Source organism: Battus philenor, unplaced genomic scaffold (genome assembly GCF_028537555.1).
Source record: "Battus philenor isolate CCGP_79_NKW_IND1 unplaced genomic scaffold, ilBatPhil1.0.hap1 SCAF_10, whole genome shotgun sequence".
Taxonomy (NCBI): Eukaryota; Metazoa; Arthropoda; class Insecta; order Lepidoptera; family Papilionidae; genus Battus; species Battus philenor.
In genome coordinates, this window is record NW_027181662.1 from 14,498,024 (window position 1) to 14,570,112 (window position 72,089).

The 72,089-nt window shown below is 33.8% G+C and overlaps 1 protein-coding gene and 1 non-coding gene across 2 annotated transcripts; one reads left to right on the forward strand and one right to left on the reverse strand.

The window, feature by feature from the left end:
• Nucleotides 1-8,239: 8,239 nt before the first annotated feature.
• On the reverse strand, nt 8,240-8,311 carry TRNAC-GCA (transfer RNA cysteine (anticodon GCA)). Its single transcript has one exon. It is a non-coding gene; the product is annotated as a tRNA-Cys (tRNA).
• A 7,737-nt stretch (nt 8,312-16,048) lies between these two features.
• LOC137922594 (synaptic vesicle glycoprotein 2A-like) lies at nt 16,049-40,342 on the forward strand. Its single transcript, XM_068765598.1, has 11 exons — nt 16,049-16,582; nt 23,820-23,981; nt 25,856-26,018; nt 26,784-26,905; nt 32,831-33,069; nt 34,045-34,187; nt 35,497-35,620; nt 37,387-37,528; nt 38,366-38,522; nt 38,772-38,899; nt 40,124-40,342. Exons 1-11 carry the CDS (start codon nt 16,492-16,494, stop codon nt 40,201-40,203), a joined length of 1,551 nt encoding a protein of 516 aa, XP_068621699.1. The 5' UTR covers nt 16,049-16,491; the 3' UTR covers nt 40,204-40,342.
• The last annotated feature ends 31,747 nt before the right edge of the window (nt 40,343-72,089 follow it).

Genomic DNA, 72,089 nt, shown 5'->3' on the forward strand with positions numbered 1-72,089 from the left:
GTTAATAATGATGACTACAATAAGGAAAGACGAAACTGATGCAGGAAGTAGTATAGTAGTGGTAGTATTCCACATGGAATCTAAATCAATAGGTCGTTGAACTTCAAGAAATCGTGTGTACTCCGACATGCTCCCACGTGTTCTATTCAGTCAATTAGCATTTTTAATCAGAACTTCCTTGGCCGTCAAACGATTACTTCCAGTTTCTAGCGTAACTAATGCAATACCTTTGCTTAACCTTCTCTCAAACCTATTTTTAAAATTAACTTTTAGCACCAAGAAGTCGCGGGGTAAGTTACGACGTCCAAGCTGACCCTAAATTGAACTTGATAATATATGTGTGTGTGTGTGTGTATAGGTATATATTTTTACAATGCCTGGCGACAAATATTGCACATCGACCTTTGGAAAAAGACAATCAGCTAATTTCGGCTTCGTAGAGCATTATCTCTGTCGCACGACTGACAAAACGTCACATAGGTAGTGTGGGATATTTATCGCCGGGTATATATGTGTATATATATATATATATATATATATATATATTTACATGTGTGTGTGTGTTGATCAAAAAGTAAGGTGAAATTTTCATTTAAAACTCCCGAGCATTAGGATGGCAGATGATTTTTTTTCCCACATTATTAGGACTGTCTATGGCATTTGCTAAGTGTCGGTTTGACAAAAGTTTTTAACCATTAGAAAAGATCATGACTTTTTTTAATATTACTGTGCTTTGCTTGAGGGTCTACGGTTGCTGAAGGGAAAAATAGATTTTTTTTTAAATTTCGTTGGAAAGAATATTATACAACAGTAAAAATACGTACAGCCAACCTATAAAAAAAACTTATAGTAATGTGAACATTCGGTTTAAACGATTGGTATGAAAATTGAAACTCTAGGCTATTAAGGGTTAAATCATTTGGCTGCCCAAACCATTTCGAAGGATGTTTTATGTCTCAAACGCGTCAAGTCTCGATTGGTCGATGTCATACTGCATTGGTTCTTCGCGACTTTTTTGCCAAAAACCAGACTCTTATCGTTTCACAACCACCATATTTGACTCCGTACGACTTCTGAATATTCAGCGAACTCAAAATGCCGATGCGGGGAAGCCTTTTTGACACGATATAGGAGACAAAAACCGAATCATAAAAGGTATTAAAGGCTATACCGAGAAGTGACTATTCCGACTGTTTTAAATACTGGAAAAATCGTTAGCAAAAGTACGTTTTATCGAACAGGGATTATTTTGACGGGAATGAAATTGATTTGGAAGAATAAATAAATAATTTACATTTTATAAACAAATTAGCTTTACTTTTTTTATTACAGTAGTATAACATACCAACTTGAAACGAAAAATTGTCAGATGTTAGAGAATGTATTTTAACCCTTAAATGCATAATGATCAAAAACTGCAACCATTTAAACGTAAAATTAATACTACACTTAAAAGTAAATGCATATTTTTGTATATCTGCAACATATGCATAAAAAATGTTACATATTTTTTCTATTTCTCCCTGCTTTGTAGTGTATATTCAAAAATATATATGCAATATATATATTTTTGAAAAGTATGAATCAAAGTCATGTATTTAAGGGTTAAAACTTCGTTCATTTGAAAAGAAAACAAATACGATATTTAAGACTAAGAAGCAGTTGTGGAACAGCCGTAATATATGTTATTCTTGTGAATACGACTCTAGAAAATTATACAAAACAAGTTAATCCATTCGCATATTTGTTTTGATTGTTAATGACAAATCTATTACATCAGCTGATATCGTGTTTGTTTGGAAAGGCCAGTATTATCAGCACGACAAACATGGCGAAACATTCACATATTTATGAATCCAGGGAAATTTCAACTAGTTCCTTATTCATGTCTTCTTTTATTTTTAAATAGTGTTCCACGTTCATTTATATTGTAAGAAAACGCTGCAAAGAGTAGGTTTCTCTTAAAGATCTCGTCTCTTTAAATAATCAGTCTTGGGCTTCCCGTGATCTTGGATACGTCATGCATCTAGTAGTGGGTTTATCCTCGCCTGCGGTTCGTGGTCGCCTTATCCACTTCAGATGACCAATTCTTCGGGCTACGTCAGCCATCTTGGTTATTTTGTAGATCTTCACAATATCTGATTCGATCTCGCAGCCAAGAACCTTTCGGCATCATAAATAAAGACAAGACTCAAGAGTAATACAGGGTAAATAAATTGAAAAAAGTAGTAAATATTGTAATAAAGAATAATAAAAATGGTCCTAGCTATATATAAAAATTAAAAAATTAGATGTGAGTGTAAATAAATTATATAAAAATGAGTCATTACGAGTCATGTCTAAATATACCTATAATTCAAACTAAATGATGAATGATATGTATATGTTGTGAAGGACGGACGAAAATCATTAAAGAATTTCTGAGGAATAGAAGGAGAGTGAGATATGAAAATTTTAACTGAAATAATTTTAACCTAAATATGTAACGTTCCTGCTTCACCACACATGATAAGCGGAGCGAGAGGTCTGTGAAAACGAAGGTCATCATACATCACTCTTCGACCTCAACGTCCATCAGTTGCATGCAATGTATCCCACCTACTGTCATGTTGGTTCTTTTACGGATCTCGTCATTCCTAATTCTAACAATGCGATCACGCCCATGTTATATAGGTAAATTTATATAAGTCTAGACCAGTGATTCCCAAAGTGGTCTATATCGACCCCTAGGGGTCTATGACATCCTGCAAGGGGTCTACGTCAGCGAAAAAAAATTTGAGGGTCCATGAAATGAAAATGAGGGTTCACGATATTGGATCTCAACACATACACTGATAGTACCTATTTACTCACATCATACTATCTTATAATATCAAAACATTTACATTACATTATATTACATTATTAAATATGTTTATAAAATTGTGTAAGTTGTAGGATTTTGGTATTTCCATTCATTTAGAATTTTATATATATATATATATATATATATTTATTTTATATATATATATATATATATATATATATATATATATATATATATATATATATATATATATATATATATTTATATTGCCCCGGTTTGGAGCCTCTCGTTCAACTGGTATCATGGGTGGACATGGTATTTATTTACATTATAATTTAAATGACACATGTGGGCAACCTACAAATGTCATTTAATTTTAAGAGTAATAAGAATGACATAAGAACGTCAATGACACAACGACATAATAAGCATCGGTCGAATTAATTGCGTTCTGTGAAATTTATTATTATTAATTGGAGCGCTACACAATCTCCACAAATTAAATCTTTAGTCCTTCTGAATGGCTGTCATTCTCTCCTCGTATTTCTTTCACAATATCTTTAATTCCTTCATCATCTATATCCCTGTAAAAGGTATTTTTTCAATGACCCGCGCTATGGGGACCACTCGTGTGGGACAGGGACTTTGTTTAATTTAAAAAAAAAAATATTTTCATGCTCTCCTATCGTTCCTCCTATGATCTTTCATTTCTTTCTGCAATTTTTGTATCTTTCCCTCTTATACGATTGTTTTTTCTCCTCATACCTTAACTATTACAATTTCTTTGTTTTTATTTTTTGATCTATTCTAGGTATACATTTTTATATGTGTTATTTTATTTACACATTTATTTAATATCTTATTTAAAAAAAAAGAGTCTGTACAAGGTATTGCAATGTCTTTTTATTTATTTATCTCAAAAGGGTCCGTTATTCAGAGCGTCCCATTCCCCCGTCTTATTTTTGGAAATTTTGGAAGAATATATTTTAGAATAATATTTTTCACAAATTTTCCTATTTCTATCACTCTCACAACATTCAATTACATTATATGCAAGCATCTGTAAAATCACTGCAATTGTTATGACAGGTATAACATTTAATTATACTCTTTATTGTAATAATAAATTAAACACCTTATTTTTATTTTTATATCATAAGGGCAGAGCGTCTAGGGCACCAAGCCTAGAGTCCTATTTTAATAATTAAACTTTAAGGGTCCAAAGGATATAGAAGGGCCTCGAGTAGAACTGTCGTTTAATATAGTAAAGATTACAATTAATTTATTAATATTGTAATTTTTAACGGAACTCTTTTTGATCGTTATTTCTTTTTTAATCTATTTTATTTTTGACTTTACTCTGCTTCATACGGTGTTATAGTTGTGAAGAAGAAGCAGGAAGAAACTCCAGATAAAACTTCTATTAAAATTCTAGTTTTAAAATGTTCGAGAGATCTAATCCGCGTTTCCATTCTATTATATGACTTAATTGTTTACATCTCTTTAATCATTCTCTTAATGTAACTATTAACATCGTTACATGTTAATGTATTTAATAAATGAATAAATAAATACATTAATATGTTTATGTGACCCGACGCGTGACCCACGGTGTATATTTTTATTCCGGAATATCAGAACGATGACCAGATAATTGGGTCAATATCCTAACAGATGCAGTCGCAGCATATTGTATGCAGTATTCCATCAAGCTACTTTGTGATCGTATGTCGCGGATCCGGGAATTACAATCTTCTATAATTCACACATTATATAGGATTGCTATTACTCATAAATAAGTTTCCAGATGATGGGCAGAAGCGTCCTCTCCATACCATAATATCACGCAACTTTGCGTGTCGATCATGGTATTTATTGGTCGTTTATGTCTAACGGCGTATACATTGCAAATATATTTGTTTTCCAAGGAACAGTATGTTTCATTTTTACTGCAGATTTTTGTTCTTAAAAAAGTAAGTCCGGATATGTATATATATCCCTCCATAGATATCTCTGGGAGATGTTTATAACAGTGTGCATCTTTACGCTGAAACTATGATAGTTCATGTTATTTATTTATTTATATATTTTTTGTACAAGATACTAGCCACCTCTTACTTCACCTCACGTTGAACTTTATGTTGCTGTTCACTCAGTAGCCCTCTTGGATTGTACAGAAATGATGATAGGTGGAAAAACAAAAATCATAATAAAATACATAAATATAACATGATCTATATATTTATAAAGATATATATGTATAGATTATCATAGTTTTTATCATGTACAACATTGTTTTATGGTGTGAAGACGAAAGACCTCCACTGCTGGAGATATGCCATCTCCTAAGGTGATGATATTAATTATTAATATATTATCAAATTATAAATATTATAAATGAATATATCCAATGTTATATAAATTTATATAACACTTGATAAAATCTAGTAATAAACACCATATCACTTAATTAAAAATATATAAAATTAACAAACTAAAGGATCAATATATAAATCGTGAATTATTAATAAAATAATTTCACCATAATACTCATGACTAGATTATGTATCAAATATCTTCAATCGCAATTACGTCTAAATGATTTAAAATAAGAAAAAAATATATATTGTAAATATATAAAAGAAATTTTCCATATGAACAGGAAATATTCGAGTCAACAATCTTCAAATGATATTATATGTAATCCTATAGCAAAACGTGTAAAAAAATATTTACATTTCTCTTTTGTTTAAGTGAAAATATTTTTAACGAATTCAAAACAGATCAGACAATTTTTTATGTAAAGTCCTCTCATTATAAAAATTAATAAACGTCATAATGTATTTAAAAATAAATCACGTTCCATAATTTAAAATTCGAATGCGATGACATTGGTTGTGCGCGGCCAGTACCTCGCTTCCTGTTGCGTATATAAATTCACGAGACTATTCTTTTTTTTTTTTTGCTAAGCTTTTACGACGCATAAATTAGCGACCAGTAATTACGATTGGTTTTTTAAATTTAAAATATTGAAAAGGGCTAATACGTACTTTTTTAATTAAGCTTACGAATTGACTGCATATTTTATAACTTTGAAATTAGAACACAATATTAATTATATTATTGTGTTACAATTTCAAAGTTATTATTTAGTAAAATTACTAAAAAATATCCTGTAAAGTGTGTTACGTCTCTCGTTTGATTTACACTAGCTAGGTTGGAATCCGAAAGATGCCCACTGCAAGATATACCTTCCACAAAGATCACCAGGTCAGCTGATCTTGCGCTGCCCACAACCCTTGACTTCTCACAACCCTGTCATCGGTCCACGTAATGACGAGTCTTTTTTGGTATCCAGGGGGAGATCTTTTGAATGGACACATGATACCCTGACCACTGATGGAAGAATAAGGTAACAACAGGTACAGCAAGATGAGACCACTTCACGTTGCTGCCATTCTCGGGTTTTTTTTATGGCCCCCGCTATTGCAGTCCTCTCGTACCCCTAATTTGTTGGGATCAGGGTCTTTCTTTACAAATAAGCTTTTAAAAATTTTATTTTTATTCTTCACTCTCTTTCATACTTCTCGATTTCTTTTATTCTCACCTTTTTTCCTTCACAACATCTTTCATTCCTTCTTGCTTTCATCACCTTCCTTCCATCATCTTATTACTCTTAGGTGGCCTAGGTACTTTATTTATTCTTTCTCGAGTCATGCCATTCTCGGGTTCGTATTGAATGGATGATGAAGGCTTCCACCCACGACGCCCGGAAACCTTGTATCCTTTTAGTCGCCTCTTAAAACAGGCAGGAGATAACTTAGCCATATTTTAATCAAGGGCCTAACCACGCCGAGTGTACCTGCTCTTGGTCGCCACCTTCAGACCTCAAAGGTCTAAGGTTGCACGAGCGATATGCTCGGACTAATGCCTTTTTAAAAGTGCAATTCTTTGAGCTACGTCTATGAATTTGGTTCCTCTGCAGATAATCTTCATTTAGTATTATTGAATGTTTACTAAAGTCTTTAGTTCAGTTTATATTAACTAGTGTAACCTCCAAGGTTTAACTAGACGGTAAAATAAACCACGGTATTCACCTAGATGACCTTTAATGGAAAACTACAATCCAATTTTAAATCATCGTTTTTATGTCAACATTCCGTCATACGACTAAAATATCGGCCGAAATTAATATAGTAAAAGGCTACACTTCAATAACATATCCGTAATTAGTGAAATACACATATTTAAAAATAACAGAACAGCTCTCTTTCCGCGTTTGTACGTGCGTAAGTTTTTTAAACGGTTTTATTATATTATTTCGTTTACGGAATTTGTTTATTTGGGTCAAAATTAGAAATTGAAATTTAAGCACCTTCCCGTTGTCAGATTGATCTGAAATTTGGTACACACATTTAATTTAGATGACAATACAATATAATAAAATCAATAACATTATAAATCTAAAATGGCCGCCGATACAAAATGGCGGATTATATATTTTTCCTTAACCCCCTCAATAAGGGTATCAAATGAAAGGGCTACACTAGTAAAACACAATGATTATATCAAAATTTAAAATTCAAGATGGACGCCGTTCCAATATGGCGGACTAGGTACATATTTTTCCACAACCACCATAATATGGGTATCAAAAAACCGTGTAACTTAAAAGTTTTTTAAATGTGTTTATTTAAATTCGATAAAAGGCACTGGTGACTTAGTGGTAAAGTCTCAGGTAGCGGATTCAATTACCAATCAACACTGTGCCAATTATTAATAGTAAAAATCATTCAGGGGTGCTGAACCTTGACTGAACCGGTAGGCATTGTCAGATTATATCTAGAATAAAATGCAAATACAAAATAAATAATATTTTGTTTTGTAAAACGCTAGCTATCTAGGGGCCTTCATCGTCCATTCAATGCGAAGCCAAGAGGCTAGGCATAACGTGTTCTCGTATTGCTGCGCTACAGTGAGGATGACAGAAGAGGTACAGCTTCACCTCGTGATATGTCTTGGCCTCTTGGCAAAGTATGGGCATCAAGTTCCGTAGAAGATCTGGCAGCCCCTCCGAAGGTATCGAACACGACCACTGAGGAGTACTTCATCTTGTAGTGTATACCTTCCATCAGATCAGCTTACTTCGACTTGTTTCGAAATAAGAAAAGGACAGGTTATATAAATCACATTTTGTCTCACTCTCAATAAACAAAGTAAATAATATAAAGAAAAATCGATATCTCCACTACTAATCGAGTAATTTCTATAAATAACTATATGTTATCTGTGGCTTTTACTAATGAATTGTCATTATCTATTTGTAAATATTTTAACTTTATACATTTCTAATTTGATTACTTTAAGATATGTAAAATTAGATAAAACTTGAATAAAATTGAATTATATCATATTTACGTAAAAAGGTTTGTCAGGGGACACCCGGGTTTGAACCGGGGACCTCTCGATCTGCAGTCGAATGCTCTACCACTGAGCTATATCCCCATATGACAAAAGGTTGTACAATAAGTAAATATATCTTCATGGTAATTTTGTAATATAATAACAATAAATGAGTTTAAATTTTAGGAGGACCGGAAAGTAATGTCGCTTTCTTAAGTAAATTCGCACAACTACATTTTTAACGAGTTTTTATTTCTAATCGACAATATATTCACCTTCGTTATCAACAACCTTTTGCTATCTAGTATATAAAATCAATGCCGGAGCGGTAAAAATCAATCGGTTTTTCTATAAAAATATGTCGACAGAAACGACATTATTTTCGGGTCCACGTATTAAAAACTTTTACTATGCCCAGCAGTGGACTTTCAGAGACTGGAGTGATGGTTTATGAATATTTTTTATTTTCTATTTTATACCCACAATTCATATTCGATATACTTTTTGTTTAACATCAAATTTTCTTTTGTAACACGATTACATAGAATCAAACAAAAGAAAACTTACCTATACAATAGGTAGTATGTATACTAGTTAGGAAATATACTACACCGTGGAAAATGATTACTTCACCTAAACATAACCACGTAAAGAGTGAAAAATGATGTATACACAGATAAATTTTTACTTATTTATTTTTCTGTATATTTTTATCATACTCGCAAATATGTTAACGCTCGGACCCCGACAACACCGAACCAAGTTGACTCCTTTTGGATTGATTTGTTTGACATCCGACTCTTCCGTCAACAACGCTACAACATATTTTAGGCTTTGACAAACGTCGGCTTAGTGAACGGCGTGCCATTTGATATGCCGTGTAGTTCTATGTTTTTTTTTTCGCGGGTGTATAACCCTTTTTAAACTTATTTGTTTAACATCCGAATCTTCCACGCTACAACAACATATTTTATGCTTTGATAAAAGTCACCTTAGTGAACGGCGTGCCATTTGATATGCCGTGTAACTCTATGTTATTTTTTTTCGCGGTTGTATAACACATTCTGTAATGTTGTCAATACAAGACAATATGTACAGTGGTAGCGGTAGAGGACTAAGACTCGAGATCGCAGGTTGAATTCCCGGGATACAGTGTTATATAATTCACACTTTGTCTATTAATTATATAGTATTGTCACTGCTTACAAATAAGTTATCATAGAATTAGATACAGCATTCTCTGCGCACTATTTTCAATATTAAAAATTTAAAACTAGCTTAATGTATTTTAAAGTCCTTATTTAATTTAGTGCTATTCACATAAGTAAATTATTTCATTCTTTAATATTTACCCATACGCAAAGTGTGCTTTAGTTCAGGGATGAGCAACCTTTTTAATGAAAGGTCAAAATTGTCTGGTGGGCCGCACATAAAGTAAAACTTATTAATAATCTACGAAACTATATTTATAACCAAAAAAAAATTTATTGCACAGATACAATATATAAAAGTCGTAGATGCGTCTAGTTAGTATTGCATGTTTGAACAAGTCGCTGTGTTACTCGGCACGGACAAACTGTTTCGATTTAGTATGTACCATATTATTATTATTAATTTTATAACAATATATTAAAAATAAATTAAATCGAAAAATAAATTCAATTTTAGAAATGCTTAGCGTGCTTAAATGGGTTCAAAAGACCCGCAGACAGCGTGTTTCTCATCCGTGTTTTAGTTCATTGTCAACATAATAAAAAAGCCTGGGCATACTCTATAGCAGTGTTCCCCAAACTTTTTTGTGTCGTACACCCCTTGCCATGTTTTTCCGTGTTGGGTAGACCCCCTACTTACCTGATATTGATTTTCTGTAAATTTCTAACTGTGGTGAAGTTTAGTGTTAAAAACTTAAAGTAAAAACACATGTTAATTTATACATTTATTAATTGAATTTAAATTAAAATTACTCAAAATAAAATTTTGTATCTGTTATGTGAAATATACGTAACCAACCACAAAGCGAATACCAACATCCTACAACTTACACGATTTTATAAACATATATAATAATTTTTTTATTTCATAGGTACTTTTATAAATAATGTAAATGTTTTGGTATTATAAGACAGTATGATGTAAGTAAATAGGTACTATCAGTGTTTGTGTTGAGATCCACTATCGTGGACCCCCATTTTCATTTCATGAACCGCCAATTTTTTTTTTGCTGACGTAGACCCCTTGCAGGTTGTCATAGACCCCTAGGGGTCGATATAGACTACCTACTTTGGGAATCATTGCTCTATAGGTTCTATGACAGTAACTAATATAGTAGTATGTGTAATTCTTTGTTTACAGTTTAATGACGGCTTACAGTTTAATGATATTTGAATGTATTACTTGTTTTATAGTTGTATTGATAACCATATTTAACTTTCAAAGACTACAGTCACTTATTACAGCTCTTATTCTGTATGCAGCATATGTCCGTGTAGAATACTGTAGCCATCTAAGGAACAGATCCGCGAAGTACCAGCTCGAAGATTTGGACTTCATACTGACAGTAGCCAACCTAGCCACTAGAAAACCTTACTACAGTTTTGACAAGAAGCATAAAATTAAAACTATATTGTTTTCCAACAACAAGAATATTTTTAAGATTTTAACTACTCGTGCCGTCCTAAAACACTTATTTATACTAATTTTTTATGATCTTCTCTGTTGAGGGCCTTTCGTACTTTCCCTGTCCTGGGTAAAAAGGGATATCGGTTACAATAATAAATAATTTACTATTTTTTCTTACTTCTATACTCTCCTTCCATATTAACGTCATTCATTCATTCCTATTTTGTTCGTCACAATTTCATTCCATTTCATTCTTTGTATTCCTTTCATATCTCGCCTACAAGTAAAAAACTTCAGATAATATTTTGTTTATTTGGTTCATTATTATTTCTTTTGCTACGTTTTAGAATTTATACATTTAAAACTTTATTTATTTACTTCTTATTTTCTTAACACTGTATCACTTACTACGTGTAGTTTTTTTATTATACTCACCCTATTTACTTGTCTTTATTTTTACTTCTATTATTCTTCTGCAGTACTGTGGGAAGGTCCAGCGACTGTCTTTGCTGTCCACCAGGAAGACGGTGGTATCCTCACTATCACTATCCTATCCTGAAAGCCAACACTGATATTCTACCCACAGTACTCCAAATACTGGACAACCCAGTGCTACAGTCCACCGAAGGGTCACGAGACGCACTCCTTGATTTTATTTATTTATACTAAGAGTAGAAATTTTAAGACAGTGATTGTGCAAATAGCTACATACTCAAGTAAATATAATTTAATATTTATAGCAGCAACATTTAGATATGTTAGGAACGGGGTGGGGCAACCGAAAGGAAGAAGAAAAGGATAGATGGTCATGCAACATACAAAACTGTAAAACAAAACAATAAATAAATATCAATTAAGAAAAGGACCAATATTTAGCCACTTCCGCACATGCAGTGGTAGTCGTCTAACAAAGTGCACCGCCCGCCAGCCCGCTGATAAATGCGTATGCGGCAAACAATGCGAATCACACAACCGCCACCGTCAAATTACTCAACACGTGTTTCACCAATCCACGGGCATCTTCAGGAGTTATGTTACACCGATTAGTGCCAAACACAGAGTGACTTTTATTTGCACGACTACCACTGCATGTGCGGAAGTGGCTAAATATTGGTCCTTTTATTACTTAGGATGGACTTCCGCTAGGTAACGCCTGATTCCATTAAATAAATAACAATTGCACACAGTCACAAGTTTATATCATCTCACCAAGAAGTTCTCAAGCTGTTAATTTTTAATAAAATAACATCTTCACGTATCTAACGATAAGTGGGGTAAACCGAAAATAATAGAGCAGGAAGCCTAATAACTGACAGTTTGCATCGGTAAGCTATTGAGGGCAATGTGACATGAATTGAGGACAACTAAACTGTCACACGGCTGTGCAACATCTTAGCAGTTTTCTGCGCGAGGTATGTTGACTTCGTTTAATGTTTATAAATGTTCGCTTTTACAAGATCTACTGTTGATTTTGCTATATAAAAATATATCAAATTATATTGTATATGTTGTACATATATATGCATTGGTATTTTTATTTGAACCTACTTGTAACAACACGGAGTTATAACAAGGAATTCATACCTTAGATTTTTGTTGCCAGTGTTTTTGACTAAAACGAATTTTTTTTTAAATAAAGAATTTTGTTTTAACTTAATACGTGTTTAATTTTCAGATTTTATGATTATTATTGCTTGTTTTAGAGCCAATGAATACTGTATGTAACACTACACTATTATAGATAAGTCAGTTACATTCAGATGTACAAACCTATTTTTCTTGGCACTTTCAAATTCTAGGTAAAAAAGTTATAGATCTATATAAATTTAGACCACATTTATTTGAATTATTTTGATTTCATACTCAAATAAAGATTATTCTCGAAAATTCTCTGCAAGATCGAATCGGGTATGAAAGAATTCTTAGAAGAAAGTACTTAGTTAAAGTAATGGTGGGCAGGTCATACGCGGAACAAATGACCTATTGTGCCTTAAGGTTCTGGAATGGAGGTAAGGGTCCAGAAAAAGAATATTCACCCACATACAGACAAACTTGTTGAGGTCATTAAAAGACGCTGAATGCAAATCCTTTTCAAAAGGTCCTACTGAAAATGTAAATGTGACGCCTATGCCCACCTGTGGACTGATGGTTTGGCTATAATGATGGTATTGTTTAATGTAAAAATAACTGTGCAAATGAAACATTATCTTATGTAGTAACATGATACACTCAAACAGAAAAATCGCTGTTTTTTTTTGAAAAAGATGTCATTTGCCCACAAGTTATCTTATTATATATATATATATGTTATATATATATATATATATATATATATATATATATATATATATATATGATACAATTATCACAAGTCATTGTATCATATATATATATTCTGTTCTATACAGAATGATTTGTTATAAGTATAAAAAGAGTAATCGTAAGGAAGACTATGAAATTCGACGAAGCGAAAGTTTGTTTGTTTGTTAAAGAAATGTAGAAAATGCATGTAGTATGTATACTAAAGATATATTACACCAGGGGTGGGCAACCTTTTTACTCAACTGGTCAATTTAAATTTTAAAATTGTTTGGCGGAACGCACATAAAGTAACACTTATTAATAATTTAAAAACTAAATTTATTATAAACATTAAAATTAAAAAATGGGCAGACTCTTCGCGTTCGTATTGCATGTTTAAATACGTCACTGTGTGAGTAACTCGTCACAAACTGTTTTTGTTTAGTGGGTACAAACATTTTATTTTAATAAATTTTATAATAATAAAGAGATTTTTATAATAATAAAGAGAAAGTCGATAAAATAATTTTTATGTATCGTAAATGCTTGAAGTGCCACATAAGCATGTCTTTTTTATTTATTTTTTTGGCTCCCGCTATTGGGGACCTCTCGTTCCACCCCCTATTTAATTGGGAACAGGGTTTTGTATTTCTTAATAATTTTAATTTTCATTCTCGTCTTCCATAGTACACAATATCTTTTTATCTCCTATCATTCCAGGATTCCATCTTCCTTTCTCAATCATTCCATTCCTTTCGTACATCCACAAACACTTCAGTTATCCATTTATATTACAGTATCACAGTTTTAATTGGTTTAATTATTTTCTCGTGTACATCAATTTTATTACGGATTTATTTTACAATTGTTTTTTTTATATCAATGAATCTATTTTAATAACTTTACAATGTTTTATCAGCTAATCAGAAATCAGCTTTTTAAAATCAAAATCAAAGTCAAAATCTTCTTCATTCGAATAAGGTGTTACAAGCACTTCCGAATCGTCAATTAATATAAAATGTCGTCATTATTATCCCTATAGAAAGCTACCACCTGATCAGAAGGCAGTTCGGCTGAGAACAGGCTGTGTCGATACACTAACATAATATTTGACATTATAAAAAAACTTCCAATACAAGAGTTACGGAGATTTTGATTACATTTGACTTACAGCGTAACTAATATCTTGAGAGTTTCCGACGATCTGGTGGTTCAAGTGACAGCTCTCTGTCGGTCATTTTGGCCGAAAGAACGTATTACTCAGAATACATTCAAAAAAAAAAAAAGGTTTATATAATTTTGTTTTTAAATTTACAATCCTCATTGAGTCACTTGATTGTTTTTCATAAAATTGATCTTAAGATGATTTGACTTTGATTTTGAAAAACGAATAATGTTATTTTTTTTTCTTTTGAAATTTGACATGCCAAGAATCTCTGGCAGTATAAAGTCTGCAGAGACAGATAGAAAACGATAATACAAAACAAAAATTAATTTCAACATGTAGTAATCAGAATTTTGAAAACGATTTTTCTAAATATATATTGTAATTACGTAATTTATTATTCATGAAAAAATGTATGTATATATAGATAGCAAATACATGGTGAATATATATGTACATGTTTACATATATGTTTATTCACCATGTATAGTACATAGTGTATAATATAATTAATGTCGATAATTATTTGCTGAATGTAAATAGTATATGAGCTTTAGTAGCTCAGCGATAGAAGCCTGAGATTTGCAATATGTCGAAGGTTCGATTCCGGAGATACAATTTTATTTGCACTTTGTGCTTTAATTATATAGAATTTCCACTTCTCACAAACAAGTTTCTAGAGGATCGACAGTAGCATCCTCTGTGTAATCTTATACCACACTGCGATCGCCAACCTGTGTTCAATCCCCCATAAAGATCTATGGGGGAGGCCTGCGCCTTGCAGAGGGCGTCTATGTGTTTTCATTATGTTATATTTTGCAGACATAAATGACAATAGACCGTCCAAATGTACACCGAAAAATTTAATTGTGTTTTGATAAAATTATTACGAGATTTTCGACGAACGTGTTGAAATAACGAACCAAGTAGGGTGTTCATCGTAGGGTGAGTTATCTAAAAATTTTATTTAAATTTAAAAACAGTTGTTTATTAGACGAAGCATAGTAACCTCTTTTAAGAGAATACTTAAACTTCTTGGTGTGACGTCATCTAATGGAAAAAAGTTAATAATATTCGGTATTTTTTTTTAAATAAATTGGCTGGGTAAGTCAGTGATAGCCTTTAGTGATAGCGTTTAGAAGTGTAATATTTGACAATGGAAATATAATGACAGTTAAACATTAAAAAAATTGATAAGCTATGGCCCAATTGTCGGTTACTGATTTGTTAAATAAATATGTTTACAGTATAAATGTATTGAATGTCATGTCATATCATGACAAATAAATGCACACATTAACATTTTACACTGCGCCCGCGACTTCGCATGAAATTTAACAAAAAAATGTAGCATATATTACTCCTTATTACGTCTGTTACCTGCCAGTATAAATCCCGTCTAAATCGGTCCAGCCCTTTCAGAGATTAGCCGGAACAAACAAACATACAGACAGACAAAAGTTAAAAAAAAATACATATGCATGTAGCAAAAAGAGGTTATAATATGTAAGAAACAGATATTCGAATTTTATTTAATTGTACAGATTAAAAAGGTAGCAGAAACAATATGGACTAGTATAGCAAGAGACAGATTGTTATGAAGAACTCTTGTGTGTCTATATTGATAAGCAGGGCAATTAAAGGAACCAAATAAATTAATATTAATAAGTACAAATATAGAAAAATGTCACTTCAAGACAAGATTGTTAATAAAGCTATATTTATTTATTTATAATAGTTGTGTAGATGTAAATGTTTCGTTCTGAAACCGATTTTCAGATCAGACGTCGCTCGCTTCGCTAGACCGTTGTCCGAATCCTTCCGCACCTATTATTAGTTTAGTACGAACCCAGATGTCACGACGTGTGGTTGTCTGCGTGTTTCGTTCGTTTATTAAACATTAAACAAACGTATAAATATAACACAACTGCATAAACATTTGTGAAATGTACATAGATAATATCGTGACAGCAAATGATAAATTGGCGCGAAATCATCTAACCTAATCTGCATTTTTTTAACTGTCAAATAAATTTCGGCCAGTACTCTCTTACAAAATTTAGATATTATAAACAATAAATAGTTCCTTATAAATATAAATATTATTAAAAATATTGTCAATAAAAGACTATATTTAATACTATAAACTAATAGTTTAATTGAAAAAAGTTTTTATTTGTGTACTTTTTAATCGAAGATGACAGCGGAGAACAAAGCACCTTGTGATCTAGAGAAGAATTCAAACAAAATAAGCGAAGCTAAATTTGAAGATGCTTTCGAACTAACTGGTGAGTGCAATTTAAAGTAATAGAAATATAAAAAATATCCATGTTTTAAATTTACATTTTTTTTATATTAAATCATTCAACCCTTCTTAACTTATTTATCAATCTCAAAATAATTTTTTTAAACGTAAAAATATATATTTTAAAATACCCACGAATTTACTAGACACTTATTATATATCCTCAAAAATATTGGTATAAAATTAAAAAATAATGATTACAACTTCTTAAAATATTCAATATCTTTGCAGTAACTGATTATATACTTTAATTATCATTAATGGCTTTCTTTTAGTTAAAACGGGATAACTATATCGATTTAAACGACGAAAACATATATTATATTTTAAAATATATAAATGAATCACGTAATAATAATTGAAACAGATGTGTAAAAATGCTATATTAAAAAAAAAAACATTTGTAAAGATTATTATACATTTTTAAAGAACGCACGCAGAAAATTAAAAAGAAATTCTTTTTAAAATAAGAACGAATATCGAACACGTATATATTTGAAAGGATAAAAAACACTAAGGGTTGTTGAAATGTGTTGAGGCAGGTAAAATGATTGTCGAATTCCAACAAAAAGCTATGGGTGGTAAATATATTTTAAATTTTAAATAGCGAACAAATAGCTAGAACATCTTCTGATGGAATTTTAAATCCGGGGTTTTGAATTATCATAGGTATTTTATAAACGTTACATTTATAAAAAAATAGTAATTTATTAAATGAAACATTTTACATTAACCTCCTTGAAGAGATACAAAAAAAAATTAAAAATTTCAAATATGGAATTGCGTTTGCTTAAAATAACAATACATTTAAATTCACTTTTCACATTTTTTTTATTTGTTTACGATAAACGCAATGTTATGTTTATATTAGAAGTAAAACGATAAGATAGTTTAATAATTATCGACTTAAATAGCAATATAAATCGAATACAATTGATGACCCGGGCATGTAATAATATACTTTCTCGCCAACCCTTGGGAAAATCCGGTGTTTATACCGCAGGCATTATGATCCGTATTATACAGGGTGATTTGTAATAAATGTGAAAATTTTGAATATATCGCTCAAATGCTGTCAACTAATGTATGGCACACTCTTTTCAAACATTAACTTTTTCATAAATTATAATATAGTAAGAATAAATTTCACTATGTATTAATGTAACATTATTTTTTAACTATCTATCCTTACAAACTTTATACTGCCAGATGTAACCTTAATTAAAAATTTAATATATTATCTGTCATTCGTATTGTAAAAATATATCTAAAATTAAGTTTATAAATAGAAATAAGTAGTAGGTCTTTCGTATTTTAATATGAAAAATATATTAATGTAACATATCTCAATGTGATCACTTTATATGGTGGTTTAGTTGTAAAATAATTAATTTGTTTTTTGGTAACAAATGATGTATACATTCACACCTGTAAAGCTGTTACATCTATTGCCAACACCATGTATATTCACTGCATGTCACCCTTAAAACCAACCATATAAACCAACGCCATCTATATTCACTACATGTCACCCAACTGCTTCGTGGTTTTAAACTACATTTTTTTTGTGTTTAATTCTCTGCGCTGCATTTTGTCGATGTAATTTTATAATATACTCGTACATCTTTGGTATATAAACCTTTGTTATTTTTAATATGACAAAAAGGATTTTTCAAAAGCTTTATACCTATGAGAAGTAAAATTTGAATGTACGCATTTTTTATAGATCCCCTTTCGACTCAGGTAGAATTACGTAAATATGTTCTAGCCGAGTAAAGGAAAAACTTTGGTCGGTGAAAAAAATATTTAAATTAATTTCAAGTCTCTTGGCCTTTGAGGGATATCGTAATAAGTTAGTACTTATGAGGAAATCTCATAGATATAAATATATATGACGTTCATTTTTACATTTTCCTATTCTTAAAAAAGGGTCAAAATATTCAGGACACGTTTTGTATTGTGCTTCTTTTTGGTCGTTAATCTTCGTTGCTGAAGGTCACACGTTCCTGAAAAGCCTTGCTCGAGGATTCAACGAGTTACCTCCATATTTCTCTCTCGTCAACACCCGCACACTATCTTTCCTTCTATTATTTCTTTGACAACCAGCTTATCGTGACTCTCTAGTTGCCTCCGAGATGTGGCCGAAGGAGTTCAGAGAGAAGAGAGGAACATCACCTCATCGTTGAACAAAGAGGAAAGCCGCCAGATCTTTCTGGAAAACTGCCGAAAGGCTATAGGGAGAGTAATCAAAAATAATAAAACTCAATGATAGTAGGAGATGGAAAAAGATATAAATTATAAATTACGAACAAAAAATTACTTGATATTTTAATAAATAATAAAAGAAAAAGAAAAATTAAAGAATTTCAATAATGTTAAATAAATATATAAAACAAAATAAATATTGTAAAGTCCAAAAAGAATGGTGAATGAAAAGAGGCAATGTATGAAATGTAAAAGAATAAATTGGAATGAGATATAATGTGTACTAAAAAAGCAAAATAAGTGAAAGATATTAAGATAGATATAAGAAGAGTGATCAAATAAAAAATAACACAAATTGTCTTTGTGTACTCAAGACGTGGGAATATACGAGATGCCTCAAAAAACGGGGATCACATATAAAAAATATACTTTAGAAACTGCACGTGTCACATGATGGAGAGCTTATTGAACTTGTTGTTTATCTATCCGAAGTCGATCAAGAGCATAAAAAATCCTCCGATAGCACAATATTTCAAAAGCGTCGATGATCCTTCGACCTGTCTTCGATAATCTTCCATCTTTGTGGGCTATTCAGGGTTAAAATGTGTATAAGGACATTGAGAATATCATATTTTTCTTGCCTCATGATTGTGGTGTTGGCGACATTATCATATCTGCTATGTTCTGGTCAACTTGCTCATCGCATTTTTTTCCATTTAAGCACCTCTCCAAATCGTTGCACCCTCCTTGACCGCATCATCCCTTTGAGGCACGGAATTTTGGAAAATAAAAATACCCATGTTGCACAAAAATTTTATTTCGTACAAAATTTAACAAAATTGGTGTGTTATTTATATAGTTATTATACATAAGGATATACAATGATAAAAAAAAAATAAAAAAAAAATAATTCTGTTATTAACTACTAATAATTTTCGGTTTCAACACTTGATGAACCTGTCATATGATGATAAACCTTGCCAGCGCAATCGAGTATATTTTTAACAATTACTAATGGTGTTGCCAATTACTTTAAATAATAAAGTATAGAAAAATATGAGCGCGCAACTATTCCAATATTTCCAGGTGGGTCTATAAAAGTCCCACCATGCGTTACTACGCATCAAAAAGGTGGGACAATTTTAATACCAGCGTGCCCCAAAGGGTTAACCCAGATATACGTACTACCTTACGCACACTATTCCTCTTCTATCGATAACCTATTTAAATATATATTTTACACCCGTAATTGTATTGTGGTATGACTCTCAAATCATGATTGTTTAGAGTGACCTCAATATTATCAATATTTATGACCTCAAGATAAACACGGTCCCAGAAATTGCTTCATTAGAAGATAATTAATTTTCCAATTGCGTATTTACCGTCCCGAGATGTTCGTTTCCTGTGAACAATTAGATCTGTATTATTATTTCTTTAATTTTGCGTTTCGAAGTTCTTGCGTGACGTCTATTAGTAAATGCTCACGATCGTTTCTAAAATAATTTGTCAGATAGTCGTGATGGCTTCGAAGAAATTACCGCAAGGTACCGCACTAGTATATAGGTGACCTTTGATCTTATCTACCTATTTCAATAAAAAAACTAAAAGAGGAAAGTCGAAGTAATTAATGCTTTATATAAAGGCTGAAGTTCTGCGTAGATAGAGACAGAGAAGTAAATTCAATGCGTCATTTTAAAAATAGCCTAAGCGCTTTCAAGATCAAAAAATATCGTACAACAAGGTTAGTGTATCTTTATCACAAATAAACATTGTTATCTCATTGCAGTCAAATGCAAGTGTATTTTAATTAGTGTTATATTTTTCGCTACGAAACCTTCAAATTGTTTAACAATGTAGATCCTGTAATAACAACCTTTAAGTTAAAATATAACAATGATTTCAGATCCTGATCCAAAAAGTCCATATAAAACAAAAGTTTTTTTTATTACACTGATGTTATTTATATCTATTAACGAACATAAATGAGATCAGTAAGTATTTTAAATAAATTACCTCCTTTATTGGGATCCTTTAGTTCACCCCATGTAAGTAGGGACAGGGTTTTTTACAATCCAATAATTTTTTCACTTGCACTTTTTTAATATTTTACTGCCCTTTTTTCTGTCATAATTTTAATCATACATTCCACTATTTTTCTTCACAATATCTTATATTTCTCTAGCTTACCAGTCTTCTTTTATACATCACCTTTCATCCTTTTCTTTCGCTTCTAAAATATCTATAGTAGATTTTCTTTTGTATCACAGTACAATTTAATTTTTGTCTTTATATACCTACTTTTTGTGTATTTTATTACATTCTTATATAATTTTTATAATTTTATGATAGTAAAACAGCTATATTAACCTTTTACAAATTTTTGATCCTACCCGATATGTTATCTTTCAAAGTAGAATAACATATCTCTTTCTCTTTTTCCTTAAAGTTCTTTCATCTTCTTACGAAGATCGATGACCATTAGGAGAATCTTTATTTTGAAATAGCAGTTCTGAAGATCGAATGGATACTCTTTCACTGGCGTAAGATTTTCAATCAGGATCTTCTTCTATCAACACTTTGCTTTCCGAGAAAGTATACGATAAACCTCTTTAAATAAGAAATATTAATTTTTATCACACATGCCTGATGATGACATGATTTACCGCTTATTAAAACGTGCTAACAATACCTACTTTTAAGAAAATGGTTAAGAACTAATTACTACATCTATGACTATTTATCCTTTAACTAATTTCTTTTTCTTTCTCTGTTTCTTTATTTTTTCTGTGGACAGTGCGATACAAGTTAGTTTAAGGTTTTATTTATTATTGTATTATATTTAAATTATATTATCCCTTATTTATTATAAGTATATATGCTATATACATACGTATGTATGTTTTGTAAGGGTTACCTACCCATTATTTATACCTCTACTGTTTTCATACTAAGGTTGTCTTTAAGAGATTGCCTTGTGTGATAAGACCGCTCATTGTACTTTTTTGTTTATTACAGTGAAACTATTTAAATGTTTTCTAGCGTGTACAATAAATAATATTAAATAAAATAATTCACTTTTTTGTGATGACTGTCACATATGTCCAAAAAAATTATATATTAAAAATATCACGAATGTATGAATTTAAAAATAGAATCGGGGAATATTTCTGTGACGATGGGAAGAGACGTGAGCTTTTTTAATATACAGAATTTTGAACAAAGAATGCACTATGAAATAGTACAATAAGGTGCTTTTTTGCAAGAGTATCTATGAGGAGTATCTAAGAGGATCTGTGTGTCTTAGATGCGAAATTGATTGATACGGCTATTCGTATATACCTATAATAGTATTTGCAAGTAGATACACAGTATAAATAAATATGCTGTGATATAAGAAGTAAAGGTGATGAAGAATATAGATGGCGGAAGTAAGGATATGTGCGAAAGATCAGAACGTGAAGAATGAAAGATTTTGTGAATGACAATATAAAATAATATTTCTGAAAAATTATTTACACCCGAAATGTAACATCCCGCACATCGCAGGGGAAAAATAAATGAAAAACAGTGTCTCTAACTCGAACAGTATACGCAAGAGGCTTCTGTATATACATGAAGTCCTATTTGTATAACAAATGTAATAAAATTAAAAAAAAATTTAGCGTTAGTGCAGGGAAACTGAAAGTATCATAAACAGCTCAAAGGCTGTCAAATCTATCATCTACGTTCCACTTGTAAGGGCTAAGAAGAAAACGGAACAAAGAAGTTAACATAATTAAACATTAATATATTTAAAATGAAATAATATAAAAGATAAATTCATAAAAGCAAACAGATAAGTTATTTAAAACGTTTATACATGTCAACGAGTTAATTATTACTTAATATATTAATTTATCGCGAAGGTAATGTAATATTGCAGATAATTACTATATTATTTCTACAATTTGTTGCATTTTGTGAATAATGTTTATTTATTAAATGATTGTGATTTTCAAAGAAATTTCTTATACATTTTTAGTATAATGACACTAATAATGTCAATTTTGTTATTGTTTTACTTCTATCTACCACTCGATTTGCAAACTTAATGACGCTTTGCCTTCTCTCTAAGTTTTATAATTCAAGAGATATATATAGCATATCTAATACATATATATGTCAAAAATATTAGCTAAAGTATTTAAACGGTTTTACTTAGTTCGACCCGTACGGAATTTGTTCATTTATTTGGGTCAAAATTAGAAATTGAAATTTAAGCACCTTCCCGTTGTCAGATTGATCTGAAATTTGGTACACACATTTGATTTAGATGACAATACAATGTAATGAAATCAATAACATTATAAATCTAAGATGGCCGTCGATACAAAATGGCGGATTACATATTTTTCCTTAACCCCCTCAATATGGGTATCAAATGAAAGGGCTACACTAGTAAAACACGACGATTATGTCAAAATTTAAAATTCAAGATGGACGCCGTTCCAATATGGCGGACTAGGTACATATTTTTCCACAACCACCACAATATGGGTATCAAAAAACCGTTTAACTTAAAAGTTTTTTAAATGTATTTATTTTAAAAAGAGTATGAAATCACAGCTTTGTTGCCACATGTCCAATACAACACAGTTTAGAATATTTTTTTTGTTCTATTAACAGCGTCAGGTCTTGAGATACCACAGACAGGTAACCACAACGTAAATCCATCCTCAAGGTAGATAGAAAAATTTAAACCACTTTCAATAGATGTTATTTAAAACCTATGAGAGAAAGCATTAGTTCAGTGGTGTTTACTATAGCTACAATGATGGTGTTGATGATGAAATAAGGATCCGAAGTATCCTTATCACCTTACATACGTAAGTCGCATAACTTCATACGAAGTTCAACTCACACTATTTAAAAGCAGCAGGCCGCTTCCAACTGGTCCTGTTTGAATTCTATATGTCAGAATAATGTCTATCTGTGACAAGTGATGATGAATATAACCTTCACCACCTTTCCAGGTCACGGTAGATTCAACAACTTCGTGCTGTTAACATGCGGGATGATCATGCTGAACGTTTCAATGGAGTCCGTGGGCATTAGCTATGTCATCACCGCCGCCGAGTGCGAATTGAAGCTGAGCAGCGAGGACAAGGGACTCATCACCGCAGCCGCTTTCATCGGTAAGGATGATTGAATTCAAAGGTGTTATTCAACGTGAATTGGGTCGAGGTTACCCAAAGAGCAATCCAGAGGGCTATGGTTGGAGTTTCGCTGCTAGAAGCTGTCTGAAGTAGCAGTAGGCGTAACGATGTGCAACTGATGACTGTCTTTCTTTTATTATGGCCCCCGTTATTGGGAGCCTCTCGCACCTCCTATCTGGTGTGGGACAGGGACTTTTTTTTAACATTTATTTACTTATTCACAGACATTTTTTTATTTTCATTCTCTTCTTTCATACTTCATATTATCTTTCATTTATTTCTTTCTTTCCACAATTCCACTATCTTTCCCTTTCGCTCTGTATCGCCTTTCATTCATTCCTCATTACTGTTACATTTTCTTATATTCTAAAACTGATGACTGTTGGAGCCGAAAGGTTCTTGGGCGGCGACGACAAGCGGGTGGGCCTCTTATTAAGTGTACCGACAACATAGTTAAGATCGGGGAAAGTAGCCTGGATGCGGATAGCGTAATTACCGTCATAGTGACGATCTGTGAAAGAGGCCAATACCTTGCATTGGGCGTCTATTAGCTGAAAAAAAGAAGAATTATAAAAATTTATAAACAGATTAATATTCAGTATAAAGAAATCCATGTAAATAATAATATACTAATAATTAGTTAAAGTAAATGCAAAAAGAATTAAATAAAGAATTAGCGGTGAGGAAAAACGTAAAAAGTAGAAATAATAAATGTAACCAATATAGAAGATCTCTGCCATTTGGTAGAAGATTACAGGTGGCTTGAATAAAAAGAAACCAGGTCTTATTTTCTCCACTCCAGAACATTAGAACAATAGCTGGCTGTTCTGCGTGTTTTGTTATATAGTCAAATATAGTAGAAAAGAAAACAACAACAACAAAACACTTCCGTTATCCATTTCTATTACAGTATCACAGTTTTAATTATTTTCTCGTGTACAACAATTTTATCACGGATTTATTTTGCAATTGTTTTTTTTCTTTTAATTTCAATGAATCTATTTTAATAATTTTACAATGTTTTATCCTCTTATGTTTTGTTTCTATCTATTGCGTATTGTGCAACTTGCTTAAAGAATTTGAGGACGCACTCTCTTTCATCCTTTTTCATTATAATGGAGGCAAGTGTTGCCTTCTCTATCTTTTTGCTTAAAGTAAATAAATTGCCTAAAAAAATAAAGTGATTACTCTAAAATATTTTTAATTAATTTTTTTTTCTTCAAATGTACAGACCAATAACTTCTGATATTACAAATTCTACACGGACAGATAATAAACAATAATTAATATATATTAACTCGAATTTCGAAAACCTTTTTCCCTATTTTATTATGATTACATTATTTATTTTTACTGAATTATTGGTTTTTTAGTTTCAAATTTTTTTATCTGTGTATCTCAATCGAATAAGAGACAGCTTGAGAAACGGTAACCATAATATGAAGTAAATTTAATGTAATAAATTATCTTCCATGTAATAACACTCTGATTACATATATTTACACTGATGATAATGTACATGTTTGCTCTATTTAAAATAAATTCTTATTATCATATTTACATAAACCAAGATCACGGCTAATGTTATAAATCACTCAGGATATCTCTGATATTTAGCAGATGTTACTGCATTTTTTTTATCATCAAAAATAACATTGTCTTATATTTGTATTTGGAACCCATGTATATTTTTCCTTTACAGAAGAACTTCGTTTTATTTTAATTTCTACCAAATTATGCATGTTTTGTATTTCCTCATCACACACGGATCAACGATACCGAGCGGATGATGTAAATAAATAAATTAATAAACAAAACTAAAAATAATAATTTTAAAACAATTCTTCTACCAGGTATCGTCTCAACTTCTTTCCTGTGGGGCTACCTGGGAGACCAGTACGGACGTAGAGCTGTAATGCTGCCCGCCATGGTCACATCTGCTATCTTCTCCATCGCTTCCTCATTCTCCACGAACGTCTGGATGATTCTAGTCCTGAGGATATTAACTGGATGCCTGTACGTATACTTTGTCTGTTTGTCTGTATATGCGATTAGCGGGCGAAGGCGAGTCACCGACAGAGCACGTATCTGATCTTCATTCATGTGAAAGTTATTTATCACAGGAGCACGTTGGCGAGGAAGATGATAGCTAAGAGTGATGTAAATGCAGTATTAAAAAAACTAAATGTAAATACGAAGAGTATTTATAATTTACATGACCCTTACACGACAGCAGCGACCTCATTACAGATGGCGTCCAAATTCAATTCTGCGTTCGAAATTTGAATTCGAATAAAAAGTAGAATAGAACAGAACAAATAAAATTGGTCTTGAGCGCGCCTGTTTCCTTATATTAAAGTGACAAATATCAACCTATCACCTCTCTTGAAATTTGAAGGGCGGTATTACGTATATCGGTAATGTACAGACCTGGAGGACCTGGAAGAATTATACCAAATTATTCTCCAATGTTCTCTCTTGTAATGGACAATAAGATGCACGGAGTCACAACATTTGTACACGGTTGAAATTCATTCCACCCACACTAAGCGTTTTTATAGCGCGAACAGCTAAGGAGTGGAACAATCTACCGATATTATTGTTTCCAATTATATAATTTAGGAATCTTTAAGACTAGAGTGAATAGGTATCTTCTTGGCAAGCATGTAGCATAATAGATCTCGTCATCGCTTACATCAGGCGAGAAAGAGGTCAAATGCTTCTGCTATAAAGAATAAAAAAGAAGATCAGCTTACTGTCTTCTCTTTTTTTCTTTTACAGGGTATCAGCGTCGAGCGCGACGGTATACGCTTATCTAGGTGAAATGCATATAAGCCATCGCAGAGCTTCCGCCATCGCATGGGGTTCTGCTTTTATCTCCTTCTCTTTCATTATCCTACCCGGTAAGTTCTCTTTCTATTATTTTTTATTGTACACTCCTTCATAATATTTTGTTGTGAAAATTATTTTTATTTCACTTTTAGATGTAATTTTTTTTGTGCTCCGAAACACTGCACAAATTTATTTGCTTTGTATGTTTGTATGCTTAAACTTTGTTAGAAACTAACTATTCACCGCAGGCTTCGCAAACTTAATGAATGCCTCATTGACCACACTTTCAAGTGAAGGTAACATATATGAATCAGGAATATATGGAATCAGGCGTTACTTTGCGGAAGTCCATCCTAAGTAAGAAAAGGATCAATATTTAGCCACTTCCGCTCATGCAGTAGTAGTCGTGCAACAAAGTGCACCGCCCGCCAGCCCGCTGATAAATGCGGTGAATCTGTGTGAGAAACTCTGTGTTTGGCACTAATCGGTGTAACACAACTCCTGAAGATTCCCCGTGGAGGGATGAAACGCGTGTTAAGTGATTTGGCGGTGGCAGTTGTGTGATTCACATTTTTTTCCGCATACGCATTTATCAGCGAGCTGGCGGGCGGTGCAGTTTGTTGCATGACTACTACTGCATGTACGGAAGTGGCTAAATATTGGTCCTTTTCTTACGAAGGTAATATTGTAACGTTGCAAGTTAACGTCCCATAAATCTTAGTTAAAATTTTAACCAAAAAATATAATCACGAGAAACGTGTCTTAAATCGCAATACAGCAAAAAATTGTTCAACCCTTAGCGGGTAACGGTACGTCTCAAGTGGCGTGGGGTCGTGGGAGCATGCTATTGGTTTAACGGATCTTTGTTTTTATAACAAAAATTCCAATGCGCCTGCGCATCAGCACACAGGGTTTACACCAGTGCTCGGGAGAAGGATCCAGGCCTCGGTCGCGTTCACTAGCTAGGTGTCGTCTCACGCACCGACGCACACTCTTTGTGTCGGTTGCGTTCACCAGCTATGTGTCTTCACACGCGCCGGGGCCAATTAGAATTTACGTTATAAATTCACGCCTTGGTCCTATTCATTCTCCGGGCATCATTTAGTTCACGCCACAACCTTTACATCGTCTCGCACCCCAAGGGGTAAGTGTTGAACAAATATCATAAAGACATCGTTATTAAGTAGCCGTTATCTATAAGTTAGAGCTCAACATTTTGTCTGTGTCCATAGTTCCATCATTATGTATTCATTATTACTTTTCAATTTGTTTATTTATTTATCTCTTCTATTTTTGTTTTACATTCTTTACATTTTGTAACTCCGTTCTGACAGTAAACAATCACATCAACTGCTTTCGGTTTCTGCCCTTCCATCATCGCAAGCCATCTCCGGGTTTACTGTCAGCGGAGCAAATTGTACACATATTTATATATGTATATCATAACTGTGACATTTATTCACAGGTGCGAGTTTTAGACTGCAAGTTTTAGATTGCGACTTTTATACTGCAAGTTTTATGCTGCAAGTTTTATGCTGCAAGTTTTAGACTGCAAGTTTTAGACTGCAAGTTTTAGACTGCAAAAAAAACGGCACACTGGCGCCCTTAACGTGGTATTAAAAGGTCTGATTTTGCATTGTAGTGTAGTTATGTGATTGTTTTTTTTTATTTAATTAATTTTGTAAAACGTTATTTTTGCCTTTTCTACTGCCAGCAACTGAAGTGTACATCCTTCACTTAAAAAAGTTTTTGTTTAGTTTAACATACATTTTGTTTTTATGTTGTAATTTTTTTTGCTTCTGCTATTTTTTCATAGGACCGTACACATTAGTTGCAGTTATACGCATCATTTTCATGTTTTCTTTTTCGTTTGAAAAAAAGAAAAGTATTTAATTAAATGGGTAGTTGGCAACAAAAAAGGCACACAAAGAAAAATATGTATGTGTTTAATTATCTAAGGGTAGTGGGCAGAAGGCCTGGTCTAATTTTACATCGCAGCTCGGTACTCCCCTGATGGTGGTGGTGGTCAGCCGCACGATCTCCCAGGACTGATCAGGCGGCAGCAAGTCGAGAGCAGGGAGCGCCGGTAGGTTGCAGGATGTGATGGTTCCGGTGCACGGTGATATAATTTCAACAGTGTAAAACTTGCAGTCTAAAACTTGCAGTGTAAAACTTGCAGTCTAAAACTTGCAGTCTAAAACTTGCAGTCTAAAACTTGCAGCATAAAACTTGCAGTGTAAACCTTGCAGCATAAAACTTGCAGCATAAAACTTGCAGTATAAAAGTCGCAATCTAAAACTTGCAGTCTAAAACTCGCACCTGTGAATAAATGTCACAGTTATGATATACATATATAAATATGTGTACAATTTGCTCCGCTGACAGTAAACCCGGAGATGGCTTGCGATGATGGAAGGGCAGAAACCGAAAGCAGTTGATGTGATTGTTTACTGTCAGAACGGAGTTACAAAATGTAAAGAATGTAAAACAAAAATAGAAGAGATAAATAAATAAACAAATTGAAAAGTAATAATGAATATATAATGATGGAACTATGGACACAGACAAAATGTTGAGCTCTAACTTATAGATAACGGCTACTTAATAACGATGTCTTTATAATATTTGTTCAACACTTACCCCTTGGGGTGCGAGACGATGTAAAGGTTGTGGCGTGAACTAAATGATGCCCGGAGAATGAATAGGACCAAGGCGTGAATTTATAACGTAAATTCTAATTGGCCCCGGCGCGTGTGAAGACACATAGCTGGTGAACGCAACCGACACAAAGAGTGTGCGTCGGTGCGTGAGACGACACCTAGCTAGTGAACGCGACCGAGGCCTGGATCCTTCTCCCGAGCACTGGTGTAAACCCTGTGTGCTGATGCGCGGGCGCATTGGAATTTTTGTTATAAAAACAAAGATCCGTTAAACCAATAGCATGCTCCCACGACCCCACACCACTTGAGACGTACCGTTACCCGCTAAGGGTTGAACAATTTTTTGCTGTATTGCGATTTATGACACGTTTCTCGTGATTATATTTTTTGGTTAAAATTTTAACTAAGATTTATGGGACGTTAACTTGCAACGTTACAATATAAAAAGCGTAACATAATAAATAACTTCTTAGTTGATATTTACTCGCTGAAAGGAATGTTTTAACTAAATTTTTAAACCATATAGTTCCAATGATATCGTGATGAGTCAATATATAGGTAGAAATCTATACGTTTATTAGAAATACATAATATAATGGCCAAGTCATGCCGACTCGTCTTCTGACATATTTAGATTTTTTGATTTATATAATTAATGAAAATGGATCTAAAATACAAAAAAAAAAGATTGTACATATTCCTTATTCAAATAGTCTATTACAAGCTCTTTCGAATCATCAATCAACATAAAATGTTGGCATTGTTATCCCTACAGAAAGCTACCATCAGTTCGGAAGGCAGTTCCGTTGAGAAAAATTTTTACAAATATAGTTTTATAAAGAGTACTTGACATTAATTAGACGATAGATCCTGCACATCTTTGTTATATGGTCAAAGATTTATTATGTTTACAAACGGGTGACAAGTAGAGTTTGCATATGCTTTGCATAATAATAACTATGTGTGGCACTCCCTGAGTAGGCGTACTTACCCTTGGCAGAAATCTCGAAACAAAAAAACATCCTGTACCTAAGTTTTTTTTTATTATTGGCCCCCGCTATTGGGGGCCTCTCGTACCCTTTTTGGGATCAGGGACTTTATAATAATTTTTTTTTTCAGTCTTTTCTTTATTTATCACTCTCTTTCACGCGTCACAATATCTTTCATTCTTTACTTTTGTCCTTCAAAATATCTTTCGTTTTGCTCTTTTATACCTTCTTTCTTTCCTCGCCTTTCTTCCATCATCTTCTTACTTTAAGGTGGCTAGGTACATTTTATTTATTTTTATTTATTTGTATTTTTTAATTTTGTCTTACATCCTGTACCTAACTTACACCCAAGCTGATATATAAGTTTTCATTGGCCAAGGCTACGGTACAGAAACAGATTAAAATACGCTCACCATCCACGAGGCTTAGGGGCTAAAGAGTGAACCGATATTCTTTTTTCGTCAACAACAGACACCTTCCTGCTGTATAACAGTGTCCATCATGCGATGGTAGCAATATCACGTCACAAGAACTCGTGCGTGTATTGCACGGACGAGACTCAAGATGCGATCGTAAGGTTCATCGATGTGGCGAATACGGCAACCGTCGCATAGATACTGGCCCACAACCTGATGCCAATATGGAGTAGTGATGAGGATGTCGTCGCACGAAACTTAATTTTAAAAACTGAACATTATTAGTGCGTCGTTAAAATTGATCAAGAGACTTAATAAACGATGTAACATGCAAAAATGCAAGCAAAAATAATTCGTAAATGTAAAACCAAAGACATATAGATTGTAATAATAAAAAAATAAATGTTCATTTTAAGCGAAAATAAAATTCATTTTTCCGTCGATGTCAGAAATAGCACTCATACGAAAACTATTTTAATTGAGTGAAATAAAATTATTCAGAGATCCATAAATAACTACCGCTGTATACAATGTCGTCTAATTTTATCAAACGTGAATAAATTTAATAATTTCAACGCGGGTTATCTAATCGATTCACATTAAATTGACACGACAGATAAAACTCAGCAGACGTACGGCGCCCTGTGACATAGCCCACGCGTCGCTTGTTCCATTTCTGTCAGTTTTATTACGTAAAATATCAATCAACTTATATAACATAATAATTTTTTTTATTACCATTCAAGGCGTCAATTTGTTTATATATATCCAGATAACAAATTCATATACAGAATAACTTTTAGTTTTAAATATCTAATGCATTCAGGCGTTATCTCACGGAAGTCCATCCTAACTAAGAAAGGGACAAATATATATCTACTTCCGCTATGCAGCAGTAGTCGTGCAATGAAGTACACCGCCCGCCAGTCCGCTAATAAAAGCGCGTGCGGTGAACAATGGGAAACACAACTACCACCGTTAATTTACTCTACAGTTGTTTCACTCCTCCATGTGGCATCTTCAGATGTTAGATGGACTAGTGTTCAACACCGAGTCAAAGTCTGCTGCATAGCGGAAGTAGCTATATATTAGTTCCTTTCTTATTTTAGTTTTAACTAAATGATTTGCCTGAAGCTGATTCTAATACAGCTTCAAGAACGACTAGAAACATCTCTAGAAAATCACGCTTTTTCTATTTTTAGATCTACGACAATCTGTACTCTATTTCTGCTATATATGTCGTCATAGTACCGCTCTATTTTGAATCTCGTATATCCGAATGCTTTCCTTATTTTGTCAGTCCAACCTCTGAAGCGTGGACAACTCCAGCATACGCAGCACTCCGGTTTGATTCCGAATACCGGTAAGGCAGTAAGGTTAACGAGGACCCTATGGCCTCGCTAATCAAAGACTAGGTACCAAGACCAACGTTCCCAAAAATATGCAAGAAACAAGAGCTGAGATAAAATTAAAAAAATTGTAAATAAAAGTGTAAAACAGGCAATTGAATAAATAAGTAAATAAAATAATTACATATAAAAATGTATACCTAGAATAGATCGAAAATGTGATATGAATTAAAAACAAAAAAGTAAGAAAAGTCCACTAATCGGTGTAACATTACTCCTGAGGATGCCCCGTGGAAGGGTGAAACACGTGTTGAGTGATTTAACGATGGCAGCTGTGTAATTCGCATTGTTTGCCGCATACGCATTTATCAGCGGACTGGCGGGCGGTGCACTTTGTTTCACGACTACCACTGCATGTGCGGAAGTATCTACATTTTAATCCTTTTCTTACTTATGATGGACTTCGGCAAGGTAACGCCTGATTCCATTAAATACAAAGTAATATATTTGAGGTTTATGGTGAATAATCGTAACTAGATTTGTCTTAAAAAGATTCGATTAATAAATTTCAAAAATATCCAGGTCTCGCGTGGGTCATAATCCCTGGTAAGTGGTCTTGGCAGTGGGGACTGATCCAGGTAACTCCATGGCGAGTCTTCATGTGGTGCTGGTGCGCACCAGGATTGGTGGCAAGTGTCGCGCTGATTGCTCTTCCGGAGTCACCCAGGTACCTTCTGGCGATGAAGGGTCCTGAAGCAGCGCTGCCTGTTCTAGCCAAGATGTACGCTTGGAATCACGGAGGATCTTCCGACACTTTTCCTGTGAGTATTAAAATAGTTATATACAGGATGTTTGGTTATATATGTAGAAGCTTTACAGGGTCAACGCAACCCCTATCTTAAAATAATTGGTTTCGGAAATAATAAATAAGGTAATGATAATATAATATGATGCAGCGTGTTCAAAATTTTGATTACTACATATTAAAAATAATTATTGTTTATTGTTTGTCCCTATAGACGTTGTAGTGCTAGAATTTATTATTCTGTCGCTCTTTAAAAGAAAAAATAAACGATATAACTATCTATCTCTTTTAAGCTAGCGAAGCTAAACGTCTCTTGGAGGAATCTCGGATCAGTCCGGTTCATATTACTATTTCACGGGATCAGGAGGCTGTAGATTTTGGTGTTCCAATCACTTATTTATAAGTGAAAAATAGGCTTACAAGAAAAGTACAACAAAATGCCTATATGCTTATTGATTAAGAATAACTTAAAACCATAGTATGGACAGTTAATTATAAAACAATGTAAAACTGTGATCAAAAAGTACGTTGAAATTGTTTATTAAATGTAAATTATGAATTTAATCTAACAAATCAATTTTATGCCTTTCAAAGTAATCTCCGTCTGATAAAAGGCACTTTTGGCAACGCTTTTTCCAGCCGGAATAATATTTTTCCCGTATAGCCTTCAAGACCTTCGAATCGGTTTTTATGTCCTCAATCATATCAAAACTGCATCCCCGCATTGGCTTTTTGAGTTTGCTGAATACGGAACCAAATCGGACGATTGCGGTGTTCTTGGAACGGTATGAGTCGAGTTGAATATATTGTTGATTAGAAATAAAAACTTGTTAAAAATGTAGTCGTATGAATTTAACTTAAGAAAGCGACATTACTTTCCGGTCCCCCTAATACATATAACCAATCACCGTGTATAGATTTTTAGTAATGTTATCAATCCTATCAGAGAATATTTCAGCAGCTAATATACTCTTTAAAAATATATTCACAGGTGGAGAAGATAACCTCGAATATAACTGATTCTTCGAAAGGAGGGTTCGTGGATGCTGTGAAGAATATCTCGCTGCTCTTCCGACCGCCGCTGGCACCTTGTGTCTTCATATCCCACGTCTCCATGTTCGCTGTCTTCATGTTGTAAGGAAGATCTGTTTTGTACCTAACATATAAAGTGAGAGAGAGAGAGAGTGAGAAACGATGAAATGGAAAAGTTTGTAAAAATCATTGTGGGATATATCCTTGTCCCCAAAAAATAAGATAGGTGAACGTAAGGCCCCAAATATACCAAATAGGGAGACAATTTAAGAAATACGGAACCACAGCGAAGTCAGAAATATAATCCCAAGCCACAATCTAATTTTACGATCAGTTTGATTGAAGGCTTCACAAGAAGACAGGAATAGCAAGAACTTGATCTGTTCAACTAAAGCCAGAGTGATGCATGTGTTCAAACCTCGTGTCACTTCATTAACATTTAAAACAGTCCATTCATGGTAACACTGCAGTGATTATTAACTGTCCTTTTGTTGTAACAATCAAATTGTTCATAATAAGAAAGTCAAGTTCAAATTGACCACAGCTGTTTGGTGATTTTTCCATTCTTATTACACATCCTATCAAAAATGGTACACATAGAATAGTCTTCTTAGCTTTGTTGTTTTTCAAAAAGACAGTAGTCGTATATTACAGGAAAGTAGCTCTTTACCATACAGGGTGTTTGGTTATAGATATAAAGACTTTAAAGAGTCGTAGCTATGGTTGTCTGTCATATAATATATGTAATAACCTAAATAAATCTTAAAAATTAATGATTTCAGAAGTAATAAGCAACGTAATTATAATATAGTATAATTATTTTTAAAACGTAATAATTCGAATTTCGAAAATGCATTTTCGTATTATGTCGGTATATATTATCATTACATTATTCATTATTTTTTAAACTATTATTTTTTGGATATTGGTATACCATACATGATGTTACATTGACCGACACTGGTCGGTGTAACATCAGATGTAACTCTGTGTTTGCCACTAATCGGTGTAACATAACTCCTGAAGATGCCCCGTGAAGGGCTGAAACACGTGTTGAGTAATGTGGCGGTGGCGGTTGTGTGATTCGCATTGTTTCCCGCATACGCATTTATCAGCGGGCTGGCGGGCTATGCACTTTATTGCACGACTACCACTGCATGTGCGGAACTGGCTAAATATTGGTCCTTTTCTTACTTAGGATGGACTTCCGTGAGGTAACGCCTGATTCCATTAAATATTCCTCAAGGTAACGCCTGAATCTTTTAGATATTATCTTCTTTTTCTGGAGTTACATCATCCTTCACATAATTTTGTGATCAGTGTTTGAAACTTCGTACTATGTAAATTACTCTGTATTTTTATTGATCACATTTGTGATGTTTGATGTTACTGGTGTGTTCGTTTCGTACAGATCGAGCGGTCTTTACATGTGGGTTCCGGACATCCTGAACAACATCCTGACCAGCGACAGCAGCCACAGCATCACGATCTGCGAGATCATACATAACAAGTTCTCCGCTGCGAGAAATGAAACTGTGAGACATTTTTATTGAATCATATTTTTCAAACTATCCAACGTCCTCCTAACCAACCTGAGATTGCTGGTCTCCTGTATCAATGGTCAATCCTGTAAAAAAATCATGTAACGACCCGTGCCAATGTTGTGGAGGCAGCCTTCGGGCTTAGTTCTTGAAAACAAGCCTTGGGATCAGTGCCCTCTGCGCAATGCCTTCAATTCTAGGAAGCGAATTAAAGGTCTTGGAGCGCTGGTATAACCTTATAAAAATATAACAATACAGAAGGAGACCCGCAGCCGTAGACCTGGACAGAGAAGTTTATACTATGCCCTCCACTTAGCAACAAAACTTCTGCAGTAGATACAGAGTGATTCGACGAACGTATGCCGTGAGCCGTTGGTGCCGAAAGGTTTTTGAGGGATGTTGGTAGGCCTCCCTAGGTCGACCATCGAAATAGTTGAGATCACGAGAAGTCGTTGAAGTAGGTATATATCTATGCCTTGCAGTGGGCGTCCATCGGCTAAGAAGGAGATGGTGTGAGCTCCAACTGTACCATAAAACTTTAAGACATTAGCGGTCAACGTCTTTGTAACTACGATAGTATACAAAAACGTTCCCATAGTTTATGATAAAATGCGACTAAAAATACCGCTTTTTTATGGTATCAGTCCATCATAATCTTTCGTTACTACTATAAAAGATTTCTTTACAGGACACAAATAATTTATAATATGACTATTTTGTAAATCTATCTGTCGATATACTTAAACACGATTCTGCATCATTTTATACCCACCACTACCTATGTGACATTTTGTCAGTCGTTGTATTTCGTGCGATAGTGATAACGCTTTACGAAATTAGCCGATTGTCACTTTCCAAAGGTCGATGTTCAATATTTATCGCCGGGTACTGTACCACATTCTTCTACGTAAGAAAAGGACCAATATTTAGCCACATGCAGTGGTAGTCGTGCTACAAATGCACCGCCCGCCAGCCCGCTGATAAATGCGTATGCGGCAAATAATGCGAATCACACAACCGTCACCGCCAAATTAGTCTTGCTTAGGATGGACTTCCGCAAGGTAACGCCTGGTTCCATTAAAGATCAATTAATGAACAACCATAGTGATCCAGTTCTTACATCTGAATGGAAACTCGTGTCTAAATGAGAAAATTGAAGTAAAATAAACACGAAATGGAAAAGTCATCAATAACTCGACAACGCTCGACACTGACATCAACCAATTTCCTGTACAAGTTTCTTTTGCAACGTTTCTTGTTTGAAATTCCAAGATTGCGGTAATAATCGGTGGAAGCGTTGTGATGATTTTATTCAAATAAATCACTTACATTGATCCGTTGTTTTGGTTTCAATGTAAAGAATATAGTTTTAAACATTTATGTCACATTGAAGGTATACAAATTAATAAACATAGAGAATATACAAGAGCGTTCACTGCAAATAATAGGCCTTGGATCATGGTCAATGATCGATCTTTCACTACCAGCATCCAGAGACTTCCGAACTTAACTGTGTCGTCTATCTATATTCTGGAGGCTTCATTTTCGATTGAACGATTAATCCGTATGTTTACTAAGTAATAATGTACGGATATATACGATCATACGGAGTAAAGGCCCATAACGTTTACGTTTGACCAGAATATCTATATATTTATCCACGGCTCGTGATATTTATGTATGAGCTACAATTTTCATCACAAGTCAAACTCGTCAAAGCACGGAAAGAGGTTAATATAACCTTTTCTGTCTTCTATCAGTCAGAAGTAAGTGACCAGTTCTGCAACACGGAAGTGTCCGTCGGCGTGTTCCCCATCTCCATGGGGATGGGAGCTGTATTCGCTATCACATACCTGGCCATAGGATTCCTCATCAATAAGCTGGGGCGGAAGACGCTTTACTGTGAGTATTGTCATTCTTAAATTAAACGACACATGATACACGAAGTTTGAACAGCATTTTCGTTGTACTCCACTTTCACAAGTGTACAAAGCAGCTTTAGTCTATTTATGTTAGGAAATGACTTATTCATTATTGTCTGATAAGTTAGCCACTACTTTTAGAGACCACTTGCAGAATCCAACTCGGATGAACAGTGTTCAGAAAGCTCCGAAACCACTTCCCGTCCAAAATTCCGCAATGTTTGAAGACGAAGGTCTTTGATCAATATGGTCGCTGGTGATAGACGGATCCAATACGTGGTCTCTAACGATGAGCTTTTACGAAGGCCCAAAGTCACAGAAGAAGATGAAGAAGAAAAGATCCGCAGAAGAATTAAGATCTCTGAAGTAGCTCGAAGAATTACTCGTCTGAAGTGGCCATTGGTGGAGCACATCGCACGTGCAACCAATGGCTGCATATGCCGGAGTGGGTAGATATATCCTCGCTGGATGCGGCAGCACAGGACTGGTCTTCAATGCGACCTTCAGGGAGGCCTATGCCTTAAAGATACTTCGATCAACGATAAACCTTCGAACGCTATAATAATGTTTATTTAATGATATACTTTTAATTTGAGATTTACTTCTGATATTTTGTGAAGGTTTATAATATAAGCGTACATTTAGAGCCATGGCGAATTTGTAAGAATTTGTAATTCAGGCAATCATTTTTATTCCTTTTATTTACTACCGACAAGATATAATTTTCTTTAACACAATAGAAAACGTGTTTCTTTATTGTACTGAGGTTCAGCTCCCGTTGCTCTCGTAATGTTAAGTGATGGTGGTACGATTGCAGGTGGTATAATGGTAGTGTGTGGTGGTGCGACGGTGGGTGCAGCACTGGTGCCTCAGGGTGGTGCTGCCACGGCTTTACTTGTGGCAGCGCTTTGCTCGGGCTGCGCTGGATCTATACTCGCTGCTATCGCGGTGGATGTCTTCCCCACTTGTCTACGGTAACTTATTTCAATCTTAAATAAGCACCTTATTCTTACAAGTCTCTGTCTGTACCTTAAGTTGAAATAAAATAAAAACATATAAGAACGTTTACATTTCTTCTTCTGCTTATTTTCTGTGATTTATTTTCATTTCTTGTAGAATATAGAAATAAATAAGTAAATGAAGAAAAAATCTATATCTTGGCACATGAACAACGGTATATTTGTTATTATTGTTGATTAAAAAGTACAATGAATTTGTTTCAGAGCGATGGCGATGTGCGTGATGTACATGGTTGGGCGGGCGGGCGCAGCTGTGGGCTCAAATTTGCTGGGCGCCACGCTGGACTTGCATTGCGAGCTGGCGTTCTACTTCCTCGGCGCGTTTACAGCTTGTAAGTTCCATATAATATCGTGAATTCAGACTCACGACTGAATTATCCATACTAATATCCTTACGAGTTTCTCGTGTTTTATTTATTTGACGTAATATACTATGTTATTTTAAGTGTGATAGCGAAGGTAGACCAGAGGTGTGAGATTATATGGGTTGAAAGATCAGAATGATGAATCGAATGTATTTTTTGGTGCCCACTGTCACTGCTGAACAAATTTCATTTTTAAGTTCCACAGGTTTCAAGTGGAAAGTTACTTATTAAAATAGAAGCGTGGGGGCCTGGGCTGTCAATTGCCGATAATACTCGCTTAGTATTAAATATCATAGGTAACTATTACCTAGAAAATATTACTTCGCAAAGTTCGGTTAAAAAAGTGGCAGAAGAAACTCCTGAAAAGCTTTTATCTAGTATGATTGGAGGTTGGCGTACCCTGCAATATGGTGGTGCGTGGTCTCGAACCATTGTGATAGCACCACGAGGGTTTCGGGGGTAGCGTATTCACGCATACCCTGGGACGGGCTATCGAAAAATAGCACGGCGCGAGGGAAGACCGCGTGGCGATCCCTGACCGGGAGATACCGCGGTCCTCCGTTTACCGCAGAGGGCGACCACCGGAGGGGGGGTTTTAGTGGGTAGGAATCCCACATACCCCTGTCCTCCCCCCAGAGGCATGGCATCTTGAATACCGGAAGATTTCCCCCACCGAAACAAAAAAAAAAAACCTGTAATATACGATCAGACAGGTTGGCTACTTGTTATCGTCCCAAAGCCTGCTGGTTCAAACCGACGCCATAACAATCGTATTGTAGACAGATGACGAATTTCAAGTAACGCCTTCGAGTACCGTGGAAAAGGTTTTTACGATGTTATTCCCTTGAATAGCTACACTCAAGGTTAGGTATTTTTATTATAATATCGTTCCGTATGGAACATCCAAGCTGTTTACACAACAGCAGGATTGAGAATGTCTCTCTACGCTTAATAATCTCTACACCTAAAATATCATTCCATCTGAAATAAGAATTTAATGACTTATATTTATGTGTAATTTTAAGGATAAATTTTTATATACCACGTAACCGTAAAATTATGTATAGCGCCATCTCTTGGTGGAATTATAAACTAATTATTTTGCATGCCATCCTGTTTAAAATATTGTTAACACTAAATAATTAACTCAAGTTTCCCACGAATAACCTAATATACTATTTTGTTTTATAGGCTCAGGTTTACTGATGATCTTCTGGCCGAATCCTGAGAAAGTGCGTCAAAAAATGGAAGACAAAGGCCTGAGCTACTAGCGTCGCAATGTTTACATTATGTGCAGTCTAAATGTATCATTGATGCATGATGATTTGTTTTAAGTGTTCTTGTGTGCTGTATTTGTTTTAAGTAAGTTTTTTGAATGAATGTATGTTGAAATACAATATTTTTTCATAAGTTTCTTGAAGTTTTATTTGTCTCTGTGGTGTTCATTTGAACGCACCCAAATTTATTATGTATGAACGCATCTGTTTTTGCATGCCCCTTCTTACACTCGGTACATCTCGCTCTCTCTCTGACGCGCCGCGCTAACGAGCGGACGTGTCGCTTCAACCACTGTTCAACAAAGGAAATACTTGTAACTCAGATTGAGATTTCTTGTTCTGTGATATTAAATTAAAAGTTTAACCATCCGGCAAGTGTTTTTCTTTACATCGAATTATCTATTACGGGACGAGGGCCTTGTACTGACGACCACCCCTTATGTCATATTGTGAATATCGACGTCATTGTCCTCGTTTCAGCCCATAAACACACACTTGCACATACCTCCCCCAAAAATACCTAAGAGGGATATACCATAATCACCACGCCCAGCATGCGGGTTGGTGATCGCAGTGTCCTATTACGATACTCAGACTACGCCGCTATAAACAGCTCAGAATTAAAAATGATACGAAGTCATTACGTCCGTTAAATTAAAAATTTAACGTTAATTTGAATTGCCTGACTAACCGCCATATATTATTAATAAATAAAAGGCATTTCAAAAAAAAAGTTATTGCTTTAACAAAAAAACATACTGGTTTAGCAATAAATATTTTAAGTGTAGTATACACCACCAATACCACGCTTTGCGTCGTTTCGTTTTGCGTTTTTTGCGAAGTTGCGTCGCTGCTTAATTAGGACTAATTTTCACTGTGCGTCGTTAGGTTTTCGAGGTTGCGTCGTTTTGGGTTCGAGTCTTTAATTTTTTTTTTTTGAAATTTTTTTTTTTTTTAAAGATGGCAACACTTTTATTTCTAATTGCGCCATGCTATCAAAATTCAGGGATTCCCTTTCTAACTTAAAACAACGCAATTTGAATACAGTTTTATTTTCACTTTGTTTTGCTAATTTTAGAGTTTAGTTTCAATTATGTAGTGTTGTAATGTAGCGTGTTGTGCTTTTTTTAAAAGAGAATAATAAATTTACTTAAAATTTTACGTGTTATTTCTGGTTACAAAAAAGGTAAATATTTTTTCAATTTATTATTTGGCAGAGTTATATTATTTTTGTTTTTTTTTTTTAATATTTACTTTGTTCAATTTTCTATTTAAAAAGTGGTATTTTCGTAACCCTGGAACCTATCTCCGATCTTTACATGGTTTGCTATAGGAAATCTTAATCCACTTTGCGGCGGTTAAATTTCCGTCGTGTTTTTTTTGAAACGCAACCAAGACGCAAAGTGAGATATTGGTGTATTTATTTTTGATCAGTATTAAATTATTAACAGCGTCATCTTTTGGTGAAGTCTAGAACCACTGCAACTTAACTACAATTGAAACTGAATATTGAAGATTTTATCAATAGATGTCTCTGTCTGTACTGTTCGTAATTTTCTGTTGCAGCGGACTCAATTGTGTCAAGAATATCGAATGTCTTATTGTTCTAATTTTTATTGCTGATTTATATGCTTTCTTAATATTCTTACGCATACTGAGAACAATAAAAAAGTGTGGCATTGTTAAACTAAGTAGAATTCGATACACGGAATAGAACTTAACTGCAATGTCATATTACAATTTAGAAAACTAGGCTTTTCTCTTTCCTAACACATCATGATACGATGAAAGCCTACAATAAAATCATCTAAAATTTATATGATCATTTCCACAAATGATCCTAATATATTAGATGAATTTATTCGCAAGTTGTGTTATTAAAACTGTATTATTTCTACAAGTCCGTGATTATAAATCGAGGCTAATGCAACGAGTAGGCTTTCTAACAGGGTCTAAGGTTTATATAATGTAAGGGTCCACACGTATGCTCCAATTACGCTAATGGTTTTATAATGAGGATCACATTTGTCACCTCGCAACCCTTTTTGACACCCTTACAAATGCTTCTGTGAATTATGTGTAACGGTTTCTAAGCAGCGATCTATTTAAAAAAAAAAAACTTTCTTTATTTTTTTTTTGTCTTGACCTGCAGACCATGAGGCATTTGCGGATTCTTATGCGAGGGGTATGAGGGCGCTGAAAGTGGCTAACCTAAAATCTCTTTTAAGATTGCTACCAAGGAAGCTTAGTTGCAGCTGCCTCTTATTACAATTTAACTTATCAATATAGATATACGTGATTAGCAGAAATAAGAAAGTCATCACCCAAGCAAATTGGCAAAGACGATGATAGCGACAGAGTGGTAGATGAAAATGTATTCCCAACGTTTATGTACATCTAGAATCTCAGACTGGTCTCTCAGTATATATTTGTGAAGTAGTCCGAAGGAGTTGTAATCTCTTTCAGAATATGTTACTATGTAAAAGTGTAGCTATATTCAGAAAAAAAAAACTTGATTTAGCATTCACGCTCCGTATCGCTGGCCACAACGTACACTATTATGTTCAATCGTTCTTGCAATGTTAAAGAAAATTTTGAAAAAAATTTCTTATCTTTAAACAAAATTTATCTGTGACCTCCCTTTTCTTTAAATAGTCGTTCTTATTTTACTATCGACTTACTTTTTAAATGATCCGTTAAGAAATAACCAGTGCGTCTCTTATAGACTGCAAGTTTTGTCATTATTGAAAATACGACATGATTCTATTTTTATCTTATAAGATAAATTCTTTCTCTTACTACTTTGATCGCCTTTATTGTAAAGTAGTGTGTTGTGCTTTTTTTAAAAGAGAATAATAAATTTATATAAAATTTCACGCGTTGTTTCTGGTTACAAAAAAGGTAAATATTTTTCCAATTTTTTTTTGGCAGAGTTATATTATTTTTGTTTTTTTTTTTTTTAAAGTTTTACTTCGTTCAATTTTCGTTTTAAAAAGTAGTATTTTTGTAACCCTGGAACCTATCTCCGATCTTTACATGATTTGCTATAGAAAATCTTAATTCACTTTGCGGCGTTTCAATTCGTCGTCGTGTTGTTTTGGACAGTCAGATCTTTTTCTGTCATAAAGAAAGTAGTTTCATTGTACCTGTCAATAGCGTGATAGATTTTTAAAGAGATTGTTAAAAATGGTATTTGTCACCATATCTACTTTATGTAATGCAATTGTAGAGATTCGGTTCTCTTTATCACCCTGCTGTGTAATGGCTCCGGCCATTACACACAACAATTTCACCGGATTATACAGCATCCAGCAACTGTAAAAATATACAGGGTGGCTACAAGTGTAAATATTTTAAAGATTCTTGCTAACTAATGATTTGTGTACAGAACTGCACATTCTTCGCTTTAAAGATATTATACTAATATTTAATCACTGCATTTCAATTGTTTTTTCGAAGAAATCATAAAAATTAAAAAATTAAAAATCATGAAAATTTTCTACATTATGGAGAATGGATGCGCTATGTAACTTCATTAGGGAGAATGGATGCGCTATGGAACTTCATTATGGAGAATGTATGCGCTATGGAACTTCCCGACCTTATCTCACCATCCCTGTTTACTCTATAGGAATAGGAGGTCAACCCACTGTCACCCTTATACGGTCGAGTTTCCTTGGAGGTGTATTAAGCGTTTTGATTCTTCACTAAGCATTTCAAATATACTTTTCTGATCTCCACAGCTCGAGTATGGAATAATTTCCTCGCTTCTCCATTTACAGAGAAATAAAACTCGAGTCTCTTCAAGGTGGGAATGAACAGATAATAAGAAGGCGATGGTTGAATGACAATAATTCTAATGGAGTGATTGATTTTATAATGGATGATCGAAATAACAAACATTAAAGATACTGTGAAGGAAAAAAGAATACAAATGTTAATAATAAAATATGTCTGAAAAACATGTGGAACAAAAGGACCCTAAAAACGAGAACCATGTTAAAAAAGAACAGATACTAAGTCTGCGTGCTTCATCTACGACTACATTGTGATTTTCCGACAGATAAAAAAACTTTATTATTAACTTTTTTAGCCACGTCAAATAATCTCTTGTCTTCGTGTTTATTGCATTTTACAATAAATTTAAACATATCATAGGACTTTTCTATTACTTTTAGCACTGCTAAAAACGATTTTCATTTTTAGACTAGGCAGTAATAAGCCAATATAAATGTTTACGTATTTGTATAAAAGGATTAAAATTACAAAAAAAAAAACAAAAATATATAAATTTCACAAGACATCGTTGTCAATGTTGATAAGCGCTGACGGCTCAACCCGTAGCTCAGCGACTACCTGGGTTCGAATCCGAAATCATTTTTTTTACCTATCCCGCCTTTTCCCCACTTTGATTTCGGTGTGCTATTATTTTGTCATAAAATGTTTATCAAGGATACACCGAATAATTTTTTTTTTGTTTATCCCGTAATCTCGTCCTATTCCCTGTTATAATGTATTCGCCTGGAACAGATTCCTATATCAGAATAACTCTAGCTCTAGTTAAATATATTAATTAAGAAAAGGACCAATACTTAGCCACTTCCGCACATGCAGTGCCAAACACAGAGCACTAATCGGTGTAACATAACTGAAGATGCCCTGTGAAAGGTTGAAACACGTGTTGAGTGATTAGACGGAGGCAGTTGTGTGATTCGCATTGTTTGCCGCATACGCATTTATCAGCGGGCTGGCGGGTGGTGCACTTTGTTGCACGACTACCACTGCATGTGCGAAAGTGGCTAAATATTGGTCCTTTTCTTACTTAGGATGGACTTCCGCAAGGTAACGCCTGATTTCATTAAAAATATATTAATCAATTACTTCATTCTATTTCTTCTTATCTTCCAATACCATCATTATCACGGAGACATCATCATCTGCTTCCTAATGATGAAGTTAATTATTTTTTATCACACCATCCAGTCTCCCGGGTCTACTTTCTGTGCCCGCGTCTCTCGAAGAAGTTCATAATGAAAAGTCTCTGCTTCTCCAAGAATCCAGTCCAGTAAGTAAGCAGTGATGATAGTGCTAAACACTGAATTGTCCCACTCGTCCCTGCAAGGTATGCCCAGCTTTGGGTTGAAGTCCGCCATAACAACGGTACTTCGTTACAGAAAGATATTACTACATAAAATTAGTTACTCCTTGTGTACAGTCGCTTTATAGAAGGTGATTTAAAATAGGTCTAAAAGCTTCAAACCTTTTTGCTTGTAAATGAGCTGTACATTCAACTATTTAAAACTTTTAACCGATAAAAAAAACATTTGAAATGTAATCTCTAAGCCTAAAGAGTTTATGGAAGTTAACACGATTCCATACAGAATAAAAAAGCACGTGACAGCTTTAAAGAAATAAAACTGTTGTTATATTTAATACAAATTTATAATCAAATCATCTTGTATATATAAGGAAACCCTTACCATTTCTATCAATTTTCGTCTATGCTGCAGATTAGGAAAAAACATCCTATGACAGACAAATAAGTTACGGAAATTATATCATTAATACTAATAGGGCTGCCAAAAACGAATTTTAAATATAAAAACATGGAAAAGAACTCTCTAGAAACCACAACGCGATCCGTTTGACCCCGTTTTGTAAGCATCGGTTAAAGTAATTAAAATTACAACACATTACTCCAACCGCACCGGTGTCAACCGCGTATTGCGCCCCTCCGGCACATTAATGGGTTCTATTTCGAAACCGCTCGTAAAATTATCGATCATTTTTTATATCTTAACTTTTGTATATTCATATTAAAATAAGTAATCAATTAAATCGTTTATGTACATATAGCAATATCGAATAATATGCTAAAATGAATAAATAAATAATTTAAATATCTAATATATAAAATTTCCATGTCACAATGTTAGTTACCGTACTCCTCCGAAACGGCTTGACGGATTTTTACCAAATTTTATATGCGTATTCAGTAGGTCTGAAATTCGGCTACTATTTATTTTCCATAACCTTAACTGATAAGAGTGGTCAACCTCTAAACTTTTTTATTTTATTTTTAAACAATTTTTTTTTTATTTTTTTATGATACAGCAGAAAAAAATACATACAACTTTAAATTTTCACTCCTCTACGATCAACCCTTATTTTTTATTTGTTGATTAGAAACTTTATTCTTTCTGCAAAGCAACGTTTGCGGGATCGGCTAGTAATATTATAAGCAAAAGAGGTGAATGCAAAGGACTATGTTAGAAGTTTCGTTGCGAAATCGAATCAGAAATGAAATCCGCAAGAAACAAGATCACGGACGTGACTCGAAGAATTGCTCGTCTAAAGTCGCTCATTGCTCGTGCAGCCGATGGTCGTTAGGGCCGAAAGGTTCTTAAGTGACAATCATAGTTAAGCTCGTGATAAGTCGCTGTATGGGGGCAGAAACCTTTGGGAGAGGCGTATATCTTGGTACAGGGAGTCCATTTGATGAAAAGAAGTAGAAAGTTCCGAAACATCATCTCATCTTTTGTATTTATTTACTATATATACAAATCATCGTTATATCACATTGTTGCTTAAATATCTAATGGATTCCGGCGTTACTTTGCGGAAGTCCATCCTAAGTAAAAGGACTAATATATAGCTACTTCCGCTATGTAGCAGTACTCGTGCAATAAAGTGCACCGCCCGCCAGCTCGCTAATAAATGCGCATGCGGGAAACAATGCGAATTACACAACTACCACCGTTAAATCACTCAACTAGTGTTTCACTCCTCCACGGGGCATCCTCAGGAGTAATGTTACACTGATTAGTGCCAAACACCGAGTATTGTTTCTTTACGAACACGTGAGTTTTACAATAATGATGTGATAATAGAGAAGTAATTTTCGAAAAAACAGCCTGTGTTAATACATACAGGATAAGTCTAACTTAAATGAAATAAGAATCAAATTAACATTCCTGTAACTGTTTTCTGTACTTAAATCTACCAAGTTTCACATGATCTGAGAAAAGCCTATAAAAAACTCATAGAGGATTTTTTTGTGATAACTTTCACAACATTCGGCATTAAATAATAATGGAATTCATTCCGCAAGTTTATAGTCACTTTAAACTTCACAAGAAGTTTTTAAGTTTTTAAAAAAAAACTATCATTTATGCAGTCTAGAAAAACGTAGAACAAACTCAGATTTATTTCTAGTAATAGCCTTATTTATATAATCATAGATAAAATAATCATGTACTATATCATCTCACTTAATTTAAATTTTAAATTTAAAAATAATTTACCGTCTCTAATTATAACAGAATAGGGTCCCTTACCCCATATTGCTACAGGGCGCAATATGGTTACTTCCTGACGGTAAGACATTTAATGAAAAAATTATATCTGTAATTAACATAACATATGCCATCTAACTGTTATCATAAGGCATAACGGTGTTTTAGATGCGCTCATACATTTACTTATTTTTATCATCCTATTAAAAAGAATGCCTATATTTTAACGGCATAATGAATTTTACCTAGTATTTTCAAGTTATAACAAACACATACTGTCATACAAATACATCTTTACAATATATATATTGTCTCTGAGAAATAAATATAGAACATTTCATACATTGTTTCTATTAATGTAGATTCTGCTAGCCTGGTAGCTTTTACAGCTTCATCAGTACTTTGTTCAAGGAATGAAAGGGTGAAGTGAAGTTATAAAAGAAATATTCCTTAGCACCAGTACTGCAGTCGCACGATGACGTCATAAGTAACACCTGTAGGTGTGTAGTGTTTTCGTCTTGGGACGACAGCGTGGACTACTCGGCAATCTAGAGTAGGATCCGGATCCTCCCACGGATCACCCTCGCTGTTCCCGATTATGATAACGGGAGGCCGCTCCCCGATATGAATCGTGTGTTAAGTAATGTCTTGTTCTATTGTGAAAACGCGGTGTCGTGTGCAAAAACAATTCACTCCACTTAGATTACTTCTTTATTACTATGCATCAAGCAACAGAGAAAGTAAAAAGAATATAATAGACGAAGAAAGAGCAGCCTAAGCCGCTTTGTCGTTTCACGGGATAAAGTGATAAAACGATTCACACTTTGTGCATTAATTATTTAAGATTACCACTGCTTTCGAAAAAGTTTCCAGAGGATAGCTAGCATCTTCTGTGTATCTTAATACCATTCTACGATCGCTAAACCGCCTACCAATAGTGGCGATTGTGGTATATCCCACTGCATAGTACAGACCTCCCTCAGTGATCGCCAAGAAGACCGGTCGTGCACTGACCTCAGCTATATCGTCAGTCTAACAGAGGGTCTACGTCAGAGTTTCCCAAACTTTTTTGTGTCGTAGACCCTTTGCCATGTTTTTCCGTGTTGGGACCCCCTACTTACCTGATATTGATTTCCTGTAAATTTCTAACTGTAGTGAAGTTTAGTGTCAAAAACTTAAAGTAAAAACACATTGTTAATTTATACATTTATTAATTGAATTTAAATTAAAACTACTCAAAATAAAATTTTGTATCTGTTATGTAAAATATACGTTTTGATATTATAAGATGATGTAAGTAAATATGTACTATCAGTGTATGTGTTGAGATCCACTATCGTGAACCCCCATATTCATTTCATGGACCCCCAATTTTTTTTTCGCTTACGTAGACCCCTTGCAGTTTGTCATAGACCCCTAGAGGTCGATGTAGACCACTTTGGGAATCACTGGTCTAAGTGATCGCCATCGCCGATCGTGATCGCCATCCCAATAATCGGTTGAACGAACACTATGCCCTGTTAACTGCCACTTCGGACATTCTTCGAGTTACGTCGGTGATCTTGGTTCTTCTGCAGGACCCGTCATTTCTTATTCGATTTCGCAGCGTAACTCCGAAAGAGCAATCTTCTCCCTTACTGCTCGTATTAAGTGACCACGTCTCGGATCCTAATCATCACCGACAACACACGTTGATTAAAGACCTATGTCTTTAAATTTAAGTTACATCACCTGTATTGTATTGTTTCGGAAGAAGTTAATGCTGATAACCTTGCGGCTTTTACAGCTTCATCGGAAAGAGTTCACGGAACGGAGGGGTCTGAGAACTTAAAAACTTAACAAAGTTTGAGTGTCGGAACTCGTATCAGGGTTTGGTGGAGAGACGTTGATGGAAGGCGACGAAGACGAAGCTCAGGAACATCCCAGTCGGTTCCTCGAAGACACAAATCAGTCGCGACCTTGCTGGCCGGCAGAACGCATGGTTAGTGCGCGTGTCTGATCGGTGTTAAGTTACATCACTTATATTTTTATATGTAATAATTTCAACTTAAAAACAGGCACATCGGTTGAATAGATCGAGTTTTAGTCGGCCTGCGTATAAAAACGTTCGCACGTGTCTATCGAAAGGAATAACGGCTGCCCATATGGCCCAACTCGACTGACTGAATGTAATTGATACAGTTATATACGGGGCATAGAAAGCGATCGAAATATATCGAGTGGTTTTGTTTTTGCTAGAACCACTTTTTGAATTTTACAATTGCGAGTATTAAAATTCATTTATACAAGACTGATTGGTTTTGACTTTAAAGTGGTGAATGTAAACATCATTTGCTGTAAATTAATGTATATGGTACACTAATACCTCACTTCGCGTCGTGGTTACGTTCCAAAAAAACACGATGTAAATTGAAACGCCGCAAAGTGAATTAAGATTTTCTATAGCAAACCGTGTAAAGATCGAAGATAGGTTCCAGGGTCACGAATATACTACTTAAAAAAAAATTGAACAAAGTAAACATTTAAAAAACAAAAATGATATAACCATGCCATATTAATATTGCCCAATAATATTTACCTTTTTTGTGACCAGAAACAACTCGTAAAAATTTATATAAATTTATTATTCTCTTTTAAAAACAAACACAATACACTAATTAATTGAAACTGAACTTTTAAAATTAGCAAAACAAAGTGAAAATAAAACTGTATTCAAATTGCGTTGATTTTAGGTTACAAAGGGAATCCCCGAGTTTTAATGGCATGGCGCAATTAGAAACTAAATTTAAAAAAAATTAAAGACTCGAACTCAGAACAGTGCAACCTCGAAAATCTAACGACGCACAGTGAAAATTAGTACTAATTAAGCAGCGACACGAAAAAAACGCCCAACGAAACGACGCAAAGCGAGGTATTGGTGTACATTCGTTCCAAAAATCGTTGCTTTGAGAAATAATAAAAACGTAATGTGTGAAATTGAGCAGTGGTAATCTATCGGTAAAGGACTTGGAACTAGCTATCGTAGGTCGCGAGTTCGTTTCTCGAAATACGATTTTTTATAATTTACAATTTTTGCATTAATCATATAGGATTGCTAATGTTCCGGTACACCCCCCACTGGTGGACCGAACAAAGTAAAAGTCGCGGGAATTCGCTGATTGTTGGATCGTCCATCGGCTCAAAAGAAGAAGAAAAATAATCAACCTGCCAATGTAATACTAACTAATAATGTATTATATATTTAAAGCAATTAAAAATAATGGAAGATGTCCTTATTATTGCAACGAATATTCAAGGCAGTATATTTTAGTAGTCCATCTGTCGCCAACGCCACCCTGTATCGCTATGTAAAGTTCCCGCTATGGTCAGTGGTCACCATTTACACATTAACGGTAAGGCACGCTGACGTATGTACACCCGGAGGTAATATTGACACTCTATGATTTACGACTGTCATTGTATGTTGAATATACTTCACAATTTTTCTAAAACGTATGTATTTTTGTATCAAATTTCTTAGATAATTTAATTAATAAATTAATATCATATTGGTGGAATTTATAATAATCTTGTGGTATAACTTTCGTTATAGTTTAGGTTAAAGTCCAAAATAGCGTCCATGTGTACAGTAAGGTAGAGTATCGCACGCGATCGGTAATGTCGTGGGAATGCCGCCACCTGACGACCCGTCTGCGTCTTTCCCCGCCACCGCCTTTCCCATAAGGCACGGTCACACTCCGGAGATTCAGACCCTGCCAATTACCATCGAATTTGAATATTTTCTGACTTACTACCCTCCCACGTTTATAAGCCAATTAGACGGAAGTCACTACTCTATGTCAGAGAAAGCGACTAGATATATAAAGCTCCATTCATATGAAAAATTGATTGAGATACACGCAAGGAGGTTAAAATGAAAATGACCAATATTTAGCCACTTCCGCACATGCAGTGGTGCAATGAAATGCACCGCCCGCCAGCCCGCTGATAGGGGGCTATGTTATGTTGTATGTACTCTGTGTTTGGCTCTAATCGGTGTAACATAGCTCCTGAAGATGCCCCATGGAGGGGTGAAACACGTGTTGAGTGATTTGGTGGTGGCGGTTGTGTGATTCGCATTGTTTGCCGCATGCGCATTTATCAGCGGGCTGGCGGGCGATGCATTTCATTGCACGACTACCACTGCATGTGCGGAAGTGGCTAAATATTGGTCCTTTTCTTACTTAGGATGGACTTCCGCGAAGTAACGCCTGATTCCATTAAATAGTTAAAATGAAAATGAGTTTATTATTTTATTTTACAACCAAATTAATAGTTTTTGATTATAAATTTTAATTATTTTTAATGTATATATGACTGCTGAGGCTGAAGTGATCAGACGACCTGGTAAGGTGCTTCTAAGATGCTAAATCCAGGCCTTTTCCATCGGGTTCTATTGAAAATCTACGAGGTAGGCCTTTGTCCAGCCGTGGACGTCCATCTGAAATGATAATGATGAATAGTTTGCGTATACAATAATTGTTCTTCTTCTTATTTTTAGCCAATAGGCGGTCGCTGCAAATCATAGGTTTCTGACGACTTCTCGCGAACTATTAGCAAGCTATATCATCTGTCTACCAAGTAGGGGATCTCCCCACGCCGCGTCTACCTGCTTGTGTTGTGCTTCGCTGACAATGACTTCAGACTTGCAATTATTCGAGCAACGTTGATGATCTTTCTTCCTCCGCGAATCCTTCTCTTATTTTTCGATCTCACAACGAAAGTCAGAGCATAGCTCTCTCTGGGTGACTCAAATAAATATATACATATAATGGAATAAATTCCTTGATTACCCTCATAAAAAACGTGCCTCTACTTCTTGCCTTGCTAATTGAAAAGCGTTGGTAATAATTAGTGTTTAGAAGATCTTAATATCTATACATTATGATATCGACTTACGGAATGTTATGTATATTGTTAGTAACTGAATTTACATGTATCTGTGATCAAAAAGTAAGTTGGAATTGTCATTTAAAACCGACGAGGGTCACAAAAATTCAAAGATTTGGTGCTTCAAAATCGTCGATAGACAGTTAAAGACCTCGCTGATGGCGCTGGAATATTTTTTCGCTGAGCACAAACCATTCCCAAATATATTTTATATCACAAACGCGTCAAGTCTTGATTAGTCGATTGTCATACAGCATTGGTTCTTCTCGACTTTTTACGAAAACTCGACTCATGTCGTTCAGCAAGTAACGTATTCGCCTGATTTGACTCCGTGCAACTCCTAGCTATTGTGGGACACTGTTTCGACATGATTGAGGAGAAAAAACTGAATTAAAAAATATCTTGAAGGCTATACCGCATAAAGACTGTTCCGGGTGTTACAAGGACTTGAAAAGGTGCATTTTACCGTACAGGGATTACTTTAAGGGGTCTATGATTTGGAAGAATAAATAAATAAATAATATTTTATAAAATTTTGCACCTAAATTTTTTATCACAGTATTAGAAACGATTAGCGGGCGCAGTGACTTACAACTCGAGCATGTAGCTGATATTCCTTCGATGAAATATACGCTTTTAGCGGATGAAGGTGATTTACCAGCCGAGGAAATTGGTGAGAAGATGATAGGAAAAATTAATCGGGAAGGTATTTTCACATGTGTACAAAGAGTGTTTACAATACAAGACCCTAACACAAAGGCAGCGACTACATCACTGATAGCGTCCGAATTCAAATATGCGTTCCAATTTTAATTTGAATTATTTAACAAAAAAGTATTATGGTACAAATAACTTTTTTAGTTTCCGAAGCTATTAAAAGTAAAATTAAGCGCTAAACTTGTTCCTGATTATTCATTGCATTTGATATGTTTGAAGTTGTTCTACTAGACCAGAGTTCCCCAAACTTTTTTGTGTCGTAGACCCCTTGCCATATTTTTCCGTGTTGGGTAGACCCCCTACTTACCTGATATTGATTTCCTGTAAATTTCTAACTGTAGTGAAGTTTAGTGTTAAAAACTTAAAGTAAAACACATGTTAATTAATATATTTATTAATTAAATTTAAATTAAAATTACTCGAAATAAAATTTTGTATCTGTTATGTAAAATATACGTAACATATTAATATTTTTTTTACTTCAAAGGTACTTTTATAAATAATGTAAATGTTTTGATATTATAATAAAAATTACTTACATTGTACCTATTTACTTACATCATGCTATCTTATAAGATAGCATGATGTAAGTAAATAGGTACTATCAGTGTATGTGTTGAGATCCACTATCGTGGACCTCCATTTTCATTTCATGGACCCCCAAATTTTTTTTTCGCTGACATAGACCCCTTGCAGGTTGTCATAGATACCTAGGGGTCGATATAGACCACTTTGGCAATCATTGTGCTAGACGATTTAGGATTTGTGCTATTTCGAAATTAAGTCAAACAGGTCAGTCAAACAGGAAACAGGAGGTCCGCGGACTAAAAAATTCCGCTGGGTGATCTTACCCCAGTTACAACGAAGACGAACGTGTGTTGAGTTACTATATACCGAGTAGGTGTATAGTGTAGTGAATGAGGTGGAATGTAAGTTATGACAAGCGAAGTCTACACAGCGGTCTTTTTATATATCTTTAGTAAATGCTATAAAAAGCATTGCCGATATTTGTAGTATTTTAAATTATGTAACTTTAAATTGACACAATATGAAAGGAACAAATTAAATTGATGTATCATAAATACGAAGTTAACATAACATTTTAAAATTCTATGGGACAAAAACTAATGTCTGTATTTATATATACGTTGTAGATTGCGAAACAGAATTTAAATAATCCGAAATATTTAAGAAAACAGATGACAGCTACACCTATTTTTGTTTTTTAAACATATAAACTTGTTAATTATTTATCTGTTGTTTTGATTTAAAAAAAATGTCCGCCATTTTCCTGTCAATTTGACAAGCTATCATACAGACCTTAGTTAAATATTTGTTAATTTATTCACTTTATAGCGTATCCATGTTATGATAACAAAAATCGCTGAACCTTTTCCGATAGCTGATAATGACGTGCAAAGCCGCTTATTCGTGTTAATAAACGCCATCAAATAAGCCGGAATCCCGAAAAGCGAACAAAAGCGACCCAATCAGACGCCCCCTCCCGCGACCTCTCGCCCCTCTGGCGCCCCCCGCGCTACCGACATAACGGCCTGTAATCGATTAAACAAACATCCGCCGGAATTGCCTTCGCGCCATAAATCATCGGCCAGTGATTGGACGGTCATAGATCAAGTCATCACAGACCTGCCATACTCGACTCAACAAGATTTGTCTCCGATGAAAATCATCAGTCCAGAATATTGTTGTTTTCAATATGATGTATTGAGAACCTGGGTAGGTCAAATTGCTAATTTTTAAACATAATAAATACATTTAAAAACTTTTAAGTTAAACGGTTTTTTGATACCTATATTGTGGTGGTTGTGGAAAAATAAGTACCTAGTCCGCCATATTGGAACGGCGTCCATCTTGAATTTTAAATTTTGAAATAATCATCGTGTTTTACTAGTGTAGCCCTTTCATTTGATACCCATATTGAGGGGGTTAAGGAAAAATATATAATCCGCAATTTTGTATCGGCGGCCATCTTAGATTTATAATGTTATTGATTTTATTATATTGTATTGTCATCTAAATTAAATGTGTGTACCAAATTTCGGATCAATCTGACAACGGGAAGGTGCTTAAATTTCAATTTCTAATTTTGACCTTAATAAATTCCGTACGGGTCGAACTAAATAAAAGCGTTTAATAATTCACACATATAAATATTATATATATGTGAAAAATATATTGTCCATTATTGAGATCTTTCAAAAAGTAACATTTCTCAAGCTAAATATTAAAAATTAAAATATATTCTAACCTAAATATTATTGTTTATTTTTTTATTATTATTTGTAAGAAAAGAACTAATATATTCTACTCGTACTTCCGCTATATAGCAGTAGTCGTGCAATGAAGTGCATCACCCGCCAGCCCGCCAAACACCAAGTCTGGCACTAATCGGTGTAACATTACTCCTGAGGATGCCCCGTGGAGGGGTGAAATACGTGTTGAGTGATTTAACGGTGGTAGTTGTTTAATTCACATTGTTTACCGCACGCGCATTTATGAGCGGCAGTGGCGTACCTAGAACTTTTGCCGCCCGGGGCGATCTCCAGTTTGCCGCCCTTTCTATTATAAGTCAATCAAATAGTGGTTTTTATAAATAAATAAATAAATAAATAATTAACATATAAATAAATTATTAAGTTATTTAATCAATATTAATTAATACACAGAGTAAATTTTTTTAGACATATTTGTATGCATTCATAAATATATTTATACAATATCTACTCTTCTAGCTTTCATACTAGAAAAATCGTGTATAATGCTCTCAAAATTTATATTATTTGTAATTTCTTGTTCTATTGACAATATTGCAAGATTTTGTAGTCTTAATTGACTCATTGAAGAACGAAGATAATTTCTAATCAACTTCAATTTTGAGAAGCTTCTTTCGCAACTAGCGACACTGATTGAAATTGTTAAAAAAATTCTTAACAAAATTACAATGTTGGGAACAGAATTTTCCAACCTATACTGCTAAATAAATTTTAACCGATCAAGAGGGCCCTTCTTCCCGTTTTTCTAATGTTTTGCCTCTTTTTTTAGTGTAGGTACAGCCATAAAAACCTGGATCCTTTTTCTTTCAATATGGAACTGTTCTTTATCAATGTCAATCAAGTCATTTATTTGACGTTCAAATTCTTCATTTAGTAGGTTACACGGTATTATACACGAATATTTTCTTACAAGGCCATGCAACTGATCGAAGCGTTCTTTATTTCCTTTATAATTCTGTCCATAGATGAAAACATTTCTCTTCGTACTTCTTCTTCTAAGGATAGCCCCACGTCTCCACGTCGAATATTCCCCACTCATATTTTTTCTCCTCCTAACTCGACGCTCAGTCGATATCTCCAACTCTTCACAAATTAATTTGGCTGCTATAACAGCGTTTTGTACTAGCGTATCTCTTTGTTTTTTATAGCATTGGTGGACATTTAACCCTTTTACTTGCAGGTATTTTTGAGCGTCCTTAATTTCCAAAAGGACGGGTTCCCATTAATGAAGGTAACATAGAAAAGAAAAAGATTGCTTAGAATTGAGTAATATTCCAGCATGTGATCTCGTTTTACTATTTTCTTCTTCTAATAATCATAATAATCATTTATTATTCAAGAAAGAAAATAAATATGAAATGAATAAGTTGCTCTTTACAACTATAAGTAAATCTAAAAAATGCCGCCCCAAGGTAAGTGCCGCCCGGTGCGGACCGCACCCACCGCCCCCCCCTAGGTACGCCACTGATGAGCGGGCTGGCGGACGGTGCACTTCATTGCACGACTTCTGCTACATAGCGGAAGTAGCTATATATTATCCTTTTCTTACTTAGGATGGATGTCCGCAAAGTAACGCCTGTATCTATTAGATATTTAATATTGTTTTATTATTTATGCCAATCGGCAGAAGCCTTCTCCAACTGCTTTCATTCCGTCCTGTTTTGAGCCATCCTGATTCAAGTGACTTCTGCTACTTGTTTGATATAATCTTCCCATATTTTTGTGTTCTGCCACTCTTCTTTTATCTTTTCTGGAGTAGAATTTAAAAACTGTTTTGCTCCATTTCAATCTCCATATTTTTAATGTAATATTTTTGATTTTTTTTTTCTCTGACGTCATTGTTTATTATTTTTATTACATTACTTGTTGGACTGCAAGCTTGTTTTCCTGTTCAAAGCCATTGGCAGCCATATGTAAAAACAGAAAGTGATATACTTCATAAAGATTTTCCAAATTATTTTCAAATAAAAATAATGTGAATTAACATTAAACAAGAATGTTCAATCTGTTTTAATATTCTATGATCGCCGAATGTTCTTACCGTCTGATCTTTTCGCCAAACCAATTAAATGATGCAGCGGCGGTGCTTTATGGCTACAATGTGAACTCCAACGCCGCCATCTTGTTCTGCATTTACGGCTCCTAATTATTTTATTATGTCTATTCTGTATCATAAATAACTAGTTTAAAACCTAAAATTGATCATTTTTCTTCAAGAAGAAATTAATTTACCTGTTTTGGTTTGTTTTAATGATAATTCTTTTTGTTACCTTTTATTTAAAAGCTTCTAATAAAATATTTATTATTTTTAGTATAAAAATATCATTCTAAAGTTTTTTCGTACCTGTATAATCTGTGTAAACTATTTACAGATAAAATATTTACAGTAAATGCTTTTTATTTACGGGCTATATATTCCATAAATATGCCGCAAATCAAAAACGTTGAATACGAAATGGTAATATATAGGGGTATATAGGGAATATGTTCCTAGGTGACAAAATCATAAAAAAAACATTAGTTTAAAAAGAAATTTAAAAGAATTTGTTGACATTTTGATTTATTGTCGTAAGGCTTAAGCTATGGTATAAAATTTTGTAACTTTCTCTCGCTTGGCAGTTTTTAAAAGCTGTTTAAAATCAGACTTACACGCAAAAGTCGCATTATCAATTTACCTTGAAAATAACACTTCCTTCCATAGACTAATCAATATTCATAAGAAAATTGCAAAATTTATTTTTTAAAGTTTTTTTCCGTAGAAATCTTCTACAAAGTTTTAGGAAAATTATTGAAAATTATGAATGTAATCGATCAAGTTTTTTTTCAGTTATGACGTACCGAAAAGAAATATGGAATTGTTTTTTTTTTCTGAATGACATTTCGTATTCCGAAACGTAATAATTTAAAAAGAGAATACGATATGTAAACTACATGGATGCATTGTTTAAAATTGAACATATCTCCATAACAGGGTTCAGAGCAGATTGTGTGAACAAGTTTCCAGATCTTTCGAACGTCGGATGTTAAAAATGTCTAAGAATCCTTTAATCCGCGCTATCTACTTAATGGCTGTTCAAATAATAACTCAATACGCCTTAATTCGCCCTCGCTTCTGACTGTGGGTCCGCAGTGACAGATGGTCGCATAAGCGGAGCGATTTCATTATTTAACTCGACCGAACTAAATAGAATTTATATACAGAATGATTTGCTATTGGTGTAAATGCTGTCAAATAATCTAAAAATCTAATCCTATTCATAAATCAATGCTTTTATAAATAATAGATAATAAGAATAAACGTTATCAAAATTCTAATTACTACATATTAAAGTTATTATCTCTCTTAGTAGGCTTTATACTGCCTGTAGTTGTCAGCCTGTAGCTTCCTAATAGGAAAAGTAAATAAATGTAGTTTGTTACACAGTGATCATTTTGTACTGGATTATTGTGAAATAAGTAAAGTCTTAAAGATTTTTACTGACAAACTCCTCCAGTTACCTGAGTTTTAGGGTGTACTGTGTATTTTTATATTTATGTGCACTAGATTTCCAATGTCTTATATCGTTTGATAACTGCCTACTATGCTTTTCCTTGGCATATATGTTAATTTAATGCTTGCAATCGCGACTTGTATTTATTTTGTATTAAAACCTGCGTCTGTTCATCCTTTTTGCCTATTTTTTTAGATTTAATTTTGTAGCGACTATGAGCGTTGGTCTTTAGTGTTATATATATATATATCTACATATCTTTCTTTTCACACACATCTTCCATCGCTGTCACACAAACGACACGCGTGATTGGTTGTAAAGTAAGGATTGTGATTGGTTCTTCAAATAAAGTTAATTCTAGGAAGTTGTTGTAGTAACGTTTGCTATAAATATAGTGTTTCGGCAAAAAAATCTTTCTTTTCTCTGGACTCTTGTTTTACTTTTAACTCTAAGAGACAGTCTACTGAATTTTCTTTGTACCCTGACTAATAATAAAAAGTTAATTTAATACATGAATGGTATTTTAAAAAAATCTATGACGTATTTAAAAAAAGAATACGATGATGCATAAACAGCCAACTTTACACGCTTAAACTGGCGCCTTACAACAGATCGAAGTTTCTTTTTTTATTCACGCCCTCTATTGGTTTTTACATTATTGCTTAATCTGCGCTCGCCGTTTAGAAACGAAAAAGTAAAAAATGGCGCCAAAAATAATCATTACACATTTTTTGGCGGCGTCCATCTTCTTTTTTTTCACAATTTTATATCTTTATAGCTACAAACATTTTTTTAATCTGTGTTAATATTTGTAAATGAACTTATTTTATTGTTCTATCTAATTGAAAGACTTTAATTTCTTTAGTTTATTTTTTGTCTTTAACAGATTAGGTTTTTGATTATTTATTACACTATAAGGTACGAATATACCTCTTTTATTCGACAAAAGCTCCAAAGTGCACATATTTCATTTCAATATGCAAACTATTAGAATGCGACAAACCAATAATTTAAATATATCTTTGGGCGGATGCATAATCACCAGGTTTCGCATGCGGGTTGGTGATCAGTATGTTGTTTTATGGTAGCACAGGATGCTTCAGCCCATCATCTAAAAACTTGATTGTGTCCAAGGAATCAAACCCACGGCCTATGATCCTAAGTCACAGTCCTTACTGAAAGAATACCATTGCTCAATGTTTTAAAAAAAATTGGGATAAATGTAGTGTGAAAAGACGAGAGTAAAAATTAAATTATGAAGGATAATAAATGTAATAATAAATCAAAGAAATAAAAATTAAGCTAAACAGAAGAAAAGTGAGGTGACGAATGAAAGGATTGGAAAAAATTAAAGAATGAATATTTTTTTAGGCTCTTCAAAATGAGGGCCATGAAAAATCGTAAATCTGATATAATTGTGTGAAATGTGAGCGAAAGGATATATAGGTTATCCGGAGATCTATCTGTTCTTAAATATCTCGTGTGCGTCTTGCAAATCGCATCTTCTTTCGATAGTAGCCGTGTCTAGGCTGCCGTAACCAATTTACCGAATACCACAAGAAATAAATAACACGGGTATCGTAAAAAATCCTCACCGACCTTACTAACAAGGTATCGCAAATTGTTCTCAAACGTCAAAAACAAACACGGCCACCCCATTCATTATATTTACGCGCCGATATTCGATCCGGAGCCGACAGACTAAGCTGAAAATATCTATAATCGGGCATCGAACCCGCTCCCAATAATCATACTTAATCACCTTGTTTGCCCAAACCGTGTCGATAAAACAATTTCGAAAAAAAAAAAACTTGCCGCTCATTAGTTTTCGCTGTTAAGAAAAAACTTTAAACCATATTGTTACAAAGTACGTGTTACATCTGTTACGAACCTCAGAACTCTCTAAATAATAAGCACTGAACCTTAGAATCAAGTAAGCAACAAAAAAAATAGTTCTAGATACAGCTCGATTGTTCTAGTAAAATTGACTTCATAGGAAATTCATCCTTGTGTTAAATAGATAAGTGCCGTATTACCGTGAACACGCGTGACCTTGAAGTTATTTATAAATTCTTGTGTACGGTTCTCGGAAGTTCTAACCGAGTACTATCGCGAACTTACTAGAACCTTCTCCGTAGTATAAATAGGTGTACTCCCCCTGGCGACAGTTAAGTGTTCTTTTTCGAGTTATAAGATTATATGATCTACGATCAATGATACAAAGTGACTATTCGGCAAGCTATTTGGACAGTGATTTCTTGAGCGATTTGGAAGAGTAGTTTGGACTAGGCGAAAGTATACTTTGTGTTAAAGTAAGGTGACTATCTGATTTGTGAATAAAGGACTCCTTGTGAACCAGGGGTGTTTCATATCGAGTTCGTTTCATGGCTAAAAATTACATGTGTGGCTGATAGGAAATAAAAACTCAAATATTACATATATATATATATTTCCATATCCCGTTGGTATTTGGGTTTGGATTGGAGTGAACGAGATACCGTGCACCAGTTTATAGGTCAAAACTGGGCTATCGAAGGATCATTAAGATCTACGTGGAGATTTTCATTACGAAGCAATATTTACCTATTTTATTAAATGTCAAATTCTTTGGATTCAAATTATAACATAAATAGCTTAATGACTAATTTTGTTTGCTCCTAGATTTACAGCTCGATCGGGACAATAAATAAACTCGACGGAAATAATTTTAATGCTATCGTCACTTTCTTTTACAAAAACAAACTAGGAATAAATATTTAATAATAACATGGCGGCCAATATCCTTTTTGTCGGTATAATTATAACACGCAAAAACTAAAACTGACCACAGACTAAAATATGGAGTATTAATTCTAATATTTACTTCTAATTACCGCAGAAAAAAAAAGGCCGGTGTGCGAATTTTTTTTGTTAGTCTATGACACGACATATTTGTTTAGCTAAACATGCGTTATGGATCTTATAATACGCTGCAAGGTAAAATCATACCTGTCGCATTGAACTAAGGTTTAAAATCAAATAGATTCAAATATTTAAAAAAATTTGCAACGATTTTTACTATCGTCTATAAGTATAACATGATTAATGAATTTTGAACTGTATTTTAAAGTAGTAAGGTAAGTTTTTGCATTTATATTAACTTACGTAATATTGATAGTTTGGAGGTCTTTGCGGTTTGCGACAAAGGTTTCTTTCAGTTTTTCAAAGTCCACAGCCGGCGCCTGTGCGGTGACTCGTGCCTTTCTTTTTGTCTGTCATCGGAACACAGTAGCGTCTATGATAATTGTAAGTTTTTTATTTACAATTCTTACGCTGCATATATTTGCGAATTTAACGCCGTATGTATTACTTAACCTGTTCAAATGTGTAGAGTTTAATAACGGTGTTATTAACACAACTACAAAATTAACCAATATATTACAAGGATGTAAACTGTACAGAGTGATCGATTGCAGGTTTAAAAGATGCCCATATGGCGGGATATACCATAATCGCCACGTACAAGAGTAGGTTGACGATTACGGTGTGGTATGATAGTACGCAGACGATACTGCCCACAACACCCGTTTTTAGTGAGCGGCCGCCCCCTCCCTAACAGCGAGGTCGTACCGTGGTTGGATCCGGATCCCTCTTGGTGGTCCACGCTGCCGTCCCAATCCGCAAGCACACTCCAGCAACACACCCCGTCAAAACTCAAAAATAATGCTTTGTACAAGTTAGCGTTTTAATACAATCGTTTATCAATACACTTATTCATATTTAATATTAATTATTCATAGTAAACACATGCGTAAGGTGAGAAGTATGCAGAAAGAATTTAATTTGATAGTAGCTAGAATCAATTACTTTAAGACATGTTTCATATAACACTCAACAATATAAAACTGCGAGGTTTCCATGTGCTTGGTCTGATAAATTTACTCAGTGGAGTTTTTTATTTATTTATTTACACTTTTTTGTAAACTATAGACAATAAATAGAGAGAAAAAAAGAAATATATTTGATACAAGAGGTGGTGTTATCGCTCGAGGCGATCTCTACCAGACAACCTTTGGATGGAGATAAGAGACATGAAGGAGAGGGCAGTTTAGTATGTACGCACACACACACACACAAACAGAGGGAAAAGTACTAAATAAATACGAATAAATAACAGATGATACAAAATATCCTATTTAAGAGGCCAAGGAATTGCTCTTTTGCCATTTTTTTTAAATCCTGACAGCGATGTAGCGCATCTTATTGATCCTGGTAGCACATTTCATAACCTGACAGAGTGATTCATTTCCAAATCCTCACCATCTATAGATGTCTACAACAAGGCGTGTGCCTCCCCCAAAAATCACTACAATTACCTTGTTCAGACACTTCCCGCGACCTTGACTTCACAGCTGAAATATCACATTAAAAACTCTTTGTTTGATAAACTTTTTAATCCGTGATAGATAGCAATGTTCATCGCCAGAGTTTTAAGAAGATTCAAGGTGCATTATATTCACGTTATAGTTGAACCACTATTGCCATTAACCATTCAATATTAACCTTGGACATAAAGGAGAGCGTCGAATCCAAAAACCACTTACAGTTCGCGTGATCTTTGTACCAATGTGGAAATCCGATAAATAGGGGGCCCTTTTCATCGATACAATGTACAAGCGACCCACAATAGTGTTGTGCGAAACGGTTATTTATAATAAAACATACGATACAATATATACGAGGAATAACATGATATAAGAGTACAAAAACACAACAATATTTTTAACCATACTATCGTCCAAATTCACACATTTTTATATTGCTTGCGAGCCAATGTGGCTTTTAGCATTGGCAGCTATTTTGGTCACCGATTTAGCGTTGCGTGATTTTATTTAGAAAAATGACTTCTATTTATATGTGCGAATGAGGGCGCTCCATTCGACATACCTTTCGCAAGTCCCTCTCGCTTACTTTAAAAAGGGAGTATTCGCGCAGAGCTGCCACAGGCTGAATGGTTGAAGTAAAAACACTTGCGAATATAGACCTCGATAAGGTTTCTATATTAGCCGCTAAACTTCGCAAAGCCTCCGGTCCATCGGAGTGTTTTTTAGTTATTTTTTCAGTTATATTATTACGGAGTATTCGGCGCTTCTCGCTGCTCTTATAGCGAAATTGAAATTAATTCCTCACTCATATCAACGCCATGATACTCATGTTACATCTAGGCCCTGTCGGATGCGATGCGCCGGACAAGGATCACACAAATAGTCTAGACACCAGCGGTCGTGGACTTACCGTGTTGCTTCCGGCTGCTGAATGTCCTCAAAACACTATACACCTATACTAGTATAGTCCCTCTTCGTGCAAACGTCTTCGTTGTAAATATGCAAGCATCATTACGTACTTGTGATTAGATAGTGAAGCATTGATCTCCCTATTAAAAATCACGTCAGTATATCGCATCTAATTATAATTCTGCAGCTAATTGCAAGTTATATCACACTTTATTAATTGATGTAAGATATAATTATTAACTACAATTAGAAACTCCTAGCATAGCCCTCTCCATTGCTCTGCTGTTCTTCTTCCATTCTCTATACCCATTATGTTTTCTTAAAGACTAAAAAAGAACAAAACTTAAGGAGATAATAGGAAATAAGTGCAGTAGTAGCTCTGCGGTAGAGGACTTGCGATCACTAGTCGCATGTTCGATTCCCAGGATTCAATCTCATATTATTCACACTTTGTGCATTAATTATATGGGCAACTAGATGGGCAACAGCATCCTCTGCATCATCTTTGAGGGAGACATATGCCGTGCAGTGGAGGTCTGTATAAACAAAGATAACTAAACATATATTACTATTTTAGATATTATTACTTCATATGTAATATTAAATGATGTAAACAAAAAATAATATCCAAATAATCGGGTATTGATTAGCTGTCAATGTTTGTATAAAAAATATATTTCTCAACTAATTTCAAATTTGGAAAAAAAAACTTTCGAAATTTAAAAATGTTTCATCATTTTTTTTAGACTGCAGCTCATTTTTAGATGATAATGTAAAAGGATTAGTGGAAGTTGATAAGAGGATTAAAATGGTAGAGATTTCTCTAATCCGGTAAAACATTTTTTAATCTGTGATTATCTGTGTTAACGGATCATTTAGACAATTGTTCTTATTTTAAACAATTCGAAATAATCTAAAAAAAATGATCTTCTTTATTATTTTACAATTTTATCTTAAGGTTTTACTATAAAAAAAAACTGTAGATATTATTTTTGAAATGTTGAACGACAAATATTGCACATTCTCCAAATATAAAACGTGTAACAAAAATATAAATAATAAGTTAAATAAAATTAAAAGTCTGTGTCTTGAATTTTCAATTAAGTTGACTGTCGTATAAAAATTACGAGACATATCCGATTCGGTTACAGTTTTAATTTTTTTTTTGTTATTTCGGATATCGGATACGGTAACGGTGCATCGGTACATCCCTACCCCGCAAGGGCAGGATACCGTTTACCGATGGTTTTAATACCGGAGGTCAGTGCATCAATGGGGAGTTTTGTAAAAGGCTTTTTTTAAGACGTTAAAATTACATGGTTCTTGAATTGTCGGCTGAAGACGTGAATGGCTCTCGCGGCGGACCTTCGGACTTCTTTCGGTTACAATAAACTGCGTTTTAACCGTTTACACTAAATTCGTAATGAGCGATGTTTTAACCAAACGTCAATCTTGAATTCAATGTGAGATTACAAAAAAATATATTAACCTTTTTAAAAGATACGTCATATTTATCTCAACAACAATGCCAAAAGAGCCCAATTAAAAAAAAACTAAATAATTGAGATCCCATATAGTGGCATACTTCAGTATAAATATAATAACGAATCATACGTATATACATGGGAGTGTTTTAGCCACATTTAAAAAAAAATTATGACGTCTGTTTAATTTTGACAGATGACGTATAGCTGTCATCTGTCAAAATTAAACAGACTAGTAATATTAGAACTTGATAAGACTTGTATTAATTAAAGTTTTATAAGTAAATTAGAATGTTTTTTCATTAAACATACCACATATATAATTTAATTAAAACCTAGTAATATATATCTATATAACGAAATATATAAAGTTGAAGTTGAGAATTGGGCTAATGTATTTATTTATTAATTAATTTCACAAATATAAGACCGAATAAAGAATTACAAAGGGCGGTCTTTTGCATACGTTGATTCTGTGCAGACAACCATTGAATGGACTTATTTACTGAAGAAGATAGAGCAGTTAGCATGAGTCATAGAGATTGAGAAGCCAGCAATCCGGAGAGTCTCACACAGTAAAGGTGTTGAAACAGATCCAGTCTTTCTTCGGAAAGTGCCTCGGTACAGTCTTGAAGGGCATCTGTGCATTTAAAAGGAGCTCTATAGATTTGCGACCATACCTAAATACTTAAGAACAGCAAGAAGCGTTGATATTCCATAAATTTCACTTAACTGTATATTTAAAAAAAAGAAAAGTTTGACGGAAAAAAGACAGAGGAAAAACACCGGAAAACCTTGAAGAATGACGTCATGTCCGCAATTATGGTTTACCAAAGCTACCAAAAGATTTAAGAATGGAGAATAAAAAAAAAGAAGAATTAATATGTTAAAACTTTAATGTAGTGCTCCTTAGAAATTTATATCGAAACAAAAATTGAATCAAAAATCTCAAAATTAGAAGGAAATAAATAAAAGCAAAGAAATGTTCTAAAAAGTAACATATGGAGGCTGAAACATCCATCGTAATACTGACCGCGGGCTAAAATCATCACCTCGATTCTTTAAATGTAATCGATTCAAAGTAATTTTTATATAATCTCATGTTATTATAATAATCGATTATCAAATCAAATTCAGAACACACAGATTCGTGATTTAAAACTGTGGTAGCACACTTTTAATTCACACGCAACTAGATAAATGCATTTATATTAATTTTAAATCTCTTATATTTTTGATATAATTGAATTGGAACAACCTTTGGGATTAGTGACAATGATGGTCTTTTAAAACTGGCCAGTTAAAAATATAAGAAAAATATTTTAAATATCGAAAATGGTTGGTTGCGTTTAATCTTTTACATTGTGATTTTGAAATTCGACTTTGGTTGCTTTTTACTAATTTCAACTAGTTTAGCAACGAACTAAGTCGAGGTTGAATGATCATGGAATCTGCAAATGGCACCTGAACATCAATCAATAAAACTTTATCGGATGGATCAGGTCATATATAACATATCAATCAATCCTGAAACTGTATCTTAAAGTACCAGGGTAACATAAACAGTACAGGGTCTTTTTAAAAATTTTATTTCAGATAATATCTTTGGTTCTCTAAAGATATATTAATATTATATATATGTAGTGTAAAATAAACCTTAAGGTATCACAGTTAAGTCTGTTTTCAATTGCCGGGATATTATAAATGGATTTTACAAGGTCTCGCAAACAATAATGAAGTGTTGGTTCAAAAGAATATATCGCGTACAAAGGATTGGTGAAGTAAGTAACTTTTGACTTCCATATAATGACTGTTAACAGTTTAATCAGCTCTTACATTCGTATTCACGAGGCCAGGCCTTTGAAACTGCGCTACAAAGGCCTTATTTCGCTTCATTTAAAGACCGATATAGGTCATATAGGTGTTACTGACGAGTATTTCTTAAAACTGTACTTAAAATATATATTTCTACATTCCGGATTTAGAAGGCCATGGCTGATATGATTATAAAGATGTGTTTACATGTGACTATTTTTTAACACAAATGTGCCAGAAAACATTCATATATTTTTAATTATCATCTCCTCCATTGACCAAAACCTCTGAATCTCTTTATTGTTGAATTTTCCGAAATATTTACGAAATCTTATAAAATATTAAAAAAGCTTTTAACAAATGCTTCTTAGTTTATTTATATATCCTTTCTTATAATTCGTATACGAAATGTCTAAAGCATATAACTTAAAACAGTTTTTCTCTTCAGAATAGAAGACACAAGTCTCAACGATCCGTAACGCGTTAGGGAAGCCACGCGTCCGACTATTACGAGACAATTCCGCAAACACGCAATTGTAGAACAATTTGAAAAGAATTCCGTACGCGAGGACAAATGATCTAACTGTTCCCCTGCCGTGACTGTCGCGTATTATATTCCAGACCGTATCGAAAGTTCTAGAATAAAACACTATACGTAATAACAGTTTCTTCAATAATCTTATAGTTGTATTTACAGATAAATATAAAATTATTCCATGCAGCGCAATTACTAAGTTAAAATTCATTATCATTTAATTTCATAGGACATTTATTGCATGACATAATCTGGTGTCTTCCGTACTTTGTAGATTGATTCCGTAATATATTTACTCCAGAACTTTTTACCTCTATTTACAACTTTCTTTCAAAGTATCCTGCGATATTTTGACCACATGTATAACTAAGAATGTTTGTTAAGGACTGGAATAAGCAAAAGATGTTTTTTAAAAGACTCTCACCGCTGCCCAAATGGCATTTGCAGATTCCACGGGTACGAAGTGGCAGACCAAGACCTGTTTTTTATAACAAAGTTAACATATTACCATTTTACCGTATTGGGAGATCGATTAGATCTTAGATCGCTATAGTGAAGGTTCAATGGAGTGATGAGGGTCAAGGACCCCTACAAGGGGACCTCGGGCTCTCATTCGTCGATGATACCCACTTAGCATTACAACACAAGCGCATCCTAGAGTGTCGAACCTAGGCTTGGCCTGTTGCTATTATCTGGCTTATATCACAACTACCACTTTGTGAAACCTTAACACTAGGAGAAGTATCAGAAGAAACTCTAGCAACGCTTCTATCTAGTACGATTTAAAATCCAACCTCGTTTCTGATAAGACCTGTTTGGTGTTAAAAAAGTTAGCAAAAGAAAGTGATCGGAAAATTAAGTCAGAAATGGTGATCGGAGTACGGCGGGACATTGATTTATTAATTAATTTTGCATCTGTCAGCTGTGTAAGTAAGAGAGAGAGAATGTGAGAGTAGTAAGAGAAATGTTATAATATTTTTTTATAAGATATTGAATGAAATTCGCATTTATAACTTAGCAGTAGAACAGTAAGTTGTGTTGTTATTAAGTTAAAAAAACTTATTTCCGGGTGCGCTACCATTTTCAAATACCACAAACCACCCAGGGAGACGTCATTAGTTTTGCTATTGTGTCGAATTTGACAGCTACCATCTACCGCCCTATAATTTCGGTAAACGTACTATTTTGATAACCGTCTATCAAGAAAGGTATGGCGAAATTATTATAAAATAAAAAAAATTAAATGCAACAATTTTTTAAGTATTATTTTATATAGAAATGATAAAAAATCAATATTCTTCTAACGGATCTGTGGGATACTCTAATTCAGTGATTCCCAAAGTGGTCTATATCGACCCCTGGGGGTCTATGACAACCTGCAAGGGGTCTACGTCAGCCAAAAAAAATTTGGGGGTCCATGAAATGAAAATGGGGGTCCACGATAGTGGATCTCAACAAATACACTAATAGTACCTATTTACTTACATCATACTATCTTATAATATCAAAACATTTACATTATTTATAAAAGTACCTATGAAGTAAAAAATTGTTTATTTAATGTTACGTATATTTTACATAACAGATACATAATTTTATTTTGAGTAGTTTTAATTTAAATTCAATTAATAAATGTATAAATTAACATGTGTTTTTACTTTAAGTTTTTAACACTAAACTTCACTACAGTTAGAAATTTACAGGAAATCAATATCAGGTAAGACACAAAAAAGTTTGGGGAACTCTGTTTTAATTAATCGAATATTGAACGATATAATATTTCACAAAGAGGACCAAATAATAAAGAATCGATTTATAAAAATCAACAGAAATTCATAACAAACGGTCGAACATGACTACGGGAGCAATAAACAGCGACCCAAATGATCCTATCAAAATTCATGGCACAACGTAAAAGATTACATCCATTTCGTTTCTCACATCCATGATTATAACACAGTCTGTCTGTTTGTATGTTCTACAGAATTACAAAATTCTTTACGAATCTACTTTCAAAATTCTATGATCGAGAGATAAATATATGACTTTAATATATCGATATCTTAATTTTTATTTAATCGTTAGGATGCCCACGGCTGGACAAAGGTCACCCTGATGAATTTACATTAGGACCAGTTGAAATCGATTTTTGGTTTGCGGAATATTTAATAATTAATTCCAGTTATAAAAAAATTTTCGCATGTAACTAAAAAAATTTAAAAATTTGTTTAGTCGAGCAAGCAAAATCGAGGGTCAAGATTAGTTTATTGCAGCATTGTTAAGATATTACCTTATTTTGTTCTACATGACCCGTGTACAAGACCACCCAAGTTCAGTCTCAGAGGAAACACTTTGCGGAGATTGGCTTATTTGTTACATTAGGAATACGTGTACATATTAAAAATTAGCAAAAATTACAAGCAGTTGTCTCTATTAATCTAACAATGGTATAATGCTCTGTTTATGTAAAGTAAAATCATAAGCACAGTATCGCTAACTATACTTGAACTTCAAAAGTTTTTGAATGTTATAATTAAGTTATGGAATGAAAGATATTGTAAAGGAAGGAAGAACAGAGAAATGAAGAACTGGTACTGATACTGGAAAAAACATTTACACACATAAAGTTCAGTCATAGATTAAAATAGAGGAACGATAGGCCCACAAAAAGGGTGGTCACAAAATTTTTTTTGTTTGTTTTTTAGTGCGATATATATAAATTCAATGAATTTGGAACATAAATAAAATAGGTTATAAATAAAGATTAGAAAGTACTTTATATATTAGCTACCAATACAAATAAAAGTATATAGTATTAGCAAAATCTTTTACCTTAAAAGTTCACTTAAAGCGAAATGTCAGCAAATTTTCTAAGATTTTAATTTATTGTCTACATGAGACCAAAAACATGTTCGGATTAGATTATACCAGGTGGTGCAAAAGTAATGTCATAATGTTTACATTCAAATTTTTCTAAATGTAAATGTATATATTCTCCGACGCTTAATGACAACTAATTCTCTATATATTTATATTATAAATATTAAAGCATAATGACATTAGATAATATTCATAAAAATTAAGATGCGTTCACAGTATGACATTACTTTTGCGCCACCTGTTATAATTAACCTTTAATTCGTTAGAGTTATGGACGCTAAAGTAGATTTTGGAACTATGCCTTATGATCACTTGGAACTAGATTAAAAAAGTTAGTGTTCGTTATTGAAAACAAAACAGATACTGTAGCGCCAAGGACGTGTTTGCGAACGCCTGGGGTTCCCAATTACTACACAATCTTACGATGTTTAGCAGCTAGTGCATGGAACATGCTAGGTAACTGTAGTAATGACATTTTAGCTGTGGTCGCATGTGATGTGTATGAATGTGCTTTCTATCACCGCTGAATACACCTACACAAGAGTGCGAATATCAAATAACCACGACCATTTATGTTATTTATTTAAATAGTGTAGCATTATTTTGTATTTATTTTTAACTAGATCTATTTATATTTTATATATAATTATAATTCCGATAATAATTTAAATAATAATATGAATTACATTTGTATTACAAATATGGGAAGCTTCCTGAAATAAAAATAATTTATTTATTTATTTATTACAGCTATTTTTAAATTAAATTATTTTACTTACTTTACGAATGTAACTCGAAATAGTCAGTAGGTAAATAGCTAGTCACGGGGCGTGTCTAAACAGAGTAAAAATTTTGAATAGACTATAATAATAATTTATTACTATGTTACTTCTCGTAAACATAAGTATTTCGAACTCTACCGACCATATTTGACTGAATTGACTTGTGAATTGTATACATACAGATCACATTTACCACACAATCCTTATAAAATGTACACGTTAAAATAATCAATTATGAAACCTGCAAGATTCTTGTTCCCAAATAATAGAAAATCTTAATTTAATTTGTATTAACATAACATTAAATGTACTAATAAAAGAGGTATATATATAGTATGTTGAGTGTTTTAAAGAGCATTAGCTAGCCTTTAAGAGGCTTTTAAAA

Bases quoted from the DNA above. Each gene is read 5' to 3' on its own strand.
- LOC137922594 (XM_068765598.1), top strand. From the start codon at position 16,492: ATGACAGCGGAGAACAAAGCACCTTGTGATCTAGAGAAGAATTCAAAC. The intron at 23,982-25,855 runs GTAAGGATGATT...TTCTTCTACCAG, and splicing joins CACCGCAGCCGCTTTCATCG to GTATCGTCTCAACTTCTTTC. The intron at 34,188-35,496 runs GTAAGGAAGATC...CGTTTCGTACAG, and splicing joins ATGTTCGCTGTCTTCATGTT to ATCGAGCGGTCTTTACATGT.